This window comes from Balaenoptera physalus (assembly GCF_965194825.1).
Source record: "Balaenoptera physalus genome assembly, chromosome: 2".
Lineage (NCBI taxonomy): Eukaryota > Metazoa > Chordata > Mammalia > Artiodactyla > Balaenopteridae > Balaenoptera > Balaenoptera physalus.
The window spans coordinates 51997540-52069628 of record NC_138883.1 but is presented as its reverse complement, the minus strand read 5'-3'; positions in this window follow the sequence as shown (position 1 = coordinate 52069628).

Genomic DNA, 72089 nt, shown 5'->3' with positions numbered 1-72089 from the left:
TGACTCAATCCCCAACAGCTATCGTTAAACAGAGCAATCTGTCAAGGAAGATAGCTGCTCTTATTAATTCTGTAAACCACCATGTTGGCCTTTCCTATTGTGCTCCATGGCTGACACACAATCTTGAAAGCTTTTTGCCAAAGCAAACTGCCAGGGGATAAAACTCTAAACAAGCAGCTCGTGGAATGAAGCTGAAGATGCTTGTGCACTATAGCATCATGTCACCATTTTCAGTTTGGAAACAGGCTGTCCTGGAGCAAATACAATAGAGAAATACTATCGTGTTTGTAAGTAAAAACAAACAAACAAAAAAACCCCAAGGATTCTGGCATTACATTCGGTAACTGAATTTCATAATAGGTCAGTTGGAATTTGCTCTTTTATAATTCTGGGGATAAGTGCTTCAAGCAGTTTGTTTGCTTTAAACCCATTATCAGACAAGTCAAATTCTCTTGTTAAATGAACATCTATTCTTATGTGCCCTCGCAGCTTCCTGCCATAATAGATTATACCCCTCACCTACAGACCATTTTGAAGGCAGTTCCTCTGTGTTTAAAGAGAACCAATTTATATGCAATATAGAAATAGCTGAATCCAGTAATGGGACTAATTTTATATGCATTTTTCTTTAAATCTAGCAAAATATTTTTCAGTATAGTTACTATGTAATGTTTGTGTCTGGTTTGAGGTAGGTAAATAACAGTGGAAATCAGGAAGAAGCTAAATCTCTAATTAGGATAACTTCTAAGAATTCACACATTGTATAAAAATAAATTGCTGAGTTTATTTTGCCATCAGTAATTTTATGATATCCCTACTTTTCTGATCGAGGAAGTGTAAAGCCCATCTTTCTCTGAGTACACAAGGTTCTAAAAATACAAAATTATTATTATTAACTTATGTGGATTGAGAGTTAATCTCCATTCTCATTTTCCCTCTTGTCCTTCCTTCTCTGTGACATTTAAGCTCCCATATGATGATAAGTGGAATGTCATTTAGTCTTTCTCTTTTCTTCTTCTACCATAGTTTTCCATCTAGCTATTAGTTAATTTATGACTATCTACACTTTTGACTATCTTTAAAATCAAGAGAAATAAGGCAATTATTGGGCATTGGAATATAGTCCACATCTCTTGAAAGATTAGAACTCACAAGCTGAAAGTCCAAACATTTCTCTCCATCTGTACAAAAGGTTTTTGGCTGATATCTGTGAAAAATTAGAATTCCTTTTCCTTGTCCCATTTTAGAGACATTCTCTTATTAAAAAACTTATTATTAAGGACATTCTAAGAGAAAAAAACTGACCCTCTAAATGAAATATATGTATTTCATACATTTTTCACTGACAATGAAACTTGAAAGAAAAATCAATTTTAATGAACATTTTCTGGGCATTTCTGGGTCATTTTGATTGCACTTCGGCTGCAAGAGCTGGAAATGGTGACACGTAAATTCATTTTTCATAAAAAATTTTAGAAATACTGCATAAACTTTCATCTTTAGTGAGATAAATCTCCCATAAAGCAGTTTTATACTACTTGTTATCCTGACTGCCCAAGCAATAGATTTGTATGAGTAGTGAGTGGCTTATTAGTCATGTCAGTGTACGCTTTAATGTTTCTTTAGTATTCTGTATGAAAAGAAATGTTTTAGATAAATTTCCCCAGAGAAAAAATTTATGTGGAAAACACTTGAAAAATGTGTTTATACTGTATTAAAACCCCAAGTCTCTCTGTGACTTTCAAATGGGACACCAAAAGTGAGGACACTGCAGCGTTCAAAACAATTATTGGCCCAAATGGTTTAGTTGCTTTTCTATGTCTCCAAATAGGTTTTGGTTTGTTTTCATCCCTTTTAGAAAATCTACTCTTTTCGTTGTTCCAATTTATGGTTATTGTTATGTTAATCCCTTAAAACTACTCTTTTCACCTCACGGTGTCCTTGGGAACTTCCAGGGTGTAATCTGAAGCCAACTTCCACACTAATGGAGGGCAGGAGAGACAAAAGAAAGAGGCAGACTACTCCAGATTGATAGGCCTCAAGATTAGTATGTTTTTGCACCTGCTCAGAAAATCTTAAACGTTTATATAGAAGAGTTTACTGAGTTCAGTCATGTATACTATCCAGGTGGTCTCAGCAACATATCCTTGGGGCAGCTTCTGGGAATGGGAGAAGCAAGGGAAATGCACATTTCAAGGACAGGGAAGAGAGTGGGGAGCCTCCAACTGCCTGGGTCCAGCTCTCCCATCAACAGGCAGTCATTATCTTCTCAATGATCTCCCCCAACACATGGTAACCACAAAGCAAAAACTTACAGTAGATATACAGAAGATAAAGAGAAGGGAATCAAATAATACCACTATGAAAAATCATCAATTCACAAAGGAGGGCAGCAAGAGATGAAGGGAAAAAAAAAACCAGCCAGAAAACAATAAGATGGCATTAGTAAGCCCTTACCTATCAATAATTACTCTAAATGTAAATGGTTAAATTCTCCAATCAAAGGATATAGAATGGCTGAATAGATAAAAAACAAGATCCAACTATATGCTCCCTACAGGAGGTTCACTTCAGCTTCAATGACACACAGAGGCTCAAAGTGAAGGGATGGAAATAGATATTCCATGCAGGTGGAACCAAAAGAGAGCAGGTTAACTATACTTATAGCAGACAAAATAGGTTTTAACTCAAAAGCTGTAACAAGAGATAAAGAAAGCCATTATATAATGATAAAGGAGTCAGTTCATCATGAGGACATAAAAATCAAAAGTACATATGCACCTAAACATTGGAGCACCCGAATATATTGTTAGATATGACACCAAATGCACAAGTCACAAGAGCAAAAATAAATAAGTGGAACTACATTAATAAGAAGCTTCTACACAGCAAAAGAAACAATCAACAGGATGAAATGGCAACCTAAGGGATGGGGGAAAATATTTGCAAACCATGTATCTGATAAGGGGTATTATCCAAAATGTATAAGGAACTCATACAACTCAATACCAAAAAATCAAACAATCTAATTAAAGAACGGGCAGAAGACTTGAATAGACATTTTTTTCCAAAGAGGGCATACAATGGCCAACAGGTGCATGAAAAGATAATCAACATCACTAATCATCAGGGAAATGCAAATCAAAACCGCAATGAGACCACCTCACACCTATTAGAATGGCTGTCGTCTAAAAGTCAAGAGGTGAGTGTTGATGAGGATGTGGGGAAAAGGGAACTCTTGTGCACTGCTAGTGGGAATGTAAATTATTCAGCCACTATGGAAAGCAGTATGGAGTTTCCTCAAAAAATTAAAAATAACTACCATAAAAAAAATCAATAAATAAATGAAAAAACTACCATATGATCCAACAATCCCACTTCTGATTATATATCCAAAAGAAATGAAATCAGGGTCTTGAAGTGATATCTGCACTCCCATGTTCATTGTAGCATAATTCACAATAGCCATGATGTGGAAACAAGTGTCCATACATGGATGAATGTATAAAGAAGAGGCGGTATACCTGTAGAATGGATTATTAACCAGCCACAAGAAAGAAGGAAATCATACTGTTTGCAACAACATGGATGGATCTTGAGGGCATTATGCTAAGTGAAATAAATTAGACAGAGAAAGACAAATACAGTATGATTTCACCAAATTCATAGAAATATAGAGTAGAATGGTGGTGGGGGAAATGGGAAGATGTTGGTCAAATTGTACACATTTCCAGTTATAAGATGAATAAATTCTGAGGATCCAATGTACAGCATGGTGGCTACAGTTAATACTGTATTAAATATTTGAAAGTAAATCTTAAATGTTCTCACACACATGCACGCACACACACACACAAATTACAATTATGTGAGGTGACAGAAATATTGTGATAATCATTTTGCAATAGATACATATATCAAATCATCACATTGTATACCTTAAACACACTGTATTATATATCGATAATATCTCAATAAAGCTGAAAGAAAAAAATTAAATTAAAAAATAAAAATAAAATTCCCAGCTAAAGTAATCTTTGATATGTTCACATAAAAAAGAAAAAAAACCCTACTCTTTTAAAACTTAAGTTATTGGGTTGAGACTTCAAGGGATGGAAAAAAAAGACTATGGTACCAACTGTAGAAGACTTGACAGTTAGGAACACAGGTGTCCTGAGGAATTTAGGCAACTGTTAATTTTCCAAATCAACTTTTCTAATTTTGTTTTACTTAGCTCCATAAAGGGAGTACTAGAAAAACTGTGTCTGTTTTGTTAGTTTATGTCATGTGCTTACCCCTGGTCTCCAAATGGGAAGGCATCTCAACTATGGAGCTACCAGGCTCCCAGAAAATAAAATTAGAAAAGAGGTGTGATGTAAGAAAGTGGGAGTGAATGATATATGACCAAAATATCAATAGCAGCATCCATCAACAAATATTCACTATATTCTATTTTTGAGGTGTTGAGCTTAGAAGTGTCAGATTAATATTTGAAAAAGAGACTTTTTGTTTGTAAGGTGAAATATCTAAATTTTATATTAATTTCTCCATTAGTAGAGAATTAAACAGAGAAGACAAATGTCCCTTCACATCACTCTCAACAAAAGTCAGTAAAATACTCTCCAAAATACCTTGATTGTATGTAGAGTGTTTTACTGTATATAAAACATTTTAATATCTATTATCTTATTTAAGGCTCAATACAACCATATGTTTAGCAGTAAAGGCAATATTTTTCTTATTTTATAGATGAAGATGACTTGATAATCAGCAAAATATGTAAAGTGTAGAAAGGGCAATCTTAAGAAGTAGAAAAAAATACAGTCTCTTTTTCACAGCACTAGGGAAAAAATAGCATAGCAGTTGGTGCTGTGTCACTAGGGACTCTATGAGCATTTAACATACTATGTGTTTACATTTACTGAAATGTTTCAGGTGGTTTAGCAAAAAACAGGCCTTTAAATGAAGAAAATTTATGTTTACCCATAATCACCTGGATACATGGCACTATGATTCTCTTTTTTTAAATCCATGAAGTCCTTCTTGGCCAGGGTTGATTTACCTAACCCTCTTGCATACTTGATATAGTCTGTAGTCTTTCAGCACCTTTATACGTTGTATACTATTCAATCAAAGTATTTGGTTGGCCAAAAATTTCATTCCGGCTTTTCCTTAACGTCTTATGGAAAAACCTGAATGAACTTTTTGGCCAACCCAATATGTTTCTGGATAGTATTTTCCATTTGAGAAGACATGACTCAATTTGATCATGCTGTTGGTAAAAATATAAATAATTCCAGATATCAATCCCAAATTCAGATGCAATTACCCTTCACTAATTAGTAAATCAGCAATTTTCCAATCTTCCTATAAAGTAGAACTAATGTCAGAACATTTACCAATGTTCATAGAAAACTGGATTTTTTCACTGATCCTGCATAATGTAGAACCAAATACATATTTAACTTTCAAGTAGGTGTGTAACTGATTTTGTGTAGGGAAACTACCTTTGTCATCATAAAGTTTCATTTTTTAAAGTTTCCTAATCTCAATACTAAGTAGACACAAAATGTCATTTATAAAATTTGTGTAATTTATAAAGAATAATGAACAGAGATACACTTACCACCCAGTTTAATTTGAAATACTATTATAATCATCTTCAAAGACCTTTTATGCACTATTCCAATCCACTTCCTTTCTTCTTCAGAGGTACCCATTAGCCTAAATTTTGCATTAAATTTTGCAATTCCTTAGAATATTATCATGTATATTAGTGCCCCTGAACACTTTTTTCATTTTACAGACTTTTAACTTTATAAAATGCAAATCATTATGCATTCTTCAACATACTTTTGTTTTTTTTCATGAACATTTGTTCTGAGATTTTTGCATGATGGTATTTAAAGCTAAAATCCATTCATTTTTACTGCTGGGGAGTTTTCCATTGTATGAAGTTACTAATTTATTATCCTTTCTCCTGTTTCCAGTTATTTGCTAATACAAAAGGGAGTACTATTAACACTTTTGTAGATGTCTCCTGGTGCACATATGCAATAGATCTTCTAAGGTAAATACCTAGGGGTGGAATTGCTCTTTCATCAATATGCACATCTTCAAATTTACTTGAAAAAGTCTGTCATAGCTTGTGTTCCTGAGAAGTAGACCCTGAGATGAGGAGTCAATTATGAGTAACTTATCTGGGAAGTGATCCCAGAAGGAAGTGAGATAAGGAAGGGAAGGCAGCCAATAAAGTGTGAATTTTCAAGCAAGTTACCACTGTGGGCAACTGGCGCTTAATTTTACTAAGAAACTATGATAACCAGTGTAGAATGTGGTTGAAACTCAGAGATATTCAACCTTAAGTGTGAGGGAACTAGAGTATTTATACATTAACTCACCTGTTATTGGTTGAAGGCTGTTCCTAGAGCCATTAATTCTCTAGGACTTCTGGCCTGCCCTGCATGCATGCCTGGGGTGAGTGTGAGCAGAGAAAAGAGTCTCAGGTTAAAAATATGCAGATGACTTGCGGCTAAAAGCCAGTCTTACTTATACTATAATGGTAAGGCCAAGGAAGATAGTACAACATCTGCTAAATATTTTCTTTCTCCAAAGCATTGTATGGATTTACCTAGCTACTAACATGTTAAAAATACTCAGGTTATAACACAGTGTCACCAACACTTGATATTACTAGACTGTTTTTTCTATGTTCAATCTGTAGGAATGAAATGGTTTCTAACTCTTTAATTGCCATCATTGCATAAAGTTCTATTGGTCAGCACTGGTAAATCAATATTTTTAAGAAGGTTTTCTGTGAAAAGAAGGAAAGCAGTGGGGCAGTCAGGAGAAAAAGATGTAAAGATTTTAATTTAAAATATGTCTGTGTGCTTTTAAGGATGATCTAGTAAAATAGGAGAACTTATGATGTAGGTAAAATAGAGGAATCTTGGTGGAAAGATTTCCTTGATATATTAAAAAAGATGGGATCTAGTGCAGCAACAGAGGTTTTGTCCCTGCTAGGAGCACAGGCAATTCACCTTCAACAATAGAAGTAAATTCCTCAGTCAGGCTATCTGGGCCTTGATTTTTCTTTTGGGGAAAGTTTTTAACTGCAAGTTCAATTTTAATTAATTTAGAGTTATTTAAGAGATCTATTTCTTCTTGAGTGAACTTTGCTGGCTTGTCTCTTTTAAAGAATTGGTCCACTAATACAGGCATTTAGTACTATGAGTTTCCCTCTAGATACTGCTACAGCTGAATCTTGAAAATTTTGCTACATTGTTTACATTTTCATTCAGTAAGAATATTTTTTAATATTAATTTAAATGTCTTTTTGACCCATGTATATCTAGAATTGTGTTATTTGTCTCTAAATATTTGAGTATTTTCAGAGATCTTTCAGTTACTGATTTTACTACTAGTTACATTTTGCTTAAAGAATTATTTTGTATGATTTGAATCCTTTGGAATTATTGAGTCTTTCCCAGGAGCCTAAAAGAATGCATTTCTGTTTTAGGGAGAAGTATATATAAAGGTCAATTAAGTCAGGTTCATGAAAAGTGTGGTTCAAGTCTTTTATATTCTTATTGAGTTTCTGTTTTTTTTTTTTTTTTAATCAGTTATTGAGAGATAGTATTGGAATCTTTTACTGTAATTGTAAGTTCATCTATGTTTCCCTGTGGTTCTATCAGTTTTTGCTTTGTGCATTTTGAAGATGTTCTATTATGTGTTTAAATGTTTAGGATGATTATGTCCTCTAGACAAAACGATCCCTTTGTCATTATGAAATGACTCTGTATTCTTGATAATATTCTTTGCTCTGAAATTATCTTGTATAATATTAAAATAGCCACTCTAGCTATCTTTGGATCACTGATTAGTGTTAACTTTGTATATCCTTTTCCATTATTTTACTTTTAGCTGTGGAAAAATCAAATTTTCCTTGTATTTCTCAGTGTTCCTAGAAAATTCTGACGTTCTGAGCTATGGAAATTGATATACTATAATAAAGCATATTTTCTTTCATTTTCCCAGTAACTTTTGCTCTTCACAGGGCATTTATATTAAACCTGAAGCCATTTGCTTTCTTCACGATAGAGGCATTTGCTTCTTTTTGGAAAATTAAAAAACCAAGAAACCCGCCCACCCCCAAAACACACAGACACACAGACACACAGACACACACACCCACACACTTCCCCTTAACTCCCCTGTAGCCAAATGCTTACATTCCAGAGTACTGGGTTAAGGGACAAATTTTGAAAGTAAATTCCATAGGGATGTAGGGACATGTCTCCCTATGTGTTTATATTTCAGAGGGGGATAAAACTCTGGGTTTTAAGCTTAGAGGATGATTTAGAGACATTTATCTACATTACAAAGTGTAAGAACCCAGGATCTTCCCCTTTCTCTTCCAGAAGAGAATTTTTGTTTACATTAGGGAGCAAAGGCTTCTTTTCTTTTATCAGGAGGAGACTGGGAAACAATTACTCTTCTCTTATATAAACTCCCAGATTAATATTTGCATTGTCTACTTCCTGTAGTTTGATCCCACCATTCAAATAGGATTATTCATCTGGCTCTCACCATGTCACGTGCCTAGTACTAGGAATGAGGGATCAACTTGATAAAGCTCTGGTCTCAGACTCAGATACCTACAGTTTCTGCTAGTATCTATCTATCTTTCTGTCTGTCTGTCTGTTTAGCTATATCTATCTATCTATCTATCCATCCATCCATCCAACTAGTATATAATCTTGTAAGTAGTAACATCTCAGTTCCTTCACAACTTCTGATTTTACACTAATCTATTTGTTTCTCTATTTAATCTGGCTTTCTTTTATGCAGCATATAGTTGGGTCTTGCTTTCTCATCTAATCTGATAATTATTGTTTATGTCATTGTCATGGTATCATTTTTTTCCACCTAAAGCGCTTCCATTAACTTTTTTTTATAGTGCAATTTTGATGGTGTTGAATTTCTTCAGCATTTGTATGTGTGAAAAGTATTTATCTCATCTTCATTTTTGAAAAATATTTCTTCATGTTGTAAAATTATAAATTGACAGATTTCTTTCCATTATTTAAAGATGTTGTTTTAATATCTTCTATCTAGCACTTTTTCCTGCCAAAACACTGCTGTCACCCTTATCTGTATTCTCTGTATATATCCTTTTTTCTTGAACTACTATTAAGATATTACTTTTCTTCCTCTGGTTTTAAACATTTTGCTTGTGATATACCTTAGTGTAGTTTCCTTCTTGTTTCTTTTCATTGGTTTTGTTTAGTGTCTTCATCTGTGGCTTTACAGTTTTTATCAAATTTGGGGGGAAATCTCCCATAATTTCTTCATATTTTTTTTTATTTTTCATCATCGCACCTTTTTTGCCTCACCCGACTCCAATTACATATACATTAGATTGCCTGATATTGTCACACAGTTCCTATGTTCACTTTTTTTTTTTTGGTCATTCTTTTTTTTCTCTGTTTTATTTTGGATAGTATCTTTTCATATGTGTTGAGGGTCACTAATCTTTGTTCTTTTTTTTTTTTTGCAGTATCTTATATACTGTCAACACATCTAAAGAACTGTTTTTCTCTCAGATATTGTAGTTTTCATCACTGGAAGTTGGATTTGGGTTCTCTTTGGATCTTCCTTTTCTCTTTTTCATGTGTTAATCTTTCCTCTAGCTTCTTAAAGATTTAGTATACACTTATAATGACTCTTTGTACAGCCATGTCTACTAATTCCATCATTTGTGTCATTTCTGGGTCTGTTTCAATTAACTGATTATTCTTCTCACTATGGGTTGCATTTTCTTATTTGCATTCTGGATAATTTCTGAATCCTGGACAATATGAAGTTATTGGCTGCTGGATTTTTTTTTTTTACTCTAATAAATATTCTTAGGCTTCATTCTAGCATGCAGTTAAGTTACTTGGAAACAGTTTGATCCTTTCAGGTCTTGTTTTTAAGCATTGTGAGATAAGAGCAACATGCAGTTAATGACTAATTTTTCTTATAGTTAAGGCACTACCCTTCTGAGTACTCTACCCAATGCCCTGTAAGTCTTTCCAATCTGACTGATAGGAACTGGTATTATTTCTGGCTCTGTGTGAGTTCTGGACATTTTTCTCTTTAATGATTTTGAGTGGTTCTTTCTTTGGACAATATTTTCCCCAAATGTATATAAATACTCAGCTTAAGACTCCAGGGGGCTACTCTGCAGATTCTCAGAGTCCTCTATCTATGCAGCTCACTCTTTGGTACTCTACACTGTGAACTCTAGACTTTTTGGCTTCTCAGGACGCTCAGCTTCAGTTCCTCAACTCTTATCTCTTCCTGGGTCCCCTATCTTTGCCCCAGCTGGAAACTTTCTTTAGACAGGAAACTAGGCAATCATAGAGCTTACCTCATTTGCTTCCTGTCTCTCAGGGATCACTATCCTTAATTCCCTGATGTCCATAGGCTTAAAAACTATACTCTTCTTTTATGTATTTTGGCTATTTTTTCAGTTGTTTCAAGTAGGAGTGTAAAGTCAGTTTCTATTACTCTAGCTTCCCTGGGAGTTAAAAATCAATGCCCAATTTTTAATAAATATTTTCATGTAAGTTAAGTTCATGTAATGTGTATGACATATGGAATATGATATAGAGGTCTCTGTTAATATACATTTCCCTTAAAATTAGCAGAACATGACTTTAGATGATCAAGTCCTTCTGTTCCCTTTCAGTGGTAACTCTCTGATTGGTCATTTTGAGCCATCACTATGTTTTAATATGAGACCAAAGACTATTTAGGCAGAATGAATTGATGATGACTAAAGGGTCATTTTGTTTTTTGAAGACTCTTCTCTTCTGGCTTAATAACCAACTGCATTTTTGCAATACTGTGGAATATTTTTAGTACACAATAAAGAAAGCTAAAACTGTGATAAGAATTTTCAGACGTGGTACTGTAAAATTATATTCCAAATGAAAGTAAAGTTTGGCATTAAACAGAAATATCATATTCCTTATGTTGCTTTATAACACATGAAGTATAATCTTTAAAAAAATTTTGGCCCAAATATAATCATATATAACTGACCCTTCTACCAGGCACTGTTGCAAATTATCTTTGAAGAAAAGAACTGAATAATAGAAGATATGCTAAGGTGATAAGTTTTCTTTTTAGAAAAGAGAGCATAAACAAATTTACTCTGAAGTTTAAAAATAAAAGTTAAATAATTATTTATTTGGTTATATTTTTCTCATAAATCAAGTAATAGGGCTCTATCTTCTCTCTTCATGTATAATCAAATCAATGATGTAAGGTTAGTTTGTATGATAAATCTAATTTAAGGAAATGACTGACTTACAAAACGTATTTTAAAAATACTTTTAAAATTTTGCCTTAAGGAACTTCCTTTGAAAAGCAGTCCTTCAGTAACACACCCAATATTTATTTTAAAAGTCTTATAAATTAGGGTAGTATATTACATGGTTTAAGCATTTATATGAAACTTTTATATTCAGGGGAAAAAAAACCCTTCAAGCAAACATTAAATTCTAAATTAGAGAGATGTAGTTCATTTGAGGTTTAACGGCAGATAATTGAGCCTTGAGCCACTGCTAATTTTATTAATTTGGAAAAATACTTATCCAGCCTTAAGTGAATTAGTTATAAATATCCAGGACAAACAGTTTGACAGACCACTTTAATAAATTAATATGAAAAAATTCTACCTGGTAAATAATTTTACACATCATCAATTAATATTATGCTTATAAAAAGGAAAAATTAAATCACAATATTCAAGAGTACATTTTTTGAAACAAGAGATCAAGAAAAAACAAACTCACATCAGAGCCATATCCCTAGGAATCATTGCATATCCCACAATCCAGGGTTTCTTATCTTCAGAAACACAGGGCAATGAATCTGTTATTCTCTGGAGGCAAAAAATATTTAATAAATGTTCCTATTAATTGATTCCACAAATTAACTACTAATCCAGAGCTTTTGATTATTATTACTACTAATCAATTTATTTGATAGCAAGCTTTCACCAGATTGTAAATTAAAAATTGCTTATATTTTTCTGGGTTGGCTTAATTAACAGATTTATTCTAGTTGTGAGAAAACAAGATCTTCACTTTTAATTTCCTCTTGACCCACTTTCTTTCTCCACGGGGCCTCCTTCAGAGGTTCTTCAGAAAGAGAAAATTAAAATGCTGTCAACAGATTAAAACACTAGTTAGCCCAAAGGAATTTTTTCCAGAGTCTCCATGCTATGTGGAGCCATTTTAGGACTGCTTTCATGGGGAAAATCTTCCAGATCGCCAGGTTGTGCTTCAAGCTAACACATGCAGATGAACATTGTCTTTTGCTCCAGGTCAAAACACTGACATCTTTGTTGCTGACTGCATTATCTGCTGGAGAACCAGAGGCTCTGACAAACAAGCTGACTCTGTGGTTGTTTGTTCTTGTGGCTACCCACCTTTATTTTCATGGAGGGCAGACAAAAAACAAAATGTTATCAGCCTAAAAAGTTGTATTAAATTGTCAAAGTCACCTGTCTTCAGGAGGACTGAGATTTTACTGACCAATAATTGTGGATCTGTTTCTATTATTTATAACCATCACAGAGCTATTTTTGCCTTATTCTGTCATTTGAATCAGCAGAGCCTAAGGATTTATTTGATGAGTACAAATGACATTTAGAAATTATAACTCATCAACATATATTCATAGTTTTATGTGCAATATAGTGAATGCATATTCACTTTCATCATAAATATTAATTTTCCACATAATTTTAGACAGATGATACCTGGGACCCTTGAACTAAACATTTGGAAACCTTGCCATAGGCTTATCTCTGAAATCTGAAACATAAATATGAAAGGAATTACCATTAGAAGAACTAAGACATTTTAAAAAATACACCTTTCTAGACTTTTCCACAGTGTTCCTGTGTATGACCCAGTGTTCACTAATTAGACAAGAAGCTCCTTCACAAATATTTCCTAGATTAGCTCATCTCTATTTTTGCCTTTTGCTGAGATAACTGAGGGATAATGTCCTTAAGTTTCTGAGATGCTCTTCGGTTTAACTGAAGGGATCTGTGTGTCACATCCTTAATATCTTCAAAGAACACTTTATGAAAATAAATACTCTGATGATACAAATTGTCATCCTACAATTCTGTAGGTCTGAAGTCTGACAGAGGTCTATTGTGACAAAATTCAAGGTGATGGATGGACTGTGTTCCTTTATGGAGGTTCTAAGGGAGAATCCATGTCTTTGCCTATTTCAGCTTTTACTGTCCGCAACTTTCTTTGGCATATGGCTCCTTCCTTCATCTTACAGTCAATATCGGATATAGTTCAGGATGCAGTGACTTCCACTGTGATTGGAGAATCAATACATCCAGAAAGAGATTTTTAGTTAACAATACAAATAAGACTTGGGCTAAGGAAATGAAGTTACAAAAAATTTCAGGAAGAGGCAATTATTATGACACTTTGGATCAGGAACCTATAGGACTTAGTGATTGATTTAATATAGTGTGAAGGAGAGGAATGAGTAAGACCAGAATTTAGCACACTTATGTTGCCATTAACAATAAACAAGGTCATAAAGGATAACAGATTTAGAATGAGATGAGTGCATTTTTTCATTTTAAAGTGACAGCAAACCACCAGCAGGCATTTGGATAAATAGTACATTTTAACATTTAAAAGGAATACAACAAAAAATGAGAATCCCCACATTTTTAATACCATGATGACACAAAAGTAATCTATTTGACTGTATTAACCCACGGTAGAATGTTAAAATATTTTTGAATTGTAAACTGCAAGGCAACTTTGCAGGAGCTAGTCATATTTCTTCAGAATGAATCATATTATACACGTTGAATCTTGAATCCCTAAAGGATTACTGTCGTGGATGAAAGCATCAGTAAGTTCCCAAACTTAAATTTAAATTAAGTTTTAAATTAAATCCCAAATTTAAATTAAATATGATAAACACATATCAAAAATATTTAGAATTAGGCCTCAACAAATCTATTCTTGATATAAAGGGTTAAATTTTATTAATTTAGAAATATAAACACCTAAAGAGTTTTTCCTGAATGTTTAATATGAGTATACCTATTAAAACAAGATAATTCTGTTACTTGATTTTACCCAAATATTAATATCAAAGTATTATCATGTTAAAAAATGTATAAGCCCCTGAATCTAACCATGTTATATGGCACAAAGTTAGATTCCTACTTTTTAAAATAATGATGAAGCATATTGCTTAAAAAAAAAAAGGCTTATTTACTATTGTACTGTATTAAATTGTGCTTATCCCTTTAGCATAAGATAGGGAAAGTGGGAAAAATCTTATGAATACCTTTATTTGTACATCCAATCTCCTGGAAGGAATCCTCAGAAATACTACAAATATAGTAAAAAACAACAACAACAACAACAAGAGTTTATTTGTTTTTGAAAAAAGTCCTCAAAATATTCATGAAGACAGGTTACTTTTTCAATATTTTTCTTAAATACCTTTTATCTGCTCTCATCAAATTTATAATAGATAATTTTCCATTTGCCAAAGGATCATAATCTGAAACTACAAAATAGGACAGAGAGTACAGAAAAACATTTATATTCTCATCTTTTTATGGTGTGGGTGAGGTGGTAGGGAATGAAGGATGTGTAAGGGAAACAGTGAAGAAAATAGAATGATTAGTTCTGAATTACAATTTGGTAGGCCACTTCATCTTAGTTATATTTTTCAAATCATGTTTTATATGTGACAGTATAATTGTATTTCCTACTTAAAACATTCCTTTCTGAAATTCATTACCTCTAAGGGGTATGAATATCAACCTGAAATTAGTATTGAATTATGTATTTTTAATTTAATAAAGGTATCTTTTTCAAATGCTAATACCCACTTTTGAATTGAAGATGATTTCATGGAAAAAAGTTTTCATTTTTATTCCCAATTTTCATTAACTAGAGATAAAATTTACTTGAATTGAATGTAAGAATATTGATCAGCTTCTTTTAGTTTTTGCTTATATGGAATAGATGAGCTAAATCTTTTTTCATTTTACCACTTAGTCACTAATAAGTCAAGAACAAGAGGATTAGTGTAATTGCATTAAGATACATGGCACAATGAAAGGTTTGTAGCATATTTCCACTTGCATGTGGAATTAGCAGAGCAATGAGAGTGATACATAGATGCCTATTGGTAGAAATGAAACACCTTATGAATGTCAGCAATAATTTCATTATTTATTTCATTATTTATTTTTATTTTTAAATTTTTTAAAATTTTATAACGGAGTATAATTGATTAACAATGTTGTGTTAGTTTCAGGTATACAGCAAAGTGATTCAGTTATACATATACATGTACCTATTCTTTTTCAAATTATTTTCCCATTTAGGTGATTACAGAATACTGAGTAGAGTTCCCTGTGCTATACAGTAGGTGCTTGTTGGTTATCTGTTTAAAATATAGCAATGTGTACATGTCAATCCCAAACTCTCAATCTTTCCCTCCCCCATATCTTCCCCTCAGTAACAATAAATTCATTCTCTAAGTCTGTGATTCTGTTTCTATTTTGTAAACAAGTTCATTTGCATCATTTTTTTTTTTTAGATTATGCATATAAGCGATATATATTTGTCTTTCTCTGTCTGACTTACTTCACTTAGTATGATAATCTTCAGGTCCATCCATGTTGCTGCAAATGGCATTTTTTCATTATTTTAATGGCTGAGTAGTATTCCATTGTATATATGTACCATATCTCCTTTATCCATTCATCTGTCCATGGACATTTAGGTTGCTTCCATGTCTTGGCTATTGTAAACAGTGCTGCAATGAACAATGCGGTGCATGTATACTTTCGAACCAAGTTTTACTCCGGATATATGCCCAGGAGTGGGATTACTGTATCATATGATAGCTATATTTTTTAGTTTTTTAAAGAACCTCCATACTGTTCTCCATAGTGGCTGTACCAATTTACATTCCCACTAACAGCGTAGGAGAGTTCCCTTTTCTCCACACCCTCTCCAGCATTTATTGTTTGTAGATTATTTGATGATCGCCATTCTGACCGGTGTGAGGTGATACCTCATTGTAGTTTTGGTTTGCATTTCTCTAATGATTAGTGATGTTGAGCAGCTTTTCATGTGCCTCTTGGCCATCCAAATGTCTTCTTTGGAGAAATATCTATTTAGGTCTTCTGCCTATTTTTTGATTGGGTTGTTTGTTTTTATGGTATTGAGCTGCATGAGCTGTTCGTAAATTTTGGAGACTAATCCCCTGTCGGTCGTTTCATTTGCAAATATTTTCTCACATCCTGTGGGTTGTTTTTTCGTTTTGTTTATGGTTTCCTTTCCTGCGCAAAAGCTTTTGAGTTTAATTAGGTCCCATTTGTTTATTTTTGTTTTTATTTCCATTACTCTGGGAGATGGATCAAAAAAGATATTGCTGCGTTTTATGTCAGAGAGTGTTCTGCCTATGTTTTCCTCTAAGAGTTTTATAGTATCCAACCTTACATTTAGGTCTTTAATTCATTTTGAGTTTATTTTTCTGTGTGGTGTTAAAGAATGTTCTAATTTCGTTCTTTTACATGTAGCTGTCCAGTTTTCCCAGCACCGTTTATTGAAGAGACTGTCTTTCCTCCATTGTATAGTCTTGCTTCCTTTGCTGTAGATTAATTGACCATAGATATGTGGGTTCATTTCTGGGCTTTCTATCCTGTTCCATCGATCTATGTTTCTTTTTTTGTGCCAATACTGTCTTGATGACTGCAGCTTTGTGGTATAGCTTGAAGTCAGAGAGCCTGGTTCCTCCAGCTCCATTTTTCTTCCTCAAGATTCCAGCAATAATTTTAGATGTACATTAAGGAAAAACATGTTGACTGTAAGAATAACAAAATTATGGGTGTAAAAAGCCTCGAATGAGTGTTATTAAAAAATTTCCCCCAGATTGGGATTGACATATACACACTACTGTATATAAAATAGATAACTAATAAGAGCCTACTGTACAGCACAGGGAACTCTACTCAATACTCTGTAATGGCCTGTAAGGAAAAAGAATCTAAAAAAGAGTGGATATATGTATATGTATAACTGATTCACTTTGCTGTATACCTGAAACTAATACAGCATTTTAAATCAACTATATCCCAATTTAAAAAAAAATTTCCCCTAGACATGTTAGTCTAGGTGGCAAATTCAAAGAACTGTAAAATCACTGTAAAGAGGTAATTAGCTAGGAAGACAGGAGGTTGTAGTTGAGCGAATTCTGCTTAAAATTGAGATTATGCAGTCAATGATATGTTCAAGGGAGTGAGCAGATGAGAAATGCTAAAGTGTAAGATCATTGGAATAGATGGTTCCCTCTTCTTCAATCCTCCTCATCCCTTCTCTTTATAATTTCTACTTATCCTGCCACAAATACCTCATCATTTCTCACCTGGATTGAGCAATAATATCCACATTAATTTGTCCGGGTTCAGTCTCAAAACTCTTATGCATCATCCATATTTCTTCCATAGAGATATATACTTCAAGGAATGGTTCAATTTTCTCTACATTTTCATATTTGTAGGGATAGAGTTGTTCGTAGTATTTTTTTTAAACATCTTTATTGGAGTATAATTGCTTTACAATGTTGTGTTAGTTTCTGCTTTATAACAAGGTGAATTAGCTATACATATACATATATACCCATATCTCTCCCCTCTTGCGTTTCCCTCCCTCCCTCCATATCCCACCCCTCTAGGTGGTCAAAAAGCACCGAGCTGAGCTCCCTGTGCTATGGGGCTACTTCCCACTAGCTATCGGTTTTATATTTGGTAGTGTATATATGTACATGCCAATCTCTCACTTTGTCCCAGCTTACCCTGCCCCCTCCCCGTGTCCTCAGGTCCATTCTCCAGTAGGTCTGCGTCTTTATTCCCATCCTGCCCCTACTTTTTTTTTTTTGGATACCATATATAGGTCTTAGCATACGCTATTTGTTCTTCTCTTTCTGACTTACTTCACTCTGTATGACAGACTCTAGGTCCATCCACCTCACTACAAATAACTCAATTTTGTTTCTTTTTATGGCTGAGTAATATTCCATTGTATATATGTGCCACATCTTCTTTATCCATTCATCTGTCGAGGGACACTTAGGTTGCTTCCATGTCCTGGCTATGCAAATAGAGCTGAAATGAACATTGTGGTACATGACTCTTTTTGAATTATGGTTTTCTCAGGGTATATGCCCAGTAGTGGGATTGCTGGGTCGTATGGTAGTTCTATTTTTAGTTTTTTAAGGAACATCCATACTGTTCTCCATAGTGGCTGTATCAATATACATTCCCGCCAACAGTGCAAGAGGGTTCCCTTTTGTCCACTCCCTCTCCAGGATTTATTGTATGTAGATTATTTGATGATTGCCATTCTGATTGGTGTGAGGTAGTTTTGATTTGCATTTCTCTAATGATTAATGATGTTGAGCATTCTTTCATGTGTTTGTTGGCAATCTGTATATCTTCTTTGGAGAAATGTCTATTTAGGTCTTCTACCTATTTTTGGATTGGGTTGTTTGTTTTATTTGAAATTGAGCTGCATGAGCTGCTTGTAAATTTTGGAGATTAATCCTTTGTCAGTTGCTTCATTTGCAAATATTTTCACTCATCCTGAGGGTTGTCTTTTAGTCTTGTTTATGGTTTCCTTTGCTATGCAAAAGCTTTTAAGTTTCATTAGGTCCCATTTGTTTATTTTTATTTCCATTTCTCTAGGAGGTGGGTCAAAAAGGATCTTGCTGTGACTTATGTCATAGAGTGTTCTGCCTATGTTTTCCTCTAAGAGTCTGATAGTGTCTGGCCTTACATTTAGGTCTTTAATCCATTTTGAGTTTATTTTTATGTATGGTGTTAGGGAGTGTTCTAATTTCATTCTTTTACATGTAGCTGTCCAGTTTTCCCAGCACCACTATTGAAGAGGCTGTCTTTTCTCCATTGTATATTCTTGCCTCCTTTATCAAAAATAAGGTGACCATATGTGGGTGGGTTTATCTCTGGGTTTTCTATCCTGTTCCATTGATCTATATTTCTGTTTTTGTGCCAGTAGCATACTGTCTTGATTACTGTAGTTTTATGGTATAGTCTGAAGTCCAGGAGCCTGATTCCTCCAGCTCCGTGTTTCTTTCTCAAGATTGCTTTGGCTTTTCAGAGTCTTTTGTGTTTCCATACAAATTGTGAAATTTTTTGTTCTAGTTCTGTGAAAAATGCCATTGGTAGTTTGATAGGGATTGCATTTTATCTGTAGATTGCATTGGGTAGTATAGTCGTTTCACAATGTTGATTTTTCCATTCCAAGAACATGGTCTATGTCTCCATCTGTTTGTATCCTCTTTAATTTCTTTCATCACTGTCTTATAGTTTTCTGCATACAGGTCTTTTGTCTCCTTTGGTAGGTTTATTCCTAGTTATTTTATTCTTTTTGTTGCAATGGTAAATGGAAGTGTTTCCTTAATTTCACTTTCAGATTTTTCATCACTAGTGTACAGGAATGCAAGAGATTTCTGTGCAATGATTTTGTATCCTGCTACTTTACCAAATTCATTGATTAGCTCTAGTAGTTTTCTGGTAGCCTATTTAGGATTCTCTATGTATAATATCATGTCATCTGCAAAGAGTGAATGCTTTACCTCTTCTTTTCCGATTTGGATTCCTTTTATTTCTTTTTCTTCTCTAATTGCTGTGGGTAAAACTTCCAAAACAATGTTGAATAACAGTGGTGAGAGTGGGCAACCTTGTCTTGTTCCTGATCTTAGTGGAAACAGTTTCAGTTTTTCACCATTGAGAATGATGTTTGCTGTGGGTTTGTCATATATGTGCTTTATTATGTTGAGGGAAGTTGCCTCTATGCCTACTTTCTGGAGGGTTTTTATGATAAATGGATGTTGAATTTTATCGAAAGCTTTTTCTGCATCTATTGAGATGATCATATGGGTTTTATACTTCAATATGTTAATATCGTGTATCACATTGATTGATTTGCGTATATTGAAGAATCCTTGCATTCCTGGGATAGACCCCACTTGATCTCATGGTATATGATCCTTTTAATGTGCTGTTGGACTCTGTTTGCTAGTATTTTGTTGAGGATTTTTGCATCTATGTTCATCAGTTATATTGGCCTGTAGTTTTCTTTCTTTGTGAGATCTTTGTCTGGTTTTGGTATCAGGGTGATGGTGGCCTAATAGAATGAGTTTGGGAGTGTTCCTCCCTCTGCTACATTTTGGAAGAGTTTGAGAAGGATAGGTGTTAGCTCTTCTCTAAATGTTTGATAGAATTCGCCTGTAAAGACATCTGGTCCTGAGCTTTTGTTTGTTGGAAGGTTTTTAATCACAATTTCAATCAGTGCTTGTGATTGGTCTGTTTATATTTTCTATTTCTTCCTGGTTCAGTCTTGGAAGGTTGTGCTTTTCTAAGAATTTGGCCATTTCTTCCATGGTGTCCACTTTATTGGCATATAGTTGCTTGTAGTAATCTCTCATGATCCTTTGTATTTCTGCAGTGTCAGTTGTTACTTCTCCTTTTTCATTTCTAAATTCTATTGATTTGAGTCTTCTCCCTTTTTTTCTTGATGAGTCTGGCTAATGGTTTATCAATTTTGTTTATCCTCTCAAAGAACCAGCTTTTAGTTTTATTGATCTTTGTTATTGTTTCCTTCATTTCTTTTTCATTTATTTCTTATTTGATCATTATGATTTCTTTCCTTCTGCTAACTTTGGGGTTTCTTCTTCTTCTTTCTCTAATTGCTTTAGGTGTAAGGTTAGGTTGTTTATTTGAGAGGATTCTTGTTTCTTAAGGTAGGATTGTATTGCTATAAACTTCCCTCTTAGAACTGCTTTTGCTGCATCCCATAGGTTTTGGGTCATTGTGTTTTTATTGTCATTTGTTTCTAGGTATTTTTTGATTTCCTCTTTGATTTCTTCAGTGATCTCTTGGTTATTAAGTAGTGTATTGTTTAGCCTCCATGTATTTATATTTTTTACACATTTTTTCCTGTAATTGATATCTAGTCTCATAGCATTGTGGTCAGAAAATATACTTGATACAATTTCAATTTTCTTAAATTTACCAAGGCTTGATTTGTGACCCAAGATATGATCTATCATGAAGAATGTTCCATGAGCACTTGAGATGAAAGTGTATACTGCTGTTTGTGAATGGAATGTCCTATAAATAACAATTATATCCATCTTGTTTAATGTATCATTTAAAGCATGTGTTTCCTCATTTACTTTCATTTTGGATGATCTGTCCATTGGTGAAAGTGGGGTGTTAAAGTCCCCTACTATGATTGTGTTACTGTTGATTTCCCCTTTTATGGCGGTTAGCATTTGCCTTATGTATTGAGGTGCTCCTATGTTGTGTGCATAAATATTTACAATTGTTATATCATCTTCTTGGATTGATCCCTTGATCATTATGTAGTGTCTTTCTTTGTCTCATGTAATAGTCTTTGTTTTAAAGTCTATTTTGTCTGATATGAGACTTGCTACTCCAGCTTTCTTTTGATTTCCATTTGCATGGAATATCTTTTTCCATCCCCTCACTTTCAGTCTGTATGTGTCCCTTGGTCTGAAGTGGGTCTCTTTGAGACAGCATATCTACAGGTCTTGTTTTTGTATCCATTCAGCCAGTCTATGTCTTTTGGTGGGAGCATTTAATCCATTTACATTTAAGGTAATTTTCGATATGTATGTTCCTATTACCATTTTCTTAATTGTTTTGCATTTGTTATTGTAGGTCTTTTCCTTCTCTTGTGTTTCCTGCCTAGAGAAGTTCCCTTAGCATTTGTTGTAAAGCTGGTTTGGTGGTGCTGAATTCTCTTAGCTTTTGCTTGTCTGTAAAGATTTTAATTTCTCCGTCAAATCTGAATGAGATCCTTGCTGGGTAGAGTAACCTTGGTTGTAGGTTTTTCCCTTTCATCACTTTAAATATGTCCTGCCACTCCCTTCTGGCTTGCAGAATTTCTGCTGAAGGATCAGCTGTTAACATTATGGAGACTCCCGTGTATGTTATTTGTTGTTTATCCCTTGTTGCTTTTAATACTTTTTCTTTGTGTTTAATTTTTGATAGTTTGATTAATATGTGTCTTGGCGTGTTTCTCCTTGCATTTATCCTGTATGGGACTCTCTGTGCTTCCTGGACCTGATTAACTATTTCCTTTCCCATATTAGGGAAGTTTTCAACTATAATCTCTTCAAATATTTTCTCAGTCCCTTTCTTTTTCTCTTCTTCTTCTGGGACTCCTATAATTCGAATGTTGCTGCATTTAATGTTGTCCCAGTGGTCTCTGAGACTGTCTTCAATTATTTTCATTCTTTTTTCTTTATTCTGTTCTGTGGTAGTTATTTCCACCTTTGTGTCTTCCAGGTCACTTATCCGTTCTTCTGCCTCAGTTATTCTGCTATTGATTCCTTCTAGAGAATTTCTAATTTCATTTATTTTGTTGTTCATCACTGTTTGTTTGCTCTTTAGTTCTTCTAGGTCTTTGTTAAACGTTTCTTGTATTTTTTCCATTCTGTTTCCAAGATTTTGGATCATCTTTACTATCATTACTCTGAATTCTTTTTCAGGTAGGCTGCCTATTTCCTCTTCATTTGTTTGTTTTGGTTGGTTTTTACCTTGCTCCTTCATCTGCTGTGTGTTTCTCTTTCTTCTCATTTTGCTTAAATTACTGTGTTTGGGGTCTCCTTTTCACAGGCTGCAGGTTCGTAGTTCCATTGTTTTTGGTATCTGCCCCCAGTGGCTAAGGTTGATTCAATGGGTTGTGTAGGCTTCCTGGTGGAGGGTACTAGTGCCTGTGTTCTGGTGGATGAGGTGGTATCTTGTCTTTCTGGTGCACAAGTCTGCATCTGGTGGTGTGTTTTGGGGTGTCTGTGATCTTATTATGATTTTCGGCAGCCTCTGTGCTAATGGGTGGGGTTGTGTTCCTGTCTTGCTAGTTGTTTGGCATAGGGTGTCCATCAGTGTAGCTTGCTGGTCGTTGAGTGAAGCTGGGTCTTGGCATTGAGATGGAGATCTCTGGGAGATTTTCGCCATTTGATAATACGTGGAGCTGGGAAGTCTCTGTTGGACCAATGTCCTGAACTCAGCTCTCCCACCTCAGAGGCACAGGCCTGACTCCCGGCTGTAGCACCAAGACCCGGTCATCCACATGGCTCAGAATAAAAGGGAAAAAAAGAAAGAAAGAAAAGAAAATAAAGTTATTAAAATAAAAAATAATTTTTCAAAATAAAAATATTTATAAGTAATTTGAAAAGAAAAAAAAGAAAGAGAGCAACCAAACCAAAAAACAAATCCACCAATGATAAGTGCTAAGAACTATAGAAAAAAAAACAAAAACAAAAAAAAACGGACAGACAGAACCGTAGGACAAATGGTAAAAGCAAAAGTATACAGACAAAATCACACACAGAAACATACACATATACCATCATAAAAAGAGAAAAAGGAAAAAAATATATATATCATTGCTCCCAAAGTCCACCACCTCAATTTGTTATGATTCATTGTCTATTCAGGTATTCCACAGATGCAGGGTACATCAAGTTGATTGTGGAGATTTAATCCACTGCTCCTGAGGCTGCATGGGGAAATTTCCCTTTCTCCTCTTTGTTTGCACAGCTTCTGGTTTCAGCTTTGGATTTGGCCCTGCCTCTACGTGTGGGTCACCTGAGAGGTTCTGTTCCCACTCAGAGAGGATGGGTTTAAAGTAGCAGGTGATTCGGGGGCTCTGGCTCACTCAGGCCATGGGGGGAGGGAGGGGTACAGATGCGGGGCGAGCCTGCGGCGACAGAGGCCAGCGTGATGTTGCACCAGCCTGAGGCGCACTATGCGTTCTCCCGGGGAAGTTGCCCCTGCATCACGGGACCCTGGCATGGCGGGCTGCACAGGCTCCTGGGATGCGAGGTGTGGATAGTGACCTGTGCTTGCACACAGGCTTCTTGGTGGCTGCAGTAGCAGCCTTAGCATCTCATGCCCGTCTCTGGGGTCCACGCTGATAGCCGCGGCTCGCACCCTTCTCTGGAGCTCCTTTAAGCGGCACTTTTTTTATTTTTATTTTTTTTCTTTAAACAACGCTCTTAATCCCCTCTCCTTGTGCACCGTGAAACAAAGAGGCAAGAAAAAGTCTCTTGCTCTTCGGCAGTTCCAGACCTTTTCCGGGACACACTCCCGGCTAGCTGTGGCGCACTAGCACCCTTCAGGCTGTGTTCATGCAGCCAACCCCAGTCCTCTCCCTGGGATCCGATCTCTGAAGCCCGAGCCTCAGCTCCCAGCCCCCACCCGCCCTGGCAAGTGAGCAGACAAGCCTCTCGGGCTGGTGAGTGCTGGTCGGCACCGATCCTCTTGTGGGAATCTCTCCACTTTGCCCTCTGCAACCCTGTTGCTGCGCTCTCCTCTGCAGCTCCGAAGCTTCCCGCCTCCACCACCCGTTGTCTCTGTCTGTGAAGGGGCTTCCTAGTGTGTGGAAACCTTTCCTCCCTCACAGCTCCCTCCCCAAGGTGCAGGTCCCATCCCTATTCTTTTGTCTCTGTTTTTTCTTTTTTCTTTTGCCTTACCCAGGTACGTGGGGAATTTCTTGCCTTTTGGGAGGTCTGAGGTCTTCTGCCAGTGTTCAGTACGTGTTCTGTAGGAGTTCTTCCACATGTAGATGTATTTCTGATGTAGTTTTGGGGAGGAAGGTGATCTCCACTTCTTACTCTTCCACCACCTTGAAGCTCCTCTCTGACAAGACCCACTGTATTTTAAAAAAATATTCTCCTAATGTCCATGGGATCAGTAGTAATGATGATTCTTTCATTTTTTTATGTTGGCAATTTGTGTCTTCTCTCTTTCTTTCTGTGTTAGCCTCTATTTTGGGTTCTGCACTCAAATTCCAATGTGTGTATAAGGTGGGAGGTGCTTTCCCACACCAACAAGCAACATTTTTGACACCAGCTGGGTGTCTAACAATTCAGCTCAATTCTCATACTATCCACTCAGAGATGGAATTAGATTCACAGGTTGAGGGCTCAGTCCTGCAACACTGCTTCCACCACCACCCCCAACCCTCTCCCCTCTCCTCCAACACACCCTTCAGATGCCAGTTGCGAGCACAGATTATCATCTGTGTTTCTGACTGACTGGCTATAGACTGTAGACCCCAACAACCCTCTCCTTTGCTTTCTGATGCCAGTGGCAAGTCTGTGTGCTTCTGACAAGCTGGCTATAAATAAGAGGTTCCCATGACCTCATCCTTGGGTTCGATTAATTTGCTAGAGCTAAGAGAACTTAGAACATTTTACTTACTAGATTGCTGACTTATTATAAAAAGATGTAACTCAGGAAGAGCCAGATGGAAGAGATGCATACGGCAAAGTTTGGGTAGAGGGTGCCAGGATTCCATGCTCCCTCCTAGCACCACTCTCCCCAATCTCCACACGTTCACCAACGGGGAAGCTCTCCAAACCGCATTCTTTTGGGGTTTCATGGAGGCTTTATAACACAGGAATAATTGATTAAATCATTGCCCACTGGCAATCCTTTCAACCTCCAGCCTCTCCCCTCCCCAGAAGTTGAAAGGTGGGACTGAAAGGGGTTAGTTGCTAGGAGAACTAACCAACCCTGTCCTCAGGTGCTGTCCAACAGTCACCTCATTAACAAAACACACCTTTTATATTTTCAACAGTTTTGGGAGCTGTGTGCCAGAAACAGGGATGAAGACCAAATGTATATTTCTTACTACTAATCACAGTACCACAGTCTGGCTAGAGATTTATCAATTTTACTGATTTTTCAAAGAACCAGTTTTTTATTTAATTGATTTTCACTATCGTTTTGTGTTTTGAATTCCACTGCTTTCTGCAAAAAAATGTATTATTTCTTTTCTTCTGCTTCTTTTAGGCTTAATTTGCTTTTCTTTTTTCAGTTCCTGCATTAGAAACTTGGGTTATTGATTTTATAACTTTCTTCTTTTCTAATATAAACATTTATAAATGTCTCTAAGCACTACTTTCACTGCATCCCAGAAATTATGGTTAAGTATATTTTCATTTTTATTTAGATCAAAATATTCTTAAAATTATTTTGAGGCTTTTTCTTTAACACATGTGTTAAAGTGTGTTGTTTGATCTACAAATATTTGGGGATATATAAACTATCTTTCTGTGATGGATTCCTAGGTTCACTTAATTGTGGTCTGAGAACATACTTTTTTTGATTTCTATTCTTTTAAATATTGTTTTTTATGTCCCAGAATGTGGTCTATCTTGATGAATGTTCTATGTAAACATGAGAAGAATGTTTATTCTGCTGTTGTTGTGTGGAGCAACCTATAAATATTAGATGAAGTTGATTGAACTATTCAGGTCAAATGTATTTTGTAGAAGACCCCATTATTCGAATTTATCTGATATTTTTCTTATGATAAGAGTAGACTTAACAGGTCATTGGAAGGGAGATCACAGAGGTAAAGTATCATTTTCATCACATCATATCAAGGGTATATTCTATCAACAGAAATTCTGATAGTTAATCTTGACCTTTTTCAACTGGTTGAGGTGGTGTTTGTCCACTTTCTCCACTGTAAGTTACGCTCCACTCCAGTACTTTCTATATTGTACTCTTTGGAGGGAAATCACCATGTGCAGTCATGCCTGTAGGAGTCAGGAGTTATCTTCTTCCTTGAGGGTAGAATACCTACACAAATTATTTGGAATTCTTCTGAATGGGAGATTTTTCTCTTGTCCTTACTAACACACTTGGTCATTTATTCATATCACTATAAATTATTGATATTTATAGTATACTTTTGGTTTGAAATAGTTTATTTTGTTGCTCAGATAGTATCAGCTTTGGCTCTTGGTAGCTCTTTTAGCTGGTTACTGTTATTCTTTGACATACGCCGCTCCCCATCAGTGTAGGGTTTGTTTTTCGTTGTTGTTGTTGTTGTTGTTGTTGTTTTTGAGTACTTCCTATAAAATGCTTCTGGCTCATCTTGCATATTTCCTGCCCCAGTACTAGAATTAGCCTTTGCTCCAAGAAGCCCTGGCTCCTTTTCCTGGTGAATGATATTAGAAACCAAAATCTGAGAGCTGCATGTGTTAATTGCTAAGGAGGTGTTTTCTTTTTAGGCCATTTCAGCTGATGATATGTATTTATACTAACCTGTGTATATACTATTTCTAGAAATATTTCTATGTGTAACCATCTGTATTTACTTCAAGCTAAGCATAAATTTATACTGATGTTTCCAACTCAAACACATGGATCACTCTAGCTACCTTATCCTGGTTGACTATAATTTCCCATTTTGACTGTGAGAAACTTGGCTCCTACCACCCACCAACCATCTATATAATTGTTCAGTTCCAGCATACATGTACAGTATATCATATATGTTGTCCTGAAACCTTGTGGGAAACAACATTGTTAACTGGATTACAGTGCTTTATGTGCAATACTTCTCTCTGGCCTACCCCCTTCAGTGAAGTTATTTTATGTTTAAAATAGTGTTAGATTGTTTTGTCACATTGGACAGTACTTCCAGGTATTCCCCCAACCTCGTGAATGATTTTGTGAAAATTTCATATATTAAGGTTCATTCTTTGTGCTGTAAATTTCTATGGATTTTGACAGAAGCAATATGCCTTGCATCCACTATTACAGTAACATATAGTGATGTTTTACTGCCCTTTCAATACTATGTGCTTTACCTATTCACCCCTCCAACCTTCCCCTCAATCTCCTGGCAAACAATGATCATTCTACTTTCTCTGTAGTTTTCCCATTACTAGAATGTCATATAATTGGAATGACACAGTATGCAGCCTTTTCAGACTGGCTCCTTTCACTTGGAAATATGCATTTACATTCCTCCATACCTCTTTGTGGATTGATAGCTCTTTTTTATTGCTGAATATTCCAATATTTTTGGGGTATACCACAGTTTGTTATCCATTTACCTATTGAAGGATATCTTTGTTGCTTCCAGTTTTTGGTGATTTATAATAAAGCTGTTACATTTATTTGCAAATTTTTACATGGACATATATTTTCAAATAAACAGGATAAATACCTAGAAGTACAATTGCTGGATTATATGATAAGATTATGGTTCACTTCATAAAAATCTGCCAAATTGTCTTCCAAAATGGTCATAACATTTTGCATACCCACCTGTAATGAATGAGCATTCCTGTTGCTTCATATCCTTGACAACATCTGGTATTGTTGTTTTTATTGTTTGCTTGTTTGTTTTTGGATTTTAGCCATTCTATTAGGTATGTAGTATTATCTCATTGTTGTTCTTCAATTCTCTGATTACAAATGATATTAAGCATCTTTTCATATGTCTGTTTGCCGTCTGTTTTTCTTGGTGAGGTGTCTGTTTTTCTTAATTCTTAATTGAGTAGTTGATTTTCTTACTGTTGAGCTTAAAAGATCTTTGTATATTTTGACTACACGTCAATTATCAGACAAATAATTTGCAAATATATTCTCCCAGTCTGTAGCTTAGCTTTGATTCTCTTAACAGTGATTTTTGCGAAACAGTTTTTAATTGTAATAAAGTCTAATCCATCAAAAATTTCTATCATGGACAGTGCTTTTGGCATTGTATATGAAAACTCATTACCAAACCCAAGGTCACTTAGATTTCCTCTTGTGTTATCTTCTAGAAGTTTTATACATTTGTGTTTCTTACTTAAATCTATGACCTATTTTTAAAATACTTACAGTATTGAGTATAATATTATATCTGTTTAATCTAATAAAAAGCATTGTATTTTTTTTTGTTTTTTATTTATTTTTTCTTGTAATTAACTTTTATTGTATTTTTACAAAAGTATAAATTTGCAAAATTAGGAAAAAAGAGGAGGTTTCCCCGCAGGTGGTTTGAGAATCACTGGGCTCAAGACCTGTATGAGAGCAGGATAAGATCCACAGTGGAAAGGAAAACCCAGAGATTCTGACCTGGGATTTTGCAGAAAGTTTGTAGGAAACTTCATGAAGATTGTAGACAATGGAAAACCTGGCTGGGGGCAGGAAAGTATGGTTCTCTCAGCAAGGGTGAGGGTGAGTCTCCCTATAGTTGGGAATAAGTCCTCACCTGGGCACAGCCCTCATAAGTACCAGTACACTTTTCTACAGCCAGACATTACTGTAGTTAAAACAAAACTTCTTATTTAAGTTTTTGATACTATTAATTCGATTTAGAGTTTCATATGGCATGTAAAGTCAAGGACAATGAGTTCCAAACTAGGATATCAGGCAAAGAATGTACATGCAGTGCAACTCTCATCTGCAGTAATGATGGACTAAACTGTTTGGACCAACCTTCCCAATGAAAACAACTAAAAATGCTGGACAAAATAGATTTTTTAAAAAACCTTGAAAGTATTGAATAGCTGACCAGATAGTAAGGAACTGCCAGGTCAAAATTGTAGGGAGTATAGGAATCTGGAAAGGTAAGAGAAGTAAAAAATTTTTGCCAATCAGGGCAATTTCAACTTGGTTTTCATGGCTTTCTAGTCTTTGCAACTGTTATTTTCTCTCTCTCTCTCTCTCTTTTGAGTTCTTTGGCTTCATTTGAGCATCTTATATAATTTCATTTCTCTCCTCTCTTGGCATATCAGTTATGCTTTTAAAAACTTTGCTAGTGGTTGCCATAGATTTTGATATATCTATGAGATATCTATATCTTTTGATATATGTTTTTAAATTGAGATTAATTGCGTACATATATATTTGAATTGTGTGTGTGCATATATTTATATATTTGAAGTGGTATACTGTTAACTGGAAATGCATTCTTTTAGATCAAGTAGTAATAAGAAAATATTGTAACCCAACTTTATTAATTTCTTCTCTGATAATCTTTCTTTATGTATATCCAAATTTCTGAATCCTATTATTTTCCATCATTGTTCGAAAGAAGTTAAAAAAATATTTTTTTCATGACAGATTTGCTGGTGATAAATTCTCTCTCTCAGTTTTTGTTTGAGAAAGTTTTTATTTCTCTTTCTCTTTTGAAGAATAATTTCACTGGACATAGACTTCTAGTTTGATGATTTATTTTTCCTTTCAACATTAAATATTTCACTGCTCTCTTTTTGCTAATGTAGTTCTGACAAGAAGTCCCCTGTAATTGTTATCCTTGTACCTCTGTAGGTAAGGTGTTTTTGTTTTTGTTTTGCCTTCTGACTACGATCAAGATTTTCTTTTTGTGTTTTGTTTACTGCAGTTTAAATGTGATATTCCTGGATGTAGATTTTTGGGTGTTCATCCCATTTAGTGTTCTCTGATCTTTCTAGAACTAGAATTTAGGATCTGCAACCAATTTTGGAATATTCTCACTGTTGCTTCTTCAAATATTTCTTCTCTTCCATTTACTTTTTCTTTTCCTTCTGGTATTCCAATTATGCATATGTTCCACCTATTAATATTGTCCCACAGTTCTTGGATATTCTGAGGGGTTTTTCCATTATTTTTATGTTTTTCTCTTTGCACATCAATTTAGGAAGTTTCTATTGACTTATCTTTAATATCATTGATTCTTTTCTCCACTATGTCTAGTCTATTGATGTGCCCACCAAAGGATTCTTTTCTTTTACAGAGTTTTTTCAATTTATAGTGTTTCCTTTTGATTATTTCTTAGTTTCTATCTCTTATGTTACATTATTCATGTTTTTGAACATTGTCTGCTTTTCCCATTACAGTCCTTAACATATTAATCATAGTTATTTCAAATTCTCTGTCTGATAATTCTAAAATATCTGTCATATCTGAGTTTGATTTTGAGGCTTTGTGTCTTTAGACTATTTTTTCTTTTCTTTTAACAAGTTTTGTGATTTTTTTTGTTGAAACTCAGACATGATACACTGGGTTACAGAAACTGAAGGAAAAGGACTTTAGCATGAAGTTTTATATTAATCTGGTTAGAGCTGAGATGCGTTTAATTTTTGCAGTAGCTGCAGGTGTCAGTGGCTTCAGTTTCCTCTAGTGTTCTTTTTTTGTCTCCCCTCTTGTCTTTTTCCTAAGAACTCCTTAGAGTCAGCTTTGCAGCTCATTCATTTGTAACCCATTTATTGTACTGGATCATTGTTGATGTGGTGGTAATATGTGGGGGAGTGGGAGCATTCTATAATCTTCTGATTAAATTACAGTCTTTTAGTGGTCGTATGTTCCTGAGCTATAAATTCTCAAGTGTCTCAAGGCTCTCCCACCCTTTTAGGTGAGACAGAAAGACCAGATATTGTTGGAGTTGGAAAATTTCCCCCCTACATAGAAGGAATACAGTTGACCCTTGAACAATATGAGTTTGCGCTGTGCTGTTCCACTTACTATGAATTTTTTCCAATGAATATATTGGAAAATTATTTTGAGATTTGTGACAATTTGTAAAAACTCTTAGATGAACCACATAGCCTAGAAATAGCGAAAAATTAAGAAAAATATATGTCATGAATGCATAAAGTATTTGTAGTTGCTAGTTTATTTTATCATTTAATACCATAAAATATACCCAAATCTATTATAAAAAGTTAAAATGTATCAAAATTTACACACAAACACTTACAGACCACACTTGGCACCATCTTCAGTTGAGAGAAATGTAAACAAATATAAAGATGCAGTATTAAACCATACCTGCCTAAAATTAACTGTAGTATGTACTGTACTACTGTAATAATTTTGTAGCCATCTCCTGCTGCTATTGCTGTGAACTCAAGTGTTGCAAGTATCCACCTAAAGTACCATGTGACACAAATCATCTCCATATGAGGAACTTATCTCTCCAGTAAATTATATATAGTAGCAAAGAATGTTCTCTCACAGTTCCTGCATACTTTACATTGTATTTAGTGCAATACCACAAACCTTAAATAACAATATGGAACCCATACAAAATGCCACTAGTGGTGCTGGAGGTGCTCCCAAGAAGCAGAGAAAAGTCATGACATTACACATATAAGAAAAATTTGAATTGCTTAATATATGTACTATTGATTGAAGTCTGCAGCTGTGGTTGCCCACCATTTCAAGATAAATGAATCCAGCATAAAACCATTGTAAAAAAGCATAAAAACCATTGTAAAAAGGCAAAAGAAAATTCATGAAGCCATCACTACAGCTATGTCAGCAGACATGAAAACTTTGTACGTTTTTTTTGAAAACCTTGTACTTTTTAAGAATTACCTTGTTCTTTTAAAGAATTACCTTTTTATCTTGTATTGCAAATGCAATTTTTATGCGGGTGTAGGATTGCTATTCAGAAAGGCATAACTATAGACTCTAACATGATTCAGGAAAAAGTGAAGTCATTATGTATGATGACTTAAAGCAAAAGTAAAGTGAAGGATCTAAAGCTGGACAATTTAATGCCAGAAAAGGATGGTTTGATAATTTTAAAAAGAGCTTTGGCTTCAAAAAAAATGTCAGGACAACAGAAGCAGCTTCTGCTGACCAAGAGGCAGCAGACAAATTTGCAGACACCATTAAAAAAATCTTTAAGGAGAAAGGATATCTGTATGAACAGGTTTTTAATGCAGACAAAAGTGCCCTATTCTGGAAAAAAAAAAATCACAAAGGACATATATTAGTAAGGAAGAGAAGAAAGCACCAGGATTTCAGGCAGGAAGGGATAAGCTCACTCTACTGGTTTGTGCAAATGCAGTGGGTTTATGATCAGGACTGCCCTACCTATAAAACTGCTAACTCCCAAGCCTTGAAGGGAAAAGATAAACACCAGTTTCCAGTCTTTTTGTTGTTCATCAAGAAGGCCTGGACAACGAGAAACCCTTTTCCTGGATTGGTTCCGCTAATGTCCCTGAAGTCAGGCAGTACCTTGCCAGTAAGAGACTGCCTTTTAAAGTTCTTTTGATATTAGACAATGCCCTGGCCACCAAGAACCCCATGAATGACATTGAAGTGGTCTACTTGCCCCCAAACACAATGTCTATAATTCAGCCTCTAGATCAGGGGATCATAAGGATCCTTAAGGCTCATTACACAGGCATGCTATGGAAAAGATTGTCAATGCTATGGAAGAGAATCCTGATAGAGAAAACACCATGAAAGTCTGGCAGGATTACACCGTTGAAGTTGCCATCATTGTTTTAGAAAAACCCTGAAAGCCACCAAGCCCAAAACAATAAATTCCAGCTGGAGAAAACTGTCTAGATGTCATGCATGACTTTACAGGGTTTACAACAGAGCCGATCAAGGAAATCATGAAAGAGATTGTGGATATGGCAAAAAAAAAAGGTGGGAGGTGAAGGGTTTCAAGTGATGAATCTTAGAAAAATTCAAGATCTAATAGACACCATAGCAGACGAATTAACGGAAGATGACTTGATGGACATGAATTCTTCCAAGCCAGTGCCAGATGATGAGGAAGAAGATGTAGAAGTAGTGCCAGAAAACAAACTAACATCATACAGTCTGGCAGAGGATTCTGACTGTTCAAGATTGCTTTTGACTTCTTTTATGACATAGACGCTTCTGTAATTGGAGCACTAAACTAAAGCAAATGGTAGAAGGATTCATTTTTAGAGAAAGGAAAATGCAAAAAAAGCGAGACAGAAATTAGGATGTATTTCCGTAAAGTTACACTGATTGTGCCTGCCTCTCCTGCCTCTCCTTCCACTTCCTCCACATCTTCTGCCTCTGGCACCCCTGAAACAGCAAGAGCAACCCCTTCTCTTTCCTCTCCTCCTCACCCTACTCAACATGAAGATGATGAGGATGAAGGCCTTTATGATAATCCACTTACACTTAATGAATAGTAAGTAATCATCATGCCATACAGTTAATAAACTTATCCTTTGTGTATTTTGTATGAGTGTCTTCATGTGAAAATCTAATAACTGTACAGCAAGAGCTATATAAGATGCTTTTGTATCATCATCATCATCACCTAAGTATCCATTGGGTAGAACATTGTTTGCCAGAGTTGTATTGAAGTGGATAGCCTATCCTTACATAGTCATAAGGTGAGTGATATTTAATATAAAATTAATAATGTATTATTTTTATTATTGTTTTATAACTTTGCTTTCAATAAATTACATTACCATGCAGTGTGCCTCTCTATCTCCTAGAGAAACTGTATATCTGCGTATCATCATAGATAAGTGTTTTTTTTAAAAAATACATAACAAATGTTTCTAATACTGTTTTGAAAATGATTGTAATACTGTATGCCATAAAATTTTTATAATGATTCATTCATTTAGTGTATAGGCTAGGATACCTTGAATCAGTGGTATCGATTACACTAGGTTCATTTGCCCAACAGGAAGCAAGCTAAAACACTGAGACACTGAGGTTTGCAGCAGAGAAAGAGTTCAGTCACAAGGTAGCCAAGCAAGGAGACTGAAGAACAAATCTCAAATCCACCTCCCCAAAGGCAAGGAATACAGGATATTTATGGGATAGAGTTGAGGCAGGGGGAGCCTGGGGAAAGGTGATTGGAGATAAGAAAAAGGTGAGGTAATCATCATTCTGTGCAGGTGTAAATAAGCTACATGCTTTCCGTGGGACACTTGTTCAGAAAATGGCAGTATTAGCATGTTCTGAGGGTCGAGTTTTGGTACTCTGACATCAAAAGGTCACCAATCAGACACTCATTCATGCCTTGTTGGAGGATTGGTAGTCCCAACCAGTCTTAACCACCTTGAGCTCGAACTGGACACAGCTGACTCCAAGTTCCTAAAAAACAACTCAGGAAAACATTTTATTGTTTAGGCTATGGGATGCTTGGAGGTCATGCAAGTTTTCATAAAAACAATTAAAATGAACTTGATCAATGAAGACAGGTTACATTTCATTATTTATTAAACAAGTTACAGTTTAATGGATCTAACTGATGACTACCCTTGGTTTCAATAATGCTGCTTATTCGTTATCAATGCATTAATTGTTATACCTGTAAATAAATATAAATTTTTTTACATTATCTCTTCATTTTTGATACCTAGTGTTAGTAATATAACATATTACATATAACATTTATTGAATAATATAATGTATTACAGATAACATATATTACATATAACATTTACAGTGTTTTGTATCATACAAGACAATGTTGATGTAGCTGACAAATGATTTATCTTGTAAACAGACTATGTAAACCTTCTGTATCAATAAATACAGTGCAGTACTATAAATGTATTTTTCTCTTCCTTATGATTTTCTTAATAACATTTTCTTTTCCCTAGTGTACTTTATTGTAAAAATACAGTATATAATACATATAACATACAAAATAGGTGTTAATTGACTGTTTATGTTATTGGTAAGGCTTCCAGTCTATAGTAAGCTATTAGTAGTTAAGTTTGGGGGGACTCAAAAGTTATACACAAATTTTTGATTGTGTGGGGCTGGGCTGTACAGATCTGATAGTCTTTTCTCCTAAAGAGTAGGCTCTATCATTGAGAAAGCTCTTGCCTATGTCAAAATCATTCCTTTGCCTTCCTGTTTCCTGCAATGATGAGATAATTTTTCTTGGCAGATCTTTGTGGAATCGTGGTGGAGCTCCTGGAGGTAAAACCCACATAAGTTTTGAGGCTCCCTAAGACTGTGGCACCTAGAAGGTTCTCAAATTTGCAATAGTATGATTTAGCTTCCAGAAATTCAAAATTGCTATGTCCGTTTTTGGACAGTTTATAGCCCCAGTGGCTTTTGTTTCTGGTAAGGATATCTCAATTGTATGTTTTATATTCTCATATCACTCCAGTTTTTAGGGTGCCATTTTGCTCTGCAATCTAAATTATCTGATAAGTACAAGAAAGTCGTTGATTTTCAGTTTGTTCAGCTTAGTTTTTGTTGTTTTAAGGATGGAAGTGAAGACCTCCAAGCTTTTCATATGTCAGAGTCAAAACTAGAATTGGCTGTGATAAATATGTCTAAATACAAATTCCATGATTTTAATGTATCCATTTAAAATTCTTCAGTGACTCTCCATTGTGTACAATGTACACATGAAACTCCTTAATATAGTATATAGACCTTTTTAAGATTTGAGCCTTGATTACCTCTCCAGCTAATATTTTCACCCCTTAAGAGGTCGTCAAACTCTAACCTAATGTACAATTTACAATTCCTTGAATTGAATGGGCCATACTATCTCATGCCTATATAACAGAATTATATACTGTTTGTTTTTCTTCATACACTTCCACAATCTTCCCATTTGCCTACTTTTTACCCATCTTTCAACTCCAACAATATGTTTCAGAGCCTCTAAACTTCCTTGACCTTCAAAGTTTTTTTCTATTATTTATTCCTGTAGCATTGTATATATATTTCTATTAGAGCATTTATTTTGCTACTTGATTAGTTATTTTTTTCTTTTCTCCATGTCAAAGAATAAGGATCTTGAGGAGAGGCACTCTTAACTTTTAATCCCTGTATGAGAGCCATTCCTGAATGACAGCAAATATATTCAAGAATATATTTTGAATGAACCAACTGAAGAAGAGATACATTTAATTTAGTTATGGGATTGGAGGGGATAAATAAGTAAAGAACAGGGAGTTTGTCTTTTATTCCAAAGTCTAGAAGAATGTAAAGTACACAATTGGTCCTATATTCAAAAACATGTATTGACATGTATAAAAATATTTTTTGATTCTGTTTGGGAAGGTATGTTTCAACTTGAAAAATGAGTGAAAATTGACGATCTCAATCTCGACACATTAAACTTACTGAAGATACTTATGTAATTATTTTCAAATCATGGTTTGGCATGATTTGCAAAAAAGGTCTGAAAACTCAAAGAAACTTCTTTATATTTTTCTCAATATTTTTCCTAATTATTCTGGTAATTTTAGCAGTTTCTACATTGATTTTTAAAGTCATTTCAGAAAAAAATTATTAATAATTTGCAGTGTGCATATTTGTATTATTATGATTGTACATAGACTCCTATAATCCATGTTTTTTATTCAGTGCTATTTAACTTAAATTCCTTCAGGGAGTATAGTGAACGACCAAGCCTTTCCTGAGTTGGGGATTTTGTATTTGAATTACTGAGTCAGCTGGAAATTTTGTTGAATGAAATTGAACACGATTACTTCCATTGACTATATATCAACACATACTTCTATAGGCCATTTATTCTAGCAAGGACTGCAATAAATTATGTATGGAAGAAAAGTTCCTCATACATTTATTTGAGATATTTTGGATACTAGTCATGGAATAGTTTAGCTATTGTATTGGAATGATGCCAGCAGTGTAACAATGATCTCATTGTCATTGCTGTAAAGAATGCCCCCTTTTTAGGATGCTGTTTATACTTTTACTTCACAGATGGTTTAAATTCACTTATAACCCAGGAGTAAGTTGAAAAGTGTATTTGTATAGGTGATAACATTGCTAGACTTGTTATCCTATCTAGTTAGGAGGTAGTAGTCCTTTAATTTTTATAAAATCACCACCAATAAGGAAGTACATTGTTTCCTATGAATATATGTCCACCACTACACACAGAATTAATCCCAAACCCAAGTTCTGTTTGACACCTCATATATCTATTTCCACCTTGCCTCCTTGCCAAGCCTCTGTTTTATTATCCTTCCTTCTTTTAACCCTTTCATGTCTCTACGTAAAATGACACCTGTTGGATCATGCTCCCATGTTGCTCCCTCAGTACCCAGGTCCTTTGATAGAGTACTTGCCAAAATGGGGAAACTACACAAAAAGACTTGTTTGTTTGATTTTCATCAGTACACTTATTTACACTTACATGTCCCTTTTTTCCCCTTCCTCTTAAAGACCTTCTAAGGGAGTATTTCAAAAATTATTTTGTGAGTTGCTAAACTGATCTATGCATTTAATCTATAAGAGTGGTTCTCAACATTGGGTAAATATTAAAATTAACTAGAGAGATTTAAAAATATGTTTTAGTCCTACTTTATAAATAGGTTTTAATTAGTCTAAGGTGTTCTCCAGGCATCCAGTTTTTAAAAATATACCTGATGTGCTGCAAACAGAATATTTGTGCCCTTCCCCCCCACCAAATTCATATGTTGAAATCTAATCCCCATTGTGATGATATTTGGAGGTGGGAACATTTGGGATGTACTTAGATCATGAGGGCAGAGCCTCATGAATGGAACTTGTGCCCTTATAGAGAGATTCCCAGAAAATTCCCTTGCCCTTTCCACCATTTGAGGACAGAGCGAGAAGACAGCCACCTATGAACCAGGAGGCAGGCAATCACTAGACACTGAATCTGCTGGCTCCTCGATCTTGGACTTCCCAGCCTCCAAAACTGTGAGAAATAAATTTCTGTTGTTTATCAGCCAAGCCAAGCACTCTACAGTACCATGCTATAGCATCCAGAATGAGCTAAGACAAGGTGATGCTAATGTACAGTTAAAGCTGAGAATCACTTAAATAATATGAACTGTAAGACAAAGGCATCCAGGTTGGTCCTGTTTTTTTAAAATTAATAAAATAATTAAATAAGATATTTTAGGTGGAAAACTATCCATATATATGAATGACATATACGTCTATGTATGCATGTATATATGTATACATATATATATATAGAGAGAGAGAGAGAGGTAGAAAATTATGTAGCCTCTCTAATTATGTAAATTAGGTAAATTATGTACCTTTAGGTAAATTATGTAATTTCCCTTCTTAAATTATTTTAGCTTCTTTATCTGTAAAAGTAGGTGGAATGTTAGTTGAGAATTGGGTTATCACGAGGATTCAAAGAGGTAAACACTGAGTACAGTGCCTGACATGGAAGTCACTTGGTAATTGTAGGCTATTTCTAAATAATACTATACACACACACACACACACACACACACACACACAGGTAATTGATTAATAACTACAATGATCAAGAATAAAAAGCACAAACAAAACAAAATATAGTTTAGTACAAACTATAAATTCTACCTCAAATTTTTCAGTTTATCTGAATATCTGTATATATACTGCTGCTGTGAAACTCTGTTTCAAGTTGAACCTTTTTCTTTTCCTGAATTTTCACGATGGAGAGCCCCTGTGACCTCTGTGGTGCCTGAATGGAAGAGTGCTTTTGCAGCTCAGGGCTGCTGGGGGTCCTGCCCCTACTAGGTGAAACTGTAGCCCTGGAGTAGGAGCTGAGAAAAGTGGGAGCCCCTGTCTTGTTGAAGTAGAACAGCTAGGAGTAGTTTCAGTAACAAGCAACTGGGACATAGAGGGGCGTGGGGTCGGGGGTGGGAGGAGGCTGTGGCTCACATGTCACAGATTTGCTGTTCTTACCCAGATTTAATAGCTTTTCTTGAATAAATATTTCTGAAATGGTATGCACAAAGGACAATTTCCAGAGACTTTAAACGGTTATTATAATTATTAAATAATTTTCACCAGGTAAATGGTTGTTTTACGGGGAGAGCTCCTCACATTGCCATTCCAGAAGTCCAAGGCAATTTTTTAATCAGTCTTCAGAGATTTCAAAGTTCCTTAATTAGTCTTGTTCATATAATATTAGAGAATAGTTGCAAGAATGATTCTAACTAGTTGTCACATGTAAAATCTAGAACAGTGTATCTCAGTCCACATGGTTTGTTATCACCACAAGGGAAGTTTTTAAAACATACTGATAAACAGGACTTGCTCCCAAGATATTCTGATTAAATTGTTCTGGATTGGACCTAGCATTAGTAATTTTTTTTTTTTTTAATTCCTGGCATGATCCTAATTGGAGCCAGATTTGAGAACCACAGAATTAGATATTTTAGAGGGGATTCCTGTGTTGAATTCATAGTTGAAATTAATCACTTTTACATTTTCTACAAAACTTAAAATTGAGATTACACACTTTCTAAGGGTATTGGTGTGGTGGATAACTATCCCTTCTTTACACAGTTATAAGTAAATACATAATGAAAATAACGTAGAACAAAGTTTTAATTGCTTTTGTTTGATGAAGATATGACTTGCACAAAACACACATTTTCTTCCTTATCCTTTTTGGTATAAATATTATATAATCATCTATACAGACATGTTATTATTTATAAAACTATTAAGGGAGAACGGTTATTATAGCAGTGAAATGTGTTATTAGAAATTAGTAAATTTCATTTCTGCACAATATGGCAATCACATATCTTTTGGTTGCTTCATGACAAGTACTGCCAAAAAGATATCTGGAAGCATATAAAAGGTTTAAGAGAAAGAATATGGGGAAGCCATACTACAATCCAGGTAGGATTATTCTCCTGACTTTACGCAGGAACCCCTATTGTCACCTACGTGGTTAGTAGCAAAGTGGATTTGAGTAACAAGCTTCCAAAGATTATGGTCTTTTATGTTCCCAAAATAAAAGGAAAATTAAAATGAATATTTTTAGAAACCTTATGCTAATCATTAGACCATCCCTCCCTAGAGGATGGACATTTCGTGTTACAATTTCAGCAATTGTTATTTTCTCCTTTGTGATTTTTACCTAATTATATAAGAGGACTGTGTTTTGTACAAGATTATTGTCATTAGTGCGACAAATTTCTTCCCAAGTTTCAGTTTATGAAGAACTAACTATTAAAATCTATTATATTTTATTTTATTTTCCATCTTTTTAAAAGTGTTAATCAGCACTGTGACAAGACTCTACATAGAGATTACCAATTTTTTTAACATTTGGAAAATTAACAGAAATAATTTAATTCAAGTTTAACAAGAAACCAACATATTTGGATCTACATTATAATAAATTATTATTGTTTACATAACAATCAACAGATATTTGAGACCTCTTGTGGATAAAGGTATTATGCTCTGGGCTATGCAACTGAATAAGCAGTTCATTTCTTTTTCAGGTTTCTGCATATTTAGGTCCCATTCATTTAATGTTGGAATGGGATCACAGAAGTCACGGCTAACTATGAAGTATATAGTAAAGATTATTAGAATAATTGTGAACTTCATGAGTTTTAAAAATTTTTGTGTGACTTTTCCTCTCATTTATAAAGATTAAATTCCTGGAAATACCTATTTTAATGTGTATAAAATTAATGAAAATTTGGGAGGATATATAAATAATTTTAAATCAATGTTTTCAATAAAATTGCATAAATATAAAATATTAATTTAATAGATATAACCATTTATCGCAAGATAATACATGAAGGTAAATTATCATCTGTTACCTATATTATACTACCTTTCTATTTCTCAAGATAATTTAAGTTGATTTTATTGAGATAATAAACATTTATTGATAAAATGAGTGGCCCATCATACATAGTGGCATAAAATTTTAAACTCTTTAAAAGTTGTTGTTGCTCTAAATCTTCACAATGACATTTGAATGTCATTGTCATTTCATTAACATTGCACATTATTCTATACTTCAGTCAGGAAACTGCAGATCTTAATGAGCTTTTAGTAGTAACAATATGCACTGTCATAAAATTTGTGAACTCTCATGGTGAAATTAAGCTCCAATGCTTATATTGAGTTGTAAACTTCCTGAGACAGGTCAGGTAAATGGGGACTGGTGCCCATGGCCGACTAAAGGCAAAATTTATCTGATGCATTTTTATGTGCTTTCTGGATTCTCAGCTCCTTTCTGCACAATCCATTCTCAAAACAGTACTTGAGCCACAGGGCACTTGATGTCCAGGTATTTCCTTTCAGGTTTAGAAGGAGTGGCAATTTCTAAATAATTTAATCTATTCCCTTTATTTTATGTAAAAAGACACTGAAGCCCAGAGAAGCACTGATTAATGACACACAGCTAAGGTGTTGCAGAAATAGGCAGGGAAATGGGCCTTTCTGATTCGCATTGCCTGTGTATTTTTGTTGTTTCAAATAAGATGTAAGCAACTTATTTGTAAGTTGTAAGCAATATGTAGCCATATTCTGGAAATTCACTGGCCAGAGCTCAAATGAACGAAAGTTTAAGATGATCAATCCAATGCCATTTTATAAGGGAACGAACGAAATATTTATGAAACCATATCAGCAGTGATTGTAGTATGCCAGAAGGAGAGAAAGTGGATGATATGTGGTGGAACAGACGTGTGTGTTTGTGTGTGTGTGTGCTCGGGAGGGGGTGTCACATGCTTTGTCAAGCTTACCAATGCCTCCATAATATTCTATCAATATTAAATATTCATTAAATACCGCATATTACTTGACTCATCTGTAACAATTAACAAAATTGATCTCTCCCACCATTAGTTTCCAGGACATTACTAATTTTCCTCTTACCTAAATGGTTACTTCTTAATCTCCATTGGTCCCTCCTCTACCCCCAATCTCTGGATGTTGGTGTGCCCAGGGCTCAATCCTTGGGCTTCTTTTCTCTGTTTACACATTCTCTTGGTGATCATATTTAGTATAGAACTCCTGATTTCTTTTGACACCCCAAATCTGTTCCACCCATTGAACTCAGTTAAATGAAATACTGTCCTTCTAGCTGTTTCAACCAAAATCCTTGGCATGATGCTCAACTTTTTATCTTATAAATTACATCTAATTTTTTGGCAAAATCATATCCAGACGCTGAGCACCACATTACTATCTCTGCAGCTAATACCCTGGTCCAAGCCACCAATATCTCTTCCCTTCATTCACAGCTTGTCTCCCTGCCTCCACAGTTACTCTCCTATAGGCTATTCTACACAACACATCTAAGTTATTATGACATACATCTGGTTAAAGTTCTCCATTCATTTATTTCTTCAACGAATATTGATTCATTCTCCATTCATTCATTGATTTATTCATCAAATATTTTCATGTGGTAGACACTCTTTTAGATGCTTGGTATCTATCACTGAACAAAGCAAAAGTGATTCCTGCCTTCATAAGCTTACAGTCAAGCAAGGAAGAAACACAACAAAAAATATGACTTAAAACATTAATTATATTCTCTATTAGGAATTCTACAAAGAATAGTAAAAGTAGATCAGGGTAAGAGGGATCAGAATGCCAGGGTGTTAATAATGGTGGAGAGATGAACAGACAGGCTGCAATCTTAAATTGGGTGATTAAAAGTACCCTCACTGAGAAAGGAAGACTTGCACATATATTTGAGGGAGATAAAAACTTAGCCAAGTGTATACCTGGAGGAAGAATGTTCTGGTTAGAGGGAACAGTAGGCACAAATGTCAAAAGCCAGGAGACTGCCTGGCATACCCTAATCATTTTGCTCCAGTAATACTATGCCATGTTACTTGAGTTTTCTACCCATGTTCTTGCCTCAAGATCTCCATTCTTGCTGTTCCTTTTTCCTTGAATGCATTCTTCGGGATATTTGCAAGGCTCATTATGAAACTTTTCCATGTCTTTGCTCAAATTTAACATCAGAGTGGCCTTCCTTGATCATATTATTTAAAATTGCATCTCTTTTCCCCAACACCTTCCATCTCCCTCCCCTGCTTTAATTTTGCCAAGACTACTCAACATAATCCATTATATACTATGTTTAATCCATTATACTATATTATTTATTTGTCATATCTATTGTCTGTCTTCCACTCTAAAGCGTTATGTCCATGAATGCAGGGATTTTGTCTACTGTGTTTATTGTGCTATTTCCAGCACCTAGAACAGTGCCTGGCACTACATCTTTGAGCTACTCTCTATTTTAATCTAGTAAATGGGATTATCAAAGCATTGAATAATTAGTCATTTAATGAAAGAATGGATGATTATTTTAGAAGCTCTAAATTCTCTACTAATATTTGCCTATCAAAATAAAACTCTCAGATAAATGGTCATGATTATGTAAGATATTAACTTTAGAGAAAGTTAGGTTAAGAGTAAACCAGAACACTATCTTTGCAACTCTTCTAAAAATCTAAAATTATTTCAAAATAAAAAGTAAAGAAAAAAATAGAACCAGCTTTACATAGGTCCTGATGCTCAAAGGGGGCTTAATCTCAATTGTATAATTTCTTCTAACACACAAGCAAAATAAAAATATCTAGCTACTATTGGCTCAGTTCATCTTACCTAAATGAACTAGTAAATAAATCATGATCCTTATATCCTGAGACCTGTGGAGACCAGGAAGCCCTCTTGTGCAAGATCCACGGCAGTCCTTGAGTGAGACTAGGTCCTGTACTTCTTGTAGAGAAAGTCCTCCAAGTTCATTTCAGAGACCACAGCGGCAAAAACAGAGACGTGAAAAGTTGACAGACTCACCGAGATAGTTGGGTCAAGTCAAGTGAGGATGCAGAATTGAGATACCAGTGTAGAGGAGGGAGAACTGAACAATTCCAGAGTCAACAAAATGCCACAGTTATAAAAGGTAAATGAGACAAGGGCCTGACTACATTAGTTAATAAATTGTTATAAAATTAGTGATTATTGGTCTAAAAACATATACATTTGATGATGATTTAGTAGAAGATAACATAGTTTAAAGTGTTTAAATATATATAGTATAGAAGGACATTTAGTTCAACAAGAGTTACTATAATACATTTCTTAAATCCTATCTATACTCTGAATGACTATGACACTTACTAGTTCTTTACTAGGACATCAGGCATGTAGTGAAATATAATCCTATACTTTATTCATTAGTCTTTAAACTTTTATAGAAGAAAACTATTTTTCAAAAGATTATTATTGAGAAACCACATACTTAAAAATACATAAAAACAAATTGAGTTGACAAGTAACTATAACTTTACACTCATATATATGTACATATATATATGTATATATATATATATATAAATGCCCTGTTAGCAGTGTTATCTAGGTTACTTTAAATGATAAAAATGTTATTGTAGTAAAGACATTATTTCAATGTATTGGATCAAAAGTATTCCATATTATTTTGGTAGTAAAAATGAATTTTGAAAAATTCATTATAACACAGTGTGATAAGTATTATCAAATGGGCAAAGATACAAGGTCTCATGAAAAAGCAAAAGCAAGAGCATCCACTCCAGTCTTGAAGGTTTTCCAGAAGTGACATATATATTGTGGCCTGAAGAATAAGAAATAATTTGTCAGGTGTATTTTTTGTTGAGGGAAAAGCTATGCTTTCTCTTGGTGGTCAATGATCATTTCTGTAGATGCAGCCTTTTAACATCACTTCTCTGGGAAACTCTCTATTCTATTTCTCCCAAGGAATTGGAATTGGAGTTGGCTGCCACATAGAGGGGGTGTGAGTGCCGACAGCCTCCTTAATATGTTCCAGAGCTGCACCCACCTCAGCTCCAATCCCCTCTACCTTCACTCTACTCAGTGATATTCTGGAGTTGTTCTGGAGATAACCTCATATATTCAGGAAATTATAAGTAATTCACTCTAGAACAGAGAGAATGAAGAGACAGCTATCACGATATATGGCTTGGTGGCTAAGAGGGGACCTGAACAGGAAAGGGTCTATAAGTCATATTAAGGTTTTGAACATTTCCTGAGATGAAAGGGTAAGATTTTGAATAATTCAAGCAGGGAAATGGCATGATCATATTTGTGTCCTACAAAGATACTCAGAATGTAGTAAAGCCCTTTAAGAGATTGTGGCAATGAGTTTTGCTATGGGAGAACAAAGGTTCATTTCAAGAATTGTAAATCAGGTGAAAGCATAGATATGAATAAAAAGGAGTACAAAGGGCCAGCCAGTTTCCTATAGAAACAAAGAGTTAGGTAATTTAGCCTGTAGGCACACAGTCTGGTCTGGGAGATTGTAAATATTAGTTGTCTGGAATTACATAAACCATTAATAATAAAGTGAATACAATTATCCCTTTCAAGAGTTTTAAAACTATTTTATATTTTTTGCAGATTTGATATTAACCCCACACTTTAAATACTTATCAATCTGTTGGAGGTTTTAGAGATTTCTGATTTTTATTCTAATAAATTATTGCTTTAGTCAATGAACTGTCATTTCTCAAGGACTACATTAAATTTCAATCAAAAGTCCTGGGGAATAGACTTAACTACCAGTACCAGTACAGTGTTTTAAATGATAGCCATAGATATTAACTTCATAAGTGAGTACAGTTACAGGATTTTGTAATTTAAAAATGTAAGGATAATGATAAATTTAAGATTTGCCATATGATTTCCAAGAAAGAAACATGAATATTGAAATATTGCTTTTACCAATAATTCTGATTCTTTCTTTGGTTACAAATAAATCAAAAGGATATAAAATAAAGTTAATACTTTATTTTTAATTTAACATTCTAGACATTATTTAAAATGTATCTTTAAACACCTCTTTGCATGCCACTGTGAGCTGTGTGCTATTGTGAACTATAATAGTTTGCCAAGATAGACATTTTAGAAAAACCTTTAGTCATATATGAAGTGAGCTCTTCGGTTTCATGGAAATCATTGTTAAACAGCAATTCTAGCATTCATTTTTACATTTCTGAATAACTCCTTTTCATCAACAGATGACTATGTATAGATACAGTTATGGATAGACATAGAGAGATAAAACAGTGATGTGGACATAAATTGTTATCAGTTAGGGTTTAGTCATATTCAAAGTGTTAGAGAAAACAATTCTATTTCCAAATACCTTAAGTATTCTAACAGAAAAGGATTATAACACAGAAAATCAGGTGTGCTTAGAGAACTATCAGAAGGGCTTGGAGAGCAAGGGTCAGGGAAATATGTCATTGCAGAGATTAGGAGGCTACAGAAATTATACAAGGCTGGTTCTAATGAGCTCCCCTTTCTGTAACACCAAGGTGAATGATTCATTCACATATGTGATTGCAAGTTTATATGAATCTTTTGTGTCTGCCTACCGCTGCCAAAGGAGGTTAATTGTTTCCCCTTCTCTTTAGTCTTCCAAATCTTAAGTGAATGCTTTTCATTGAATCTAACCCAGAATCCTGATGACAAGAGATTCTAGGAAGTACATTTCCAAGGTTTCTCCCATGCAGTGTAGGGGAGAAACATGCTGATTTGATAAGTCCTAATATGGCACAAAGATACAGAAAGATTTAGTATGGTTATAGATGCAGATGTAGAAATGTTAAATTACAAAGATTTATGTATTTGTAGTTGAGAGATATTATAGCCAAAAATGGGACTTATTTATTCTACAAAACAACAAGGAATCCCTCAATCCACAAATATTTATTTAAAAAATACTAGACATTAATCTTAGGAAAGCTGCCAAAAGAATGGGCAATTAAGGAATTTAAAATCATGAGAAAGAATAAGGTTGGGGAGAGAACCAAGATTTTTTTTTTCTATTTACTATTGATGAAAAAATTAGTAGTCAATCTAAGAAGGAAATGGAAATTTTTATTCAAGGCAACCTGAGGATTATAACCCAGGAGACAGTCTCTCAGAGAGCTTTGAGAACTGTTCTGAAAGGTAATGGGAGAGGTCCTTACACATGTGATTTTGAAGAAGGGATGTGTGCAATCAAAGACCTGTCTTGGTAGGTTACTCCTTTCATGAGGAAGAGATATCTTACTTAATGGTTTTAGTGCTTTTCTAAGTACAGGAAGATGTAAGAAACTGGGTTCAAAAATTTTCTACTGAAAGTATCTAACAATCTGAGGGACAGTTCTGCCAGTTTTCTCAGAGCACAGAGTACCTCATCCTGATCTTTGCCCCATTTTTCTTTCAAGCTGTTTTGTAGGTCAGCAACTGCAGTGGCTATTGACTTGATTCTTATAGAACTGAATGGTAGGTGGCATTTTTTATTTTACAACGTCCTCACTTTTGGTTTTATTTTTGACCAAGGTTTGGGAGGCATTTTGTGACCAATTTGTGACCAATTTGTCCCAAGGTTCTAAGAACGTTCTTTCCCAGGTCAGGCAAGGATTTTGTTGATAGGTCACTTAATGTGCTATTGTTGGACTAGGCCCTGTTAACAGTAACCAAAAGCCTCTGGATTGCCTGTCTTACTAGTCTGTTATGGTCTAGGAAATGCTTCCCTCTTGTCACGTCTTCCCATACCTGGAGTTGTTACGCTATTACAATCATTTATCTTATAGAACTATATATTTGGTCAATTGTTTCAAGTTGCCTGGTCATCATTATTTTTATCGGCGGTTCAGTCACACATTTAGTAATGCAAAAATAACATTCTTATAAAATAGGCATAAAACAAGTAATATAGATAGTAACACTAATAAGGTCATAAATAAGTATTTAAGCTAAGAACTGCCATTAGGTATGGCCAAGTATCGCCACAGGTCATCTGACCCAGTCTATTCTGCACCAGTCACTATCTGAGGGAAATGATATATTGGCATTGTACATAAAGTTCACCAAAGATAACTTTTTTCTTTTTAGGTTCCATATACATGGAATGTGTTAGCATACGGTATTTGTTTTTCTCTTTCTGACTTGCTTCACTCTGTATGACAGATTCTAGGTCCATCCACCTCAGTACAAATAACTCAATTTCGTTTCTTTTTATGGCTGAGTAATATTCCATTGTATATATGTGCCACATCTTCTTTATCCATTCATCTGTCCATGGACACTTAGGTTGCTTCCATGTCCTGGCTATTGTAAATAGTGCTGCAATGAACATGGTGGTACATGACTCTTTTTGAATTATGGTTTTCTCAGGGTATATGCCCAGTAGTGGGATTGCTGGGTCGTATGGTAGTTCTATTTTTAGTTTTTTAAGGACCCTCCATACTGTTCTCCATAGTGGCTGTGTCAACTGACATTCCCACCAACAGTGCAAGACAGTTCCCTGTTCTCCACACCCTATCGAGCATTTATTGTCTGTAGATTTTTTGATGATGGCCATTCTGACTGGTGTCAGGAGATACCTCATTGGAGTTTTGATTTGCATTTCTCTAATAATTAGTGATGTTGAGCATCCTTCCATGTGTTTGTTGGCAATCTGTATATCTTCTTGGAGAAATGTCTATTTAGGTCTTCTGCCCATTTTTGGATTGGGTTGGGTTTTTTTTGATATTGAGGTGCATGAGTTGCTTGTAAATTGTGGAGGTTAATCCTCCGTCAGTTGCTTCATTTGCAAATATTTTCTCCCATTCTGAGGATTGTCTTTTCATCTTGTTTATAGTTTCCTTTGCTGTGCTAAAGCTTTTAAGTTTCATTAGGTCCTATTTGTTTATTTTTGTTTTTATTTCCATTTCTCTAGGAGGTGGGTCAAAAGGATCTTGCTGTGATTTATGTCATAGAGTGTTCTGCCTGTGTTTTCCTCTAAGAGTTTGATAGTATCCACTCTTACATTTAGGTCTTTAATCCATTTTGAGTTTATTTTTGTGTATGGTGTTAGGGAGTGTTCTAATTTCATTCTTTTACATGTAGCTGTCCAGTTTTCCCAGCACCACTTATTGAAGAGGCTGTCTTTTCTCCACTGTGTATTCTTGCCTCCTTTATCAAAAATAAGGTGACCATATGTGTGTGGGTTTACCTCTGGGCTTTCTATCCTGTTCCATTGATCTATATTTCTGTTTTTGTGCCAGTACCATACTATCTTGATTACTGTAGCTTTGTAGTATAGTCTGAAGTCTGGGAGCCTGATTCCTCCAGCTCCATTTTTCGTTCTCAAGATTGCTTTGGCTATTCGGGGTCTTTTGTGTTTCCATACAAATTGTGAAATTTTTTATTCTAGTTCTGTGAAAAATGCCATTGGTAGTTTTATAGAGATTTGCATTGAATCTGTAGATTGCTTTGGGTAGTATAGTTATTTTCACAATGTTGATTCTTCCAATCCACAAACATGGTCTATCTCTCCATCTGTTTGTATCATCTTCAATTTCTTTCATCAGTGTCTTATAGTTTTCTACATACAGGTCTTTTGTCTCCTTAGGTAGGTTTATGACTAGGTATTTTATTCTTTTTGTTGCAGTGGTAAATGGGAGTGTTTCCTTAGTTTCTCTTTCAGATTTTTCATCATTAGTATATAGGAATGCAAGAGATTTCTGTGCATTAATTTTGTATCCTGCTACTTTACCAAATTCATTGATTAGCTCTAGTAGTTTTCTGGTAGAGTCTTTAGGATTCTTTATGTATAGTATCATGTCATCTGCAAACAGTGACAGCTTTACTTCTTCTTTTCCAGTATATATTTATTTCCATTTTATTGTATTAGAATTCAGGAAGAGAACTATAAACCTCACCTTGAGCTACTCAAATATGGGAGGATGAATAAGCACCTTGAAAAGTTAAAAATGAATATTGCATTAGATAGAGTGGATTTGAATGCAATAAATTAAAGTAGAGAAAGCTTGTATGTCGCTCCCCCAGAATCAGATTGAAGTGCTTCTAGGAAAACTCTGATGTGCCATGCTGCTAACCTTTAAGAGACTTGTTCAGGGTTATAATAGAAATAAATAAATAAAAATAATTTGCATTGATATCTGTGAGTGTCAATGGCTCTGCCATTCAGATATGAAGGCTGAGATACAAAATATGACTACTTTCACCTTGAAAGTTAATCTATACTATCTCCCTTTGCTCTCTTCTGCTACCGGAATGCACTACATTTTAAACCTACTTCTCCAATAACCTTATAAACCTTAAACTTCTACCAAAGAAAATAAAGAGCCTTCCTCTTAACTATAAAAATTGCAATCTTTTTCCTTCTGAGTTATTATCTATGACTTCTCTCTGCTACTTTTCAAAGATAACTTAAAATTTGCACGCTCATTGCTTAAAAAGGCTGATAATCCTAATACACTTATTTTAATAGTAAACCATCCTCCCCTCCAAAGCCTGTATTCATTTCATTTCATTCCATCTCATTTCTTCTTACAGATAAGGAGCAGTTTAAACTTTAATGTCATCACTTTCTGTGGCTGCATGGTCTTGAATGGTATCAATCTCTCACAGCCACATAGCAGACCTTGGAGGCTCTTCTGTTTCTTTTAAGGAAATCTCAAGGATTTGGTCATCCCTGGGGCAATTTTTAAAATTCAAACAAGTTGTTGAGCCATTTTTAAATGTTTAGATGAAGTCCAGAAATTATAGCAGGCATCAGTGAGAACCCAGAGAGCCCAACAGGTAATTTCCAAAACTGAAGAAACAGAAGGAAAGGAGTTGAAGGGTGTAAAAATGGTTAGACACAAAAAGACCATAGAAAAAGTGAAGTACATATGATGACAGTTTATCTCAGGAACAAAGTCTGTGACTACACTCAGTTTACTATAGCCTCATTCTTTTGCACAGCATGACTGCCATCACTAATATTCTACATAATATTCAGAAAGGAACAAAGCACGCTTTTCTCAATATGTAAAAAGGAAAGCAATATTTTAAGTATTGTCCTTATATAATATTTTTAAGTAAAACAGTTGGTTGTTCATCTAAATCAACCAGAGGATACTCACTAATAGAGTAATATATACCTCTCCTTGCTTATTCTCTGGAATATGCTATTGGAATTTAATTTATTGACCACCAGGCCTCATCTGATTATCTTTATGCAAAAGCAACTACTTCAATTCCAGACTTATTTTTATCTTGTCTGCCACAAACTTCTTTTTTAAGCCATAGTGCTGTATTCTATCAATTTTCCTGGGAAAGTATGAAGTTTAATTAGGTGGAATAAAGAATATTTTGACAACCAATTTATGTAAATCTGAGCAATTATCATGGGAAAATAAGGAATGGAAAAAGACAGAGAGGGATATAAGATCTATAAAAAGCCAAATACTTGCTATTAATTTTCATGTGTTATCATGTTGATTTTCCTGGAGAGAAAATCAAAGAGAAAGTAAGAAATATCAAACTCTTTCTAACATTTTTTAATCTAGTACTTATTAGGTGATTTCCTTCTTTTTTTGAAATATTATAAAACTTATAACCTCACATTTATAACGAGCAAAATTACAAATATATTTAAAGGTAGACATTTGTAGTCTGGGTATTCACACACTTAAATACACTATTACCTGGGGAGTGGCAGAGATTAAAAGAGAAAAGTTTTAAAATAATTTTATGTATTTTAGAATATATTTCTACTATCCGATGTTCTCCTTGACAGAATAAATATTGAATTGGTTTCAATAATAATCTATTGTCAGATTATTATTTATTATAATTCCATAGTGTAATTGGAGTAAAAGGCTGTCCAGTGCTTACACAGGTTACATGTGTCTTTAAAAAAATAAATCCAATCTCTAAATAAACTTATTAGAATCAGTCTGAGAGTTGGATCCTTATTGGGTGGAGGCTGATACTATTCTGTTTAGTAGATCATAAATTCAACAGATTCTTGAGAAATTATATTTACTGAAGTCAAAAGCAAATCCAGCCAAGTCCTTTATGTATAGATAATTGAGAATTATATAAGTCATTAAATCTCAGACCAATCTAATATTGAGAAAGTTTAGGTAGAATCATAATTATAAAATAATTTAAAACTTCTTTCAAAAGATGAGTATTCCTATTATTGTCAGATTATCCCGGAACTATGTGTTGGGAAGTAATTCTCCAAGGGTCCCTCACACTTCTGCACATCTTCTAGAGGCATTAAGACCTTTTGTTCTGCACCACCTTTTCATAGATGTTTGTATAGCACACAGCATTGGAAGACAGAGATAGTGCTTCCTCTGGGGAAGAGTTCAAGATTATTTGCTGTGCAAGATAATAAAGATAATGTCTTCCTCTGAGGCAAAGGCTGAGAAGATTTGTTAGCAGCTCCTTTTAAAATATTGGGGCTTCCTAAACTCAGGGCTCCTCAGCGCTAATGCAAATCCACTGTATGTGCAACATCCACCCGAGCCTGCCTCTATATCACCTTCATGGGATTTGGGGGCAAGGAGAACCAAATGCACGTGATGCTCAAATCGCTTGCTGTGCCATGAGTAATAAAGTCCTTTATTTCTGACGCAAGAATCTTGTGACACCTGCCGATATCCGTGAGATCATGGCAGGCCAACTTGTAGCATGCAAGCAGGGTAAAATTTCAGACCCTTCACAGTTATTGACAATGGGCAAAATCCAACTCTGTGAGTGTGGAGATGGACTTCTGACCTTACGATATTATATTTTTGAGACTTTGCTCCCTGATACTTATTTCCACATTTCCTATGTACACACCCATAAGTTTATGTGTTCAGTGTAAGAATTCGATAGTAAACAATCTTCTCAGCTAGTTGGCAATTGCTTCCAGCTGATCTGCCCTCACACAGTACCTACCGGATGACCACATCTTCACCTGGTACCTTGCATGCAACATGTGCTCAATCTGTGAATAAATAAAGTCACCTAATAAGTCTCCTCACTTTCAGTTCTCATAATGTTTCTGTAAACATGCATCTGTATGCATTTCAGTGAGTTTCTAGGAATCATTTAAACATATACTAAATTTCTGTTCAATATTGTAAAAAATTTCTGATTGGCACAATTATTTCCATTATTTAGAGCAGTTTCAGTTTAGTCCTAAACAATGTATATGTGTAATAATAATTTTTTGCTCTCTTTTCAGTAGGAATGAAAACTACTTTCAAAAATCTTACGAAAGGCTGATGTCAGTCTATTAGTTGGGCTTCACAACATCAAAGCATGTCAACCTGAGACTGATTTCTGCAGCAGCAGGTTAGAAATAAATACTTTTGTGTTTTCACATCTATTTCAGGATTATTTTGGTCCTAAAGAGTAGTTTGGAATCCTATCAGGATATAATCAAGCAATCTTTAAATCTGGTTATGGATACTTTCTGTGATGGAGCTAATTCTATGCTAGGCAATAGTGACTTCTGTAGAAAAGTTCACCTATCGATTTGCAGAATTATATATTTTCCTCATATTCCTCTCCTTTTTCATGATAAAATAATCTTAGAAGGAAAAATTAATCTGTGTTTATATAACAAAAGATAATTCAGAAAAATATAGCAATTATTTAACTTTTAAATTATTTTGTATTGAGATATAATTGAAATATAACATTAGTTTCAGGTGTACAACATAATGATTCAATATACATATACGTATTAAAAATGTACAGAATGGTGACTATAGTCAATAATACTGTATTGTATATTTGAAAGTTGATAAGAGAGAAACTTTTAATTCTTGATTGATATTAGCCATTTTTTAAAAGCTGGATACATTCACGTTTATATTAAAAATCTGTCTAGGAATGACTAAAACATATAAATTGGTGAAAATAAATATTTTTGTAAAATCTTCAATTTTAAAAACTAAATTGTCTATTGATACTTCAACATATTAAAAAAATTCACGTATTTTTAACAATAAACATTAAAATCTTACTTCCAGCTTCCCACTATTAATAGTTTCTTATATATCCTACATTCCAAAAAGAAATCAACTATTTTTATCTGCCTTTACTGTAATAATTGCAGCAGCCTGGAATAGAAACACTTACTCTTGCAGAGAGTGTGCGTGCCTAGCTTACCAAGTGATCCTCAAAACTGCTTACTCAGATCCTGAAAGGATTCTAACATTTTATTGGGCTGTTAAAAATAGCAATATATAATACAAACTATTCCACATCTTGTTTTCTCCCTCTTTTAATAATATATCTTGGATGTATTTATTGACTGAGCGATAATTTTTTGTATAAATGTAATACAACCTATCTACCCAGCTTGATTATGTTGCCAATGTCAGTTTTTTCCTGTCCACTGCTTTAAAAAATAATGCTACATTGATTTCTCTACTATACCACTAAGAAGGTATATTTACATATAAATTTTCTCTCTCTTTATGTGCACACGGGCATGGAAACATACAATTATCTTTCTGATAATTTTTGATAAAGCATACAATCTCTAATTATGAGACATGGGGCTTTAGAATATGTAACGAAAGCAAGACTTTACATTACATATCTATGTAAAAATGGCAATCATGAAATAATTGGTTAGTGTGCACTTTGTTTTTGTTTTGTGTACTCTGCACTGAAGTTCACCCTAGTCTAAGTTTACTTCCCTAAATCACTATCTTCTCTTAATAGTATCATTCACGTTACTAATAAAATAGCTTACTATGCTTTTTCTTTTAATTAGAAAAGCTAAACTTTGGCTTTGTAGTTCTTTGGAAATGTTCTTAATTAAAGTGCAATACGGTGCCAATAGGAAACAAAATTAGCTACGTGGTACAGCAAGTAATAATGTACATTTTATAGTAGTATGGTAAACCAGTTACTTTAAAAATAAAAGGTAAAAGATTTAAATAAGATGTCTCACAATTAAATTACTATACCTTGTCTTAAATATGACAACCACCATCTTCTCAGGTATTTCTTTAAAAATGATATATGCCATGACATTTTTAACTCAATGTAAATGATTATATCTAATTTACTGAGCTAGTGTGAATAGAATGAAAATAAATTTATTCTGAAATACATCATATAAAAAATTACTGAGAGTTAAAATATGTTTCAAATTCACCATAGGAGCTGTTTCAAGAAATCTAATCTTGTTTTGTTTTGAAAGCAAATATAGTTTTATGCATGATAATAAGTCATTGAGCACTTACTATATGCCTGACAATCCACATTATTTCACTTAATAAGACCATTATTTTTAAAATTGTGTTTTAACATATCCTCTTATAGGTGAGGAAAAATGGCAAATTGTCCAGTGTCACACAGCTAAAAGTGTCAAAGCTGATATGTTAATGTATGTTTTTAATTAGAAAGTTAAATTTCTAATTTAAAGAATTTAAATTAAATACCTCTGAAGAAGATATGCTAATGAAATAAGCTTCATATCTTGTCTTTTTTGTGTCATTAATCTTATATTTCTTTTTTTGGTCCTTACCCAACAAGGTATTTTACAAACCAAATATATTATTAATATCTTATAATCTTTTGTGAATCAATAATAGTCCTTATTAGAATTTTCTAGCTTTAATTTAAATGTTAGTGTCCTTAACTATACAACTCTTCAGGTAGTGTTAGGACTGATATATTTATTCTAGCGAGCAAGTATTCACTCTTTTCTGTATTTTTGAAGTCAAAGCAAACTTAAGCTTGATTGGTAACACAATGGATCACAGAAAACATGACTACAATTTTCAGGTGAGTAGAGAAAAAAAAAATGGCAGAGAACAAAATATATCCAATCTCTCACTCTTGTTACTGAGGACTGGAGGAATCTACTGATTGATACTTAGAAATAGTTTGTCAGTATATTTCCAAATACATAGATACAGCATTAAAAAGTACAAAAAATAGCTGTTCTGAACAAAAAAATCAATTGTACCACTTTTCTTTTATAGGAGGATTACTAGTTCATTCCATTATATAGCAAATAAGAAAGTAAGGTACATACCAGGTACATAACCATTGTCTAATGGTTATTAATGTCTAATTTCACCCTGACACTAGTTATAGGTTTTTCCTGAACACCCTCTACTTTTGTAATAATGGAGATATCTTCCACCAGCATTCTAGGTTCTCCAAACAAGTTAACTTTAAAGTTGGTGTACTCTTATTGGCTTGAGGAGAGATACATATTGCCATCATCTATGAATAGTCGTGGTGGATTGGAAAGTGCTAATATATATGTATATAATTTCTGAGACAGTGTGAACGCTAGAAACAAACCATCAGACCATCCTTAGTACTATTTCTCCCCACTCCAGGTGACACGACTTGGTTTGATCATATATAGAGAACAAATCAGAACAGAGCTCTTCAGAGCTGACTATTCACTCATTTAGGAAGCAATGAAGCAGCTGTAAAAGAATTCCTTTTTTCTCTCACTGTTATTTGGAATCAAAATTGTTTCTAGACACAATCAGTAACAATGATCAATATTTTCCTGTGAGCATGAATTTGACACACTTTTTTTCTGTTGACTATATTATTCTTCTCTTTGAAATAAAGTTTATTTGGATTTATAACTAAAATTGGTAGACTGAGCCTAAGCATTTAATGTTCCTCCCCTCCCCCCAAGATAATGCTTTTTGAATTTATAATACAAAAATAATAAAAATATATACCATTTTTATAAAAAAGAAACAACTGTATCACCTCCGTGTCAAAACCGCAGCAAAATCTGCAAGTAGCAGGACACATTAAACCTATTGGGGAAAAGATTCCCCTATTTGACTTACCACATGTGAAAAAAATAGCAAAGCTAAAATACAATTAGAAGACATGAGAGCAGAAGGCCACGGAAACCTCCGAACTCAGAACAGCAAATGATGGAAAAGAGGCATGATTATGTGTCAGTATTTCCCAAACTCAGTCTGTATTCTCTTGATGATGCTCTTATTATTTATTATTTTAATGCTATTACTAATAATGATGTTAATTAAAATAGTGCTAACATTTATTAACATTATGACTAAGTTCCAGATATTTTTCTAAAATTTTACATGCAGTGTGTCACTTGATATGTAGAGAAATCCAAAGAGATGTGTAATGAATTTAGTATTTTTTGGAGATGAGAAAACTGGGATATAGAAAATATTGATAATGTGCCCCAAATCATAGAGCTAGTAAGAGATGGGACTGCAATTTGAGTTGAGCAGTCTGAGTCCAGACCAGTGCCCTGGTCCTCCAGTACCTCTATGTACTAGATGACACAAAAACTGCATATTTTAGTATGGGGCTAGAGAATATAAAGGTCAATAATGCCTTGGAGCATATAGGAAAAAACTAAGAAAAGAGAAAATAAAAGGTAGCAGCAAAGAAGTGAAAAAGAAGAAGCAGACTAAGAAGGAGGAGGAGGATGAAGAGAAGAGGATGCAGGGAAGGAGAAGAGGAAGAGAGAAACAAAGAGATGAGGAGGTGATAAAAGAAGAAACAGGAGTTTACGATAGACTCTCAGAAGACCATACATCAAGTAGATCCATTAATGTAATAAAAGTGGGTTAAACTATTTTGAGATATTCATTAAACAAATGAAATGAAGGACTAGCAATAAAGGAAGGATAAAATATATAATGGCAAAAAGTAAACAAAAAGAAAGCAGTGATGCTTATACTGTTATCATATAAAAAAATTGAGAGTCAAAAGCATTAAATGGGAAAATGAGTTATTTTATATAGTTAATGGTGAATCTACAAAGAAAAGAGAACGTTCATGAACTTTTATGTACCAAATAATAAAGGATTGAAATACATTAAAAATATCCAGGAGCAACATATAGATAACTGATAAAAATATAAATCATAGTTTTAGATTTAATATAACATTTTTCCTTCCAGCTTTTATTAAGATGTAATTGACATACAGCACTGTATAAGTTTAAGGTGTACAGCATAATGATTTGACTTACATACATCATGAAATTATTACCACAATAAGTTTAGTGAGCATCCATCATCTCGTACATACATAAAATAATGAAAAAGAAAAAAAATTCTTTTTCTTTGTGGTGATAACTCAGAATTTACTCTATTAACCACTTGCATATATAACATATGTCAGTTTTGATTATATTTATCATGTTGTATATTACGTTCCTAGTACTGTTTATCTAATAACTGGAAGTTTGTACTTTTGGACCACCTTCATCCAATTCCCCTCCCCCCACCCCCTGCCGCTGGTAACCAGAAATCTGATCCTTTTTCTGTTTGTTTTTGAAGTATGATTGACGTACAATACTATGTTAGTACCTGGTGTACAACTTAGTGATTTGATATTTCTACATATTATAAAATGATCACCATGGTAAGTCTAGTTACCATCTGTCACTATACAAAGATATTATGTTATTATTGACTATAGTCCCCGCACTGTACATTTCATCTGTGACTGTGACTCATTTATTTATTTATTTATTTATTTTTTAAATTTTATTTATTTATTTATATTTATGGCTGTGTTGGGTCTTCATTTCTGTGCGTGGGCTTTCTCCAGTTGCGGCCAGCGGGGGCCACTCCTCATAGCGGTGCACGGGCCCCTCACTATCGCGGCCTCTCTTGTTGCGGAGCACAGGCTCCAGACGCGCAGGCTCAGTAATTGTGGCTCACGGGCCCAGTCGCTCCGCGGCATGTGGGATCTTCCCGGACCAGGGCTCGAACCCGTGTCCCCTGCACTGGCAGGCAGATTCTCAACCACTGCGCCACCAGGGAAGCCCTCATTTATTTTTTAACTGGAAGTTTGTACCTCTTTATCTCCCTCACTTATTTCTCTCATATACTCATCCCACTCCCTACTGGCCACCACCTGCTTGTTCTCTGTATCTATGACTCTTTTTTTTATGTTTGTTCATTCGTTTTGTATTTTAGATTTAGTATATAAGTGAAATCGTATGGTATTTGTCTTTCTCTGACTTATTTCACCATAATCCCCTCTAGATTCATCCATGTTACTGCAATTGGCAAGGTTTCATTCTTTTCTGTGGCTGAGTAATATTCTGTTGTATGTATGTGTGTATATGTGTATGTGTGTATATATATGATACCTTCTTTATCCATTCATGTACTGATGGGCCACATATGTTACTTTCATATCTTGGCTATTATAAGTAATGCTATAATGAACATGGGTAGATATATCTTTTTGATTTGGTGTTTTTTATTTACTTCAGATAAATACCCAGGAGTGGAATTGCTGGATTGTATGATAGTTCTATTTTTAATTTTTTGGGGGAAACTCCATTCTGCTTTCCATAGTGGCTGCACCAATTTACATTACTACAAATAGCGCACGAGGGTTCCCTTTTCTCCACATTCTCCCCAGCACTTGCTATTTGTTCTTTTCTGAAACAGCCATTCTGACAGGTGTGAGGTGACATCTCATTGTGGTTTTGATTTACATTTCCCTGATGATTAGCAACGTTGAGCATCTTTTCATGTGTCTGTTGGCCATCTGTATGTTTCTTTGGAAAAATGTCTATTCAGGTTCTCTGCCCATTTTTTAAATCGGGTTGTTTGTTTTTGATTCGTTTTTTTGTCTTTTTGTCTTTTTTTTTTTTTTTATGTAGAGTTGCTTGAGTTCTTTGTATATTTTGGATATTAACCCCTTATCAGATTTATCGTTTGCAACTATCTTCTCTGATTCAGTAAGAAGCCTTCTCCTTTTGTTGATAGTTTCTTTTTCCGGGCAAAAGCTCTCTAGTTTGATGTAGTCCTATTTGTTTATTTTTGCTTTTGTTTCCCTTGCCTGAGGAGACAGATAAAAAAAATTATTGCTAAGACCTGTGTCGACGAGCATACTGCCTATGTTTACTTCTAGGAGTTTTATGGTTTCAGGTCTTACATTTAAGTCTGTAATCCATTTCGAATTTACTTCTGTGTATGGTGTGAGAAAGTAGTCCAGTTTGATTCTTTTGCATGTAGCTGTTCAGTTTTCCCAGCACCATTTACTGAAGAGACTGTTTTTTCCCCATTGTATATTCTTGCCTCCACTGTCATAGATTGATTGGCCATACAAGTGTGGGTTCATTTCTGTGCTCTCTATTCTATTCCATTGATCTATGTGGCTGTTAAAGATTTTAATATAACATTTTAAGCAAAATAATGAAAAAAGTGAATTGAGGATTTAAACTATAGCATTGTTATTCATGGTTCAAAATATGTACAGCAAAATTTATCCTCAAAAATTATTTTAAGCTTCTATAGGGACATTGTTTATAATAGCATATATTAGGGGAAAAAAACCTTGAAATCCAATAATAAAGGAAAATTTGTAGACATTACAGAGTAACATGCTGGAATAATAGCTTCCTGGAGACCTAACAACATGGAAACAATTCTCATTTTATTTTAAGAAGGAATATCAGGTTACTGTTTGATATCTTATTCTGTATTAATGGCATGTTAATATTTTGTAAATGATTGAATTCTACAAGTAACTCTAGAATTATTTTTTCTTTATACTTCATTATAGTTTTCAAATGACCTACAATACACTACTTTGCTAATCAGATACAGGCCAAAAATGCAATAAAGTTTATTTAAAATAAACTTTATTTTTCTACTAAAATGTCTATTGCAGAATTTGACGAATGATTTAGGGAGTGTTTTATAAGAGGCATCTCAGAGTCTTTTGTTGAAATTTTAATTACATAGGAGTGAGACACAAAGAATTTAACAAAGTTGTACTGTATGCGTCTTGGTCAATGATCTCTAGCAAATGAGAAATTCATTCAAGTAAAACATCACTCCCATGCCCACCCCTCCCCTCCACACACACATACACACACCACTGTGCATTTCACATTTGGGTATGGTATTTTTGCTTTGAGCTCCATATTCAAAATATTTTTTTTCTTGTTCCATTGGTTAGTTTGAAAGTACCCTTAAAATGGATATTTCCAAACACTGTTTGGCTTCTGAGAATGGTACTCCCACTGCTGCCAGTTTGAGTTGCTATGAAGATCAAGGATAAGAGGTAAAATTACAGCTCTTAAATATTTTTAGAAAAGAAGGTGCCAACTTTCTGACATTAGGCATTGCAATCAATCCTTCTCATCTTTCCATTCTCAGGAATAAGTGTGGGAAAAGACCATTTCAAAGCTAAATTGATTCTACACTATCAGACAGTAATTTAAAAGCTCTTTGCAGACCAGATTTTTGTTTCTTTTCATGTATCTTGGACATTGAAAGAAGAGTTAATATAAAATTGTTTAATGTTTTTATAGATGGATTTAGTCTCCTCTCTTATGTTTTAGAATGCCTTTACTAAAAATTCTTGTTGTCTCCTTTTATCATTTCAACACCCCTACAATGAAGTAACCATTTCTGTCTTATATGTCCATATTAATAATTGGTCTCCCAGAGAATCATACATTAGTACCATAGTGATATGGTACTAAATATTCATAACAACAAAAATAGGACACATTTTTTTGCTAGATTAAAGGGGATATTTTTCATATCAAGATATTTAGTCATCACCATAGATAAAATATTTTAAAAATAATGTGTATATACACTGTAGTGAGTTACAATAGCACAAATTAAATCCATGAAGACTTATAGTGCTAACCTAGATATACTTTTGACTGACTCAGTAAACAAGGTAACCAATGTGAAAAATCAAATGGTAACAGCAAGAAAGATTTTAATATCATCAAAATATATACTTACAGTTGAGTTTCTAGAATGATTAAGCATTGTTTTTACCATGCAGGTGGATGAAGACCTGCATGCGATGCAGGTTTATGAGATGGCCAATTTGTGCTTGATGGTAAAATATGTAGTAAAGACATTTTGAGAAATATACGTGAGTATTTTTATGAAGCACTGCATCTCCTGGAAAAAATGTACAGATGTAATAGAATTAAATGGGTAGCAGACAAAATTGAGGGAAATAGCAGTCTGTATCAAAGTAATTGTGCACATTGAATCAGCCATGGAGCAAACTTTAACATTTTGCACCTTATTTTCTATATATATATTCAGTGGGTGGTAAGAAAAAATTGCATCAAAAATGGGTTAGCAGTGCTTCAGATATTCTTTTTTAAAGTAAATTATTAATGAGAGTGGAAAGTGCTTTTAAAGGTTGGCTTACCAGTACAGAAGTTGTCAGGGAAATATTGGCCAGAGATTTATTTTTCTTCATGGAGGAAAAAAAAAACATTATTACAAAGAGAAAAACCTGGATAAAGTGAAAGACTCCTCTTTAATGATAGTTAGTCATAAATTGGGCATAATTAACAGATTTTTTTCAAAGCTGGGAAGTTTAAATCAACAGGAACACATCAAATATTTATTGAATGTTTTTAGTGTACATGTCAAAATTACTTCAATTAAAATGAAATTTGAAAGATAGATTGAGTCAACTCGGTGTAGGAGGACTTGAAACTACTTCTATTTACTTTTGTGTGATAATGATTATTGTTAAATTAGTGGTAACATTAAAAAATTATTGATATATCATCTTTCATCTCTTATAAATTATTTCCCTGTTTGGTTAAGGGGACTGATCAAGAGCTCCTACAAAACAGTAATAAATATTACAACAAATTGATAAGCACTGAAGTACATGCCTAGGCAATTCACAGAAAAATAATTAGGAAAGTTCAATTAAGGGAAAATATTAAATGACAGAAATGCAAGGTAGAACATAATGAATGGGACATTAATCTCAGTTAATTAAGTGGGATTTTAAAAAAACAAACATATCTTCTATAACTTTCCTTATCCAAAAAACACATTCTACTTTCCTTAACTACTTTTCATACACAATTGTTTATTTTCACCCCTATTATTTCTAAGTAGTTTTAATTGATTAGAATTTTAACCCTTAAAATTCTTAACTACTAGTGAAAACTTAAAAGTAAGCAACTGTGGAATGTCTTTGACAGTAGCTTTCTGTGGATTGACAAATTTATAAATACATTTTATAGTTTCTCGAAGTATATATTCTTCCTTATAGTAAATTTTCAATATGGCACAAAACATATTTACTAATAAGCCCAAATATCTTTAGTTCCTCTGTAAAATGAAGCCAAAGGTGTTGTTTGGTTTTTTTTTTTTTTTTCTTTCCTGGCTGTGCCACTCGGCTTATGGGATCTTAGTTCCCTGACCAGGGATCAAACCTGTGCCCCCTGCAGTGGAAGTACAGAGTCCTAACCACTGGACTGCCAGGGAATTCCCTCATTGTGTGTTTTTTATTTTTTGGCAAAAGTGGTTAAAAACTATGATCAATAATGAATGTTTCAGGGACTTCCCTGGCGGTCTAGTGGTTAAGATTGTGTGCTTCCACTGTAGAGGGCATGGGTTCGATCCCTGGTGGGGGCTAAGATCCTCCACGGCACAGGGCGTGGCTGAAAAAAAATTAATAAAAATAATGAATGTTTCAGGATTTTATCTTATTTGCAAATGATCAAGATATTCAATGGATATCTATCGTTTAACCTATCTCATTATAACTGAAACTGAGCTCCCCTGCCAAGTTTAACCTCTCTATCCAAAATGTTCTTCCCTTTCTTGTCTAACCCTTGTTCCCCGCAAGATTAACGAGAATCAAAGAAAAGAGGGGATTGAAACCGAGTAGTGTTACGGAACCAAACTTGGGTCCACTAGCCCATGCAGTGAAGCCAATCTACTGACACTGGGTTGTGGTGAAGAAAAGTGCAACGTTTATTGTAAGGCACCAGACACGGAGTTCTAGGCAGTTAGTGCTCAAAAAGCCCCGAACTCCCGGATGGGTTTCAGCAAAGCATTTTCAAAGACCAGGTGAGGGAGGGGGAGGTCACAGGGCATATGATGATCTCGTGCACGATTCTCTGATTGGTTGGTGTTGAGCTAACAGGGTGGTTCACGTGATCGATCCTTAGGTGCCAGAAGGTCTGGGGGCTAAGTGCACATGATCAAGTAGTTAATTCCTTCCATCTGGTGGTGGTTTTAGCCTCTGAATATCTCAGGAAATATGCATGAGATACTATTATCTAGGTACTTGAGAGAGGAGCTCAGCAGAGGATGTAGAGGTGGGGTCTGTGCCAGGTAGGCCCATAACCTACTGCTCAGTTACTGTGGGGATCTCCCGAGTAGAGTACAAATGCCTTACCATGTCCCCTGTTATTTGTAGGAAAAAAGCTTCAGCCTCCTAGACCTTCCCAGAGTGCCAAAGGGCAGATTCAAACAGTTACTAATCAGGGAAGTGAGGGAATGCAGAAACAAAGGCAAAGCAATCAAACAATAGAGTGGCATGAAGCAGAGTCCTCGTTCCTCCAGAAGGAATATACCAAACCATATCTTTGAGTACTTGTGCAGAACTAAGGCTCCCACCCAGTTGGAGGATGAAAACTTTAGGCTGAACACAGGGTTCTTGGAACACTGCCCAAGTCTGCGTTATTGTTTCTATTGTTTCTTGATCGCTTCTCCCTTGTCTCTGCATCCTCGAATGCAAGTTCCTCAAGAAGAACTTTCCTTTCCTAAATTCAGGGTTTTTACAATACCTATGAGCATTTTGAGATGACTAGGGGAGGTTTGGGGGTTGGTAAAAAGGATAAGTGGGCTTTTTCTGTTTCTGTAAAGGCTTAATTAGTAAGAAAAATTTTACAAGCTGTCCTCAATTTGTAGGACAGTTGTTTTTAATTCATCAAAGAATTGGGTTGTAACCTGAATGCTATCAAGGGTCTGAGATAACCATATTTACCTTTAATTTGCTTGTTTATGTCAGGGAGAAAATCTTCAACTAGAAATCAAAAGATTCCTATGGTCTCTGTGGAATATTTTTCTTGCCCTCTGGGTACATAGTTTCACTTAGCTAAGGAGGGAAGCCCTGAAAAAAATTCCTATCACCCTCTGAATATCAGCTTCCAGTTTGGTTAACTTCTTACCATAGAGCTACTTAATTTAAAAACAACAACAACAGCAACAAAACAACCAACGAAACCAAAAAAAAAACCTTTCAGATATCATGTCAGGTTTCAGCCAGGACAAAGAGTAAGTATTTCTGGCAGTACTGAATGACCCCTTTAGACACAAGAGGTGTCTCCCCAGAGGGTACAGATGATACTACCCTCTCAAGATCCAGAGCTACTCCCAAAAATTAGCCAAAGAAAGAAAGACAATTTCCCTGAGAGCTGGAAACAGTCAATAGTACCTGATAGAGTTACTTTGTATATCAGGACCCACAAAATGGAGGCCACCCCAGCAGACCAGCCCACATCACATATCTAAACTTAAGTCAGCCTGCAATTAGGGGAAACACCTGTCAAGGAATCCTAGCTTAATACCCATCACACTTCTCTAACTCAGCTTTAGCTAGTTTACCTAGGAGGTAGACTAGCCTAAAAGGAAACTCCTGACCTCCTAGCCAATCATGCCCTGTTTCCCTGTTGCCTCTTCTAACTTCTATAAAACTCAGTCTTGCCCCATTCCCACAGGAACAGCATTCCACTGCTTGTGAGGCGCTGCATTCGCCCAAACCAAAAGGATTGTTGTCCTTTGAATAAAGGACGTCAAACTCATTACTAAATTGTTTTAGTTTCATCATTTGACAGACCCTAGCCACAGAGAGACTGCAACCCACGTTTCTGTCCGGCCAAATTTGGGGGCCCCCAACCGGACAGCTGAGCTGCCTCCATGTACAAGAATCAACAACCGAAAGCCAAACCAAGCTCTCAGGACACAAAGAAGACAAACAAGAAGACAATAGCTGTCGCTGGGAGAGAAAAGGATGAAAAACCAGCAAGGAACAATGTGAAACACTTGCTTTCTCAACTGGGCACTGTAGAGATCCAGGAGAGCCGACTCTGGTAAGAATTCTTACCCTTCACTGGCTTCTGCCAGTTTTCTCAGGACCCAAACTGCAGGCTCCAGAGTGAGTGAGGTTTAAAGTATCTACCAGAATTTCGCGAGGTTTTCTATTAATTTTAATTTTAGTTTCCTGTGGGCTGTTTAAGGTAATAGCTCATAGCAGTTTACTAGAAAATCCCTGGGAGTGTCACCAACCCTGGGAGGTACCCAAATGGTGGCCCTCCTTTGAGGGTACATGTGGAAATGTTCAAGTTGGTGTGGAAGAATTTGCACCACGTTTAAGGACATTTTTTCCCACTGCCTCAGTTGGTTGTCAATGAGACACCAATTTCTGGCCCAATGTTTTGATGTTGGACCCCTAGGACGGTGCAGTGGGGAAGACCCAGAGGTTGTTTTACGTTTCTGGCCTGGTTGCATTTGTAAGGTCACTAACTTGGTGAACTTTTGTTTATGGTCGTGTAGTCTCTTTAGGGTGAAAAGGCAATTCAGAAAGCGGATTAGTAGACTGTGAATTCTCAGGTAAAAGAAGATAGAGGGGAGTAGTAGGAGTTACATCAGTCTTACAGTCTTACTTTAGGTACCTCTTGTGTCTTTACTTTTTCATTAGCCTTTTGCAATGCATCTTTCAAGGAAGCTATTTTGTAACCTTGGAGTTTTTTGGAGTATTCTGCATAACAATTAAAATAGCTATCCCATTCTGTTGTTTGATGTGGGAACCCTTGCTTTTAAATGCACTTCTCAAATGAATAATCTTGTCTAATTACATTGCCCATAAAGGCTATGGTAATTCTAGATTGTCTAAGCAAGATTTTTATCATGTTTGTAAGTATCTACAGCTTCTGGAACCACAGCTGTGAGACATAAGCAGGTGTGCCAGAAGTCAGTGCACTCAATTCCTTGGGTTTCTTGGAGCTAAATTAATTACTAAGAGGGATGTGAAGTGAGGTTGGGGATTTTGTGTGGTGTTTTACAGTGTACCTCATTGCAAAGAAATTTTCTTGAGGTTAGCCAGGGATCTACGGTCAATTTAACTTGTTTTATGACCAGCTTATCCTAGCACAAGGGTCTTAGAGTTAGGTGGTGAGCACTCTAACAGCTTATGTGCTTGACCTATACCTACTGGTTTTGCAGCTTTGGTTTCTGAGATTCTCATTAGTAATAGAGCTATTAATTCCTTTCACAAGAAGATTTCTTTATAGTGATGGACGCCCTGATGACTTTTAATAGTTTGACTAGTGCCTACCTAGATTTTGACGTGCAATTGGTCAAAACGGTCCAAATTTCTTTTCCTAATTTATTTTCCCAAGTCTCTCAGTGGTTCATGCTGTGGACTTACTTTGAGACTTTGTGAGCGACCTAAAGACTGACATCAATTGCAGACTCCCAATATAACAATATAACCTTCTGGGAACCTTTACAGGATCCAGAACCTGGGAACTGTAACAAACCCTGGAACATTTCCAGGGCCCCAGAACCTTTCTAGTGTGTGTGTGTGTGTGTGTGTGTGTGTGTGTGTGTGTGTGTATATATGTATAATATATGGTGTGTATATATATAATATATATGGTATATATGTGCATATAATATCTATACACATACATATACTATATCTTTTTTATCTATTCATCTGCTGATGGACACTTAGGTTGCTTCCATATATTGGCTATTGTAAGTAATGCTGCTATGAACATTGGGGTGCATGTATCTTTTCAAATTAGTGTTTTTATTTTCTTTGGACCTATACCTAGGAGTGGAATTGCTATATCATATGATAGTTCTATTTTTAATTTTTTAAGAGACCTTCATACTGTTTTCTATAGTGGCAGCAACAATTTAAATTCCATCCAACAGTGTATTAGTGTTATAGTTTCTCCACATCCTTGCAGTATTTGTTATTTGTAGGCTTTCTGATGATAGCCATTCTGACAGGTGTGAGATGATATCTCATTGTGGATTTGATTTGTATTTCTCCAATGATTAGCAATGTTGAGCATATATTCATGTGTCTGTTGGCCATCTATATGTTTCTTTGAAAAAATGTCTTTTCAGGTCTTCTACTCATTTTACAATTGGGTTGTTTGTTTTATTCATATTGAGTTGTATAAGCTGTTTATAGGTTTTGGATATTAACCCCTTATTGGTCATATCATTTGTAAATATACTCTCCCATTAAGTATGTTCTCTTTTCATTTTGTCCATGGTTTCCTTTTTTGTGCAAAAGTTCAAGTTTAATTAGGTCCCATTTCTTTATATTTACTTTGCTTCCTTTACCTGAGAGGATAGACACAAAAATATATTGCTAAGATTTATGTCAGAGAGTGTACTGCTTGTGTTTTCTTCTAGGAATTTTATGGTTTCTGAGCTTTTATTTAGGTTCTTTAATCCATTTTGAGTTTATTTTTGTATATGGTGTGAGAAAATGTTCTAATTTCATTTTTTTAATGTAACACTCCAATTTTCCCAGCACCACTTATTGAAAAGACTGTCTTTTCCCCTTTATATATTGTTGCCTTTGTTGTAGATTAATGGACCATAAATGTGTGAGTTTATTTCTGAGCTCTCTATTCTGTTCCATTGACCTATATGTCTGTTTTTGTTCTCGTGTCATACTGTTTTGACTCCTATGGCTTTGTAGTATAGTCTGAAGTAAGGGAGCATGATACCTCCAGCTTTGTTCTTTTTTCTCAGGATTTCTTTGGCAATTCAGAATCTTTTTTGGTTCCATATAATTTTTAGGATTATTTGTTCTAGTTCTGTGAAAAATGTCATGAGTATTTGGGTAGGGATTGCATTATATCTATAGGACATTTTACCAATATTCTTCCAATCCAGGAATACAATATATCTTTCCATTTCTTTGTATCATTTTCAATTTCCTTAATCAGTGTGTTATAGTTTTCAGAGTATAGATCTTTCACCTCCTTTGTTAAGTTTATTTCTAGGTATTTTATTCTTTTTGATGGAATTGTAAATGGTATTATTTTCTTGAATTCTCTTAATGATAGTTCATTATTAGTGTGCAGAAATGCAGCAGATTTCTGTATATTAATTTGTATCCTGCAAATTTACTGAATTCTTTTGCTCTAATAGCTTTTTGGTGGACACTTCAGGGTTTTCTATGTAAGTATGATGTCATCTGCAAATAGTGACAGTTTTACTTTTTCCTTGGATGCATTTTATTTATTTTTCTTGTCTGTTTGCTTTGGCTAGGACTTCCAATACTATGTTAAATAGAAGTGGCTAGAGTAGGTATCCGTCTCTTGTTCCTGATCTTGAGGAAAATATTCTAGCTTTTCACATTTGAGTATGACGTTAGCTGTGAGTTTGTCATAAATAGCCTTTATTATGTTGAGATATGTTCCCTCTGTACCAAATTTATGAGAGTTTTTATCATGAATGGATGTTGAATTTTGTCATGTGCTTTTTCTGCATCTATTGAGATGATCAATGTTAATTTTATCCTTCCTTTTGTTAATGTGGTGTATCACATTGATTGATTTGCAGATAGTGAAACATCCTTGCATACCTGGAATAAATCTTACTTGATCATGGTGTGTCATACTTTTTATAAATTGAATTCAGTTTGCTAATATTTTGTTGAGGATTTGTGCATCTATATTCAACAGAGATATTGGTCTGTAATTTTTCTTTTTTTGTAGTGTCTTTGTTTGGTTTTGGTATCCAGGTAAAGATGGCCTCTTAGAATGAATTTGGGAGTGTTTCCTCCTCTTCCATTTTTAAAATAGTTTGTAAAGAAGAGGTATTACCTCTTCTTTACATGGTCAGTAGATACCCTGTGAAGCTATTAGGTCCTGGACATTTGTTTGCTGGGAGTTTTTGTTTGTTTGTTTGTTTTAATTACAAATTCAATTTCACTACTAGTGATCAATCTGTACATATTGTTTCTTTCTGATTCAGTCTTGGAAGATTGTATGTTTCTGGAAATCTATTAGGTTGTCTAATTTGTTGGTGTGTAACTATTCATAGTATTCTCTTATGATATTTTATATCTCTGGGATATTGGTTGTTATTTCTTGTCTTTCATGTCTTATTTTGTTTATTTGAGTCATCTCTTTTCTTGATGAGTCTGGCTAAAGTCTTATCAATTTTGTTTATCTTTTCAAAAAAACCCCAGATCTTGGTTTCATCTTTTCTATTCTTATTTTGGTCTCTATTTTATTTATTTCCTCTCTGATCTTTATTATTTCCTTCCTTCACTGACTTTGGGCTTTGATTGTTCTTTTTTTTTTTTAATTCCGTAAGATGTTAGGTTAGGTTGCTTATTTAAGATTTTTCATTTTCTTGAGTTAGGCCTGTATTGCTATAAACTTCCATTTTAGAACTGCTTTTGCTGCATCCCATAAATTTTGGAATGTTTTTTTTTTAAATTTGTCTTGAGGTATTTTCTGACTTCTGCCTTGATTTCTTCACTGACCCATTGATTTTTTAGTAGCATGTTGTTTACTCTCCATATGTTTGTGTTTTTCCCATTTTTTTTCCTGTAATTGATTTCTAGGTTCATACCATTGTAGTCAGGAAAAAAGTTTGATATAATTTCTCTCCTTTTAAATTTGTTGAAACTTGTTTTGTGGCCTAGCATGTGATCTATCCTGGAGAATGTTCATGTGCAATTGAAAGGAATATGTATTCTGCTGTTTTGGGATGAATTGTCTTGTAGATATCTATTAAGTCTAATGGTCTAATGTGTCATTTAAAATTACTGTTTCCTTTTTGATTTTATGTCTGGATAATCTGTCCATTGATGGAAGTGAGGTATTAAAATCCCCTGCTATTATTGTAATATTGTCAATTTCTCCCTTTTTTTTCTATTAATATTTGCTTTATATATTTATGTGATCCTATATTAGGGGCATATATGTTAATGAGTGTAATATCCTCTTCTTGTATTGATTCCTTTATCATTATATAATGCTCTTGTTTGTCTTTTGTTATAGTCTTCATTTTAAAGTCTACTTTGTCTGATATGTGTATTGCTACTCCAGCTTTCCTTTCATTTCTACTTGTATGAAATATCTTTTTCATTACCTCACTTTCAGTCTCTGTGTGTCTTTAGCTCTGAAGTGAGTCTCTTGTAAGCAGCATATAGATAGGCCTTGTTTTTTTTATCCAATCCCTATGTCTTTTCATTGGAGTATTTAGTCCATTGACATTTAAAGTGATTATTTATAGATATGTACTTATTGCTATTTTGTTATTGTACTTGTTTTTTTGTTTTGGTTTGTTTTGTTTTTGTAGTTCTTCTCTGTTCTTTTCTTCTTTTAGTTTCTTCCCTCGGGGTTTGATAATTTTCTTTAGTGGTATGCTGGTGTTCCTTTCTCTCTTGTCTTTGTGTATTTATTGTAGGTTTTTGATTTGTGGTTACCATGGGTTCATATATGTTGATCTTTAACTATATCTACTTATCTGAGCTGGTAGTCATTTAAGTTCAAACACATTCTAAAGACCTACAATTTTTTACTCCCTACATTTTGTGTTTTTGGTGTCATATTTTACACCCTCATGTTTATCCTTTAACTGTTTATTGCAGTTACAGTTGATTTTACAATTTTTTGCCTTTTAATATTTATACTAGCTATTTATGTGGTTGATCCACAGTCTTTACCATATACTTGCCTTTACTCATGGGATTTTTCCTTCCCAATACATTTTTACATCTTGATGTAGCCTTTTCTTTTCCACTTAGAGAAGATCCTTTAACATTTCTTTTAAGGCCAGTTTAGTATTGATGAACTCTAAGATAAGTTTTTGCTTATCTGAGAAGTTCTTTATCTCTCCTTCAATTCTGAATGATAATCTTGCTGGGTAGAGTATCTTAGGTTGTAAGTTTTTCCTTTTCATAACTTTACATATGCCACTCACTTCTGGCCTGCATTTTTTCTGCAGAAAAATAAGCTGACAGACTTATTGGGGTTTCATTTTATGTGGCCCTTTGATGTTCTCTTGCTGCCTTTAGAATTCTC